Source organism: Thunnus thynnus, chromosome 15 (genome assembly GCF_963924715.1).
Source record: "Thunnus thynnus chromosome 15, fThuThy2.1, whole genome shotgun sequence".
NCBI classification, from domain to species: Eukaryota; Metazoa; Chordata; class Actinopteri; order Scombriformes; family Scombridae; genus Thunnus; species Thunnus thynnus.
In genome coordinates, this window is record NC_089531.1 from 15,369,018 (window position 1) to 15,441,106 (window position 72,089).

General features: G+C 38.9%; 4 protein-coding genes across 4 annotated transcripts in view; 2 read left to right on the forward strand and 2 right to left on the reverse strand.

Annotated features, from left to right (window-relative positions):
• LOC137198852 (G-protein coupled receptor 20) overlaps positions 1 to 2,223 on the reverse strand; it is a 7,758-nt gene extending 5,535 nt beyond the window's left edge. The window contains exon 1 of the mRNA XM_067612835.1: positions 2,022 to 2,223. The gene's annotated coding sequence lies outside the window, so the exon portion shown is untranslated. The remainder of the gene's footprint in view (positions 1 to 2,021) is intronic.
• A 4,463-nt stretch (positions 2,224 to 6,686) lies between these two features.
• cfap20 (cilia and flagella associated protein 20) lies at positions 6,687 to 9,638 on the forward strand. Its single transcript, XM_067612837.1, has 6 exons — positions 6,687 to 7,090; positions 8,462 to 8,541; positions 8,649 to 8,760; positions 8,861 to 9,049; positions 9,172 to 9,285; positions 9,460 to 9,638. Exons 1-6 carry the CDS (start codon positions 7,007 to 7,009, stop codon positions 9,463 to 9,465), a joined length of 585 nt encoding a protein of 194 aa, XP_067468938.1. The 5' UTR covers positions 6,687 to 7,006; the 3' UTR covers positions 9,466 to 9,638.
• Positions 9,639 to 10,364: 726 nt separating this feature from the next.
• dgat1a (diacylglycerol O-acyltransferase 1a) lies at positions 10,365 to 27,954 on the reverse strand. Its single transcript, XM_067612836.1, has 17 exons — positions 27,455 to 27,954; positions 24,860 to 24,947; positions 19,076 to 19,116; positions 18,463 to 18,548; positions 17,849 to 17,901; positions 17,170 to 17,275; positions 16,794 to 16,922; positions 16,297 to 16,371; positions 16,029 to 16,132; positions 15,844 to 15,882; positions 15,649 to 15,690; positions 15,439 to 15,483; positions 15,133 to 15,245; positions 14,655 to 14,720; positions 14,409 to 14,496; positions 14,066 to 14,128; positions 10,365 to 13,908 (listed from the first exon to the last, which is right to left on the reverse strand). The coding sequence occupies exons 1-17, from the start codon at positions 27,745 to 27,747 to the stop codon at positions 13,762 to 13,764; spliced, it is 1,578 nt and encodes a 525-aa protein (XP_067468937.1). The 5' UTR covers positions 27,748 to 27,954; the 3' UTR covers positions 10,365 to 13,761.
• Positions 27,955 to 29,932: 1,978 nt separating this feature from the next.
• Positions 29,933 to 44,540, forward strand: zgc:63863 (uncharacterized protein LOC393372 homolog). The gene is made up of 10 exons (XM_067612838.1): positions 29,933 to 30,189; positions 31,577 to 31,631; positions 32,519 to 32,649; positions 32,750 to 32,830; positions 33,487 to 33,673; positions 33,813 to 33,914; positions 35,978 to 36,119; positions 37,017 to 37,201; positions 37,816 to 37,925; positions 40,363 to 44,540. The coding sequence occupies exons 1-10, from the start codon at positions 30,120 to 30,122 to the stop codon at positions 40,542 to 40,544; spliced, it is 1,245 nt and encodes a 414-aa protein (XP_067468939.1). The 5' UTR covers positions 29,933 to 30,119; the 3' UTR covers positions 40,545 to 44,540.
• The last annotated feature ends 27,549 nt before the right edge of the window (positions 44,541 to 72,089 follow it).

Below are 72,089 nucleotides of genomic sequence, written 5' to 3' on the forward strand. Positions count from 1 at the left end.
ACAAATAAGAAAAAAGTCTGGACAGACATGTATGTAAACTGCAACTTGACTGGTTGCTGGAGGCATACGACTGCGAGGTGATATTTCTAGTTACCCTGGAGTCATCTTCAGATAAATAGACATAGACAGCTCAAGTCTAAAGTGATGGTGTGTGCTCCAACTAACTCCAACTAAAAGAAAGACTAATGACCTCTAGGGATGAAAAGTGGCCAACATCAGCAGGAGTTAATCCAGAGAAAGAGAGACTTTAGAAATCCTTGTTTTATAAACAACCTACTTGTACTGTAGAGCTGACCGAATCCATCTTCATACGCTCTCTAGAAGGATGTGACACTTTCAACAAAGTTAAGTACGTGACCTTGTGCGTTTGTTTAAACACGGTGTATTAATATGAACCATGTCACCGCGTGCTGCTGTTTAACACACCGTTGACACATGTTGTGTCGAACACGGGACATACAGTACCTTGAAGGAGTCACATAAATTTGATGAATGTGACACATCCTGTTTAAAGGAGGTGAGGCTTTAAAACCCTCAAGGTGCGGAGATGTTCTATTACAAGAGGTTTCAGGTAACTGAAACGGTAAAAATAGACCAAATTTTTTAAAAGGACACTGGTTTGCATTACATGTTGTGAGGAGAACTGTAACTTTCAAGATGTAATGTCCAAATAAGTTATACAACAGTTGGACAAAGCAATGCCAACTCAAGGGCCACTTACTAGCTTTTTCTGTAGAGCTTAGCCAAAACTTATCATGTTCATCAACAGATGGATTTTTCTCGGTTGCCATGGAGACGGACCGGTTCCTGTTATGATTTCACAGCACTTTTAGGACTTCTTGCCCCATATTGACTGAAAAGTTGCGCATGAAAGTTCATCTTTGGAACACAGAAATACTAGTTTGATTGTTCTGATTGTTCTCCAACTACTATTTTACAGGTCAGGTATGAACTTTGATGCTTTTCCAGTGCAATGGAGGGTGTGTCTTGTGTTAAGTGTGTGTAAGACAACAATGGAGAGGGTGAGGAAAGTCACCAAGTACATAAAGTACATAACACTTAAAATAAAAGTTTTATCGTTTCCTGAGTTAACCTTCATGTCAATGAAAATGTAAATGTTCTATTATGAAAAGAGAAATTTAAAGATCTTTCTCTTCATAATTAGATTACTATTTTTTATTTGTCACATTTAGGGTGTTAATGTAAAGCTATTTTGTAGAAATGATGACTTTTTCGAATTGTTTGAATTTGGAGGTTTTGAAATTTTATGAGACTGACAGCTGAGTGAAACCTTTTTTTCACTTCAAGCATAGCAGGACAAATTGTTTTCTTACCAAAAACTCAGGCAGAACACCAAATGGATTTCCTGCAGCTTATTGTTAAAAGTATTACTAGACAGAACCCCTCGTTTTGGCCAAAAAAATGTCTTCCTTTCCTTATAAATACCAGAGACGGATAAGCTCCAATCTGTTAACATGTCCTGCCGAGGAAGGTCTTTCCACTCTTCATCATCATACAGACAGTTGGATAAAACATAGCCAGGGGCCTGGCTTCACATCAGAGGGCCAGATTGGATCAAATCAAATAAAAAAAACCCCCTCTAGCTCCCTTTAACCTGCAGTGAACTTTAAATCAGAAAATATCAACAGCTGTAAACAGAATAGTGAGATACACTCCGTGTAATGAAAGCTCCTGTTTTCACATATTGTTCCCCAAATTAATGAGCTGCATGAAACTTACAGGTGAGAGCAGCTTGACTGTAATGAGAAAGGTGAAATAAATACTTTTTAATTTCCTTGCCTTCAAATATTATCTCAGAGGGACTCTTGGGTGCAACACATACAGTCTTGTGAACACTGCATGAACATCATATCAAATCAAATAAATAATACTATAATATATTTTAGAGCTTATTGTGGAAAGTGAACTAAAAGGCATCATTTTATGAACTGATCTGTCCTGAAAAAACTAAGATCAAACAATGATCACCAAAAAATTTACAGCACGTTCTTAAAACTTACCTGGTAAAGAGAGAGAAGGAGTGAAGAAGTCCTCGTACAGTAGATTCACACTCAACTTCTTGGAGGTATATAAAGTTATTTAAAGTTACAGAGTTGCTTTAAGTCTCCTTCTTTTATTTCTTCTTCTCTATGTTTCTGTAGTTGGTTAAAAGACAGAAGAAGAGGGTGAGGAGCGAGTTGGGATGTGAATCCATCTGGGCGGAACGAGCAGTCAGGCAGCTGGTCCACCTCCTCCTCATCTATTTCTCATGTCACCCACCCATAGGTGCAGTGTAGGAATAAACACAAATCAGGGTAAAATTGACTGAACACCTCTTCTTTTTTCTCTTCTATCCTCATCATCTTCCACCTCATTCTCTTCCTCTCTTATTTTTACCCCCTCTTCCTTCTCTCCCTCTTTATCTCTTTTGCTCATACTGAATATTTCAAATTGTGATTTGGAAAGGATGGGATTAAGGAAATGGACAGCAAGCAATGTATTGGCTCAGTGAAAGGTTTGGACCCCAAAGCATGACTCACTGACAAGACAGATAAATTAAAAGCAAAGTTTACTTGGTCGTTGAGGCGAGGCGAAGGTTGGCAACAGGCAAGCAAGTCCACAGGGAGATAAGATAAAGGATAAACATGATAAATAGACATCTGCACAATTTGCACAGACTCTCTTTAATGACAGTACGTGCACAAATTCATGCACCTTGATCTGTATCCATTTTAAAAACACTTTGAAACACTTCAGGCCTTACTACCTCAAATTGATATTTAAAGTTTTGTCTTTTTTCTTGTTTTTGTGCCCTTTTTTTCATTTCTGCTTTTATTATTTATTCATTTTGTGTCTGATCTAATTTTATTAATTCCATCGTTTTCATATTATTGTCTTACATAATGGACTGAGACACAACAGAAAGCATTTCACTGCTGTTTACAGAATGTTTGTGATGCGTATGTGACAAATAAAAACCTTGAACTTGAACTTGAATAAAGGGCTGACTGTCCAATAAGGCAGATAGGGGTAGAAAAAAATAGCAGGTATAGATACTAAGATCTGGGGATCAGAGTATCTGATACAAGTGACTTTTGTGGGACAAAAGGAATAAGAGAGCAGAACCGACAATTTAATTCAAGTGGGTTTCCAATAAAGTTTATTTAAAGCTTTCTCTGGGGTGGTCTTACACTGAAAGAGTTTGGGGTGGGGTGGGGGAAACGTATATTCTGTTCCACCTCTTGTTTGTCTCTGTGTAAATACCTGACTCAATTAGAGAAGAGGAGGAGAGAGAGGAAGGGAAGACAGAGCAGAAATAAAGCGAGAAACAGACAAAGAAATATAAACATTTTCTGTAGATGTTTTGACGAAGCTGCCAGCCTGTGAACATGTTACATGAAGATTTACACACACACTTCTAGGAAAAGAGAGAAAGAACTCGTAGAAATAGAGATGAAGAGGTGGAGTAGAGGAAAATTCCAAAGTCTTTTGCATGTATTTGAACACAGATATAGTATTTGGAGTGAAGCAGCAGCTCATAAATCACACTGACATAAATAACTGGAGAGTGTGTGTGTTTTATCATGTGTCCAGGTGCATGTGTGTGTGTGTATACTACATATCAACATGTCAAACAAACTGCTGTAGCATCCTGAATTATTTCAGTTAGGGGACATTAACTTTATGTTGCATTGCTGGTGATGTCACCGTGCAAAAACGTGCCTGGCTAATGTCTGATTGAATGCTTCTTGGCTTGTTCAAATATTTGAAATTATTGTCAGATACAGATGGGCGACAAACCTGAATAAATGAGTGGAGAAACATAACAAATGCAGATGCTTCTACACAGATGCACTGCATAGTACAATTAAGCAGTTAACATCCAATCATGCTCTGTGGCATGTATGAAAATGCTGAGCAGGCCCATTTTATTCTGATTATCAAGATGGCAAGAGGAAAAGTGACTTTGAAAGAGGGTTGATTGTTAGGGCACAGATGGCAAGAGCTTCAGTCACAAAGACTGCTCAGCCGAGTGTTTCAATAGGAACTGTGACTAAAGTTACATCTGCATTTAGATCTATGAGAAAGACATCAATACAGAGGGTCGGAAATTGTGGTTGACAGTGCACATTTGATGACTGTGATGCTCGTGCATTAGTGCGATATGCAAGGAAAAACAGAAGAACAACTATTCCTCGAGTGACTGAAAATGTCAATGCAGGACGTGATCAGACTGTCAGCAGGAACGGTCCATCGACAATTACATAGAGAGGAATATTATAGGCAAAGCAAGTTTATTTGTGTAGCACGTTTCAACAACAAGGCAATTCAAAGTAGGGCTGCAGTGCATAAACCCCTCATTACAAAGATGAATGCACATTTGAGAGTTCAGTGGTGCAAAAACCATAGACACTGGTCTACAGAGATGTGGAAAAAAAGTGATATGGTCAGATGAGTCATCCCTTACCAGTGCATGTGTAGCATACACCAAGAGAATGGTACAGGCCCGAATGCTTGACCCCTACAGTGAGCGGATCCAGTGGCTCTGTTATGCTGTGGCGCCTTTTTGCTTGCATGGTTTGGGTCCACTTGTTCCCTTAGAGGGAAGAGTCACTACAAATCAATACAAAGTTGTTCTTATCACCTTTCTCCTATGGTGAAACATTTCTATCCCGATGGGAGTGGTCTCTTCCAGGATGACAATGCCCCATCACTGAATAGTTTGATGATTATGAAAATTATGTGAATCATACGCTGTGGCCTTTGCAGTCACCAGATCTCAACCCAGTTCAACACCTATGGGAGATTTTGGACTGACGTGTTAGACAGCGCTCTCCACCATCAAAACACCAAATGAGGGAATATCTTTTGGAAGAATGGTGTTCATCCCTCCAGTAGAGTTCAGAGACTTGTAAAATCAATGCCGAGGCTCATTGAAGCTGTTACATGGTGGCCCAACACCTTACTAAGACACTTTATGTTGGTTTTCCCCTTGATTTGTCAACCCAGCTGTATATCCTGGCCTGATTTGTTTAAAGTGCTGGAGACAGAAAGGAAGGATGTGCCACTTGACACTTTGGTGAGATTTAGTAAGTGAAAGAAGTGCTGAATATTTACTATGAACTCTGAGTTATGTGTAAGAAATATATTTCTGGAAACTGTTAACTATTATTGTATGAGGATATTTAAATATGTTGAGGTTGTTTGAGGTGTTCTCATATACTCAAATGTATTTAAAGAGTCCTTTCCATTCTGGCTGTGACGTGATCCTCTCTGAACTTTAGTGTAAGAGTTGAGGGACAAAAGTTAAGCTTAAGCAAATATGAGGATTCAGCTGTCAGAGTTAGACATATCAAGTGGGTATCATCTTAAAAAGGTCTTAAAAGACCTCTGAAGCCTCATTATCTCTTGTCTGTTACACTGGAGTTGTATTAGAAAGAGATTTCTTCACAGTCAGTAAATAGAGGAGAAATGATTACAGCGACTCTTTCTGCATAGTTATGTGAGTATTTTAATAAGTTAGACTTGAAAAAATATGAACTTATCTTTTAATTTCCTATGTTGATGAGTTAATACTATCATTGTTTGATATGCCACACTAATATTTTTACTCTAACACATTTTATTTATCTATTAATTTATACTTTTTATTCACTTTAATTCCTTATCTTTAGTAGTTTTTCTTGTCTTTTGTTAACCTAATATGTTTATTGTTTATATTATACTTGTTCTTGTATCATGTTTACCTTATTGTTACTGTGTATAATTACTTTTGCCTGTAATTTGCACTGTCCTGAGCCTCATCTTAAGCATTTCATTGTACAGATGACATGCGTTATTCTGCACAAATGTCAAATAAATCTGAACTTGAAAAATATAACTGAAATGTAGCTTACATAAATTATAAGCAATTGAATCAATGCCAGTCTTCATTATTTTAGCACAGTCTACATTTAAAAATGTGGAAACAGGGGAGAAGGAATATATGAACTAAAATTAGTTTTTCAAGGTATTGTAGATGTCCATAGTCCTGATGGATTTCATATTTTTGTGTCAGATTTGAACAGGTATGTGATGAATTTTGTTTGCGACCATTTATATTCACGGATATACAATTTTGTAGATTTGAGAAGATTTAAAATAAAAAATGTCCTATGTCATTATCCTTTAATCTATTTTTCCGTAAAAGGAAATTAGTTTCGCACAGCATTTCAAATACATTTTTCAACATAAATGTCATTTCTACATTAAGACCCCTCCAGTTTTTTTGTTTTTTGTTTTTGTTTTTATTATTATAAGAGCTTTATTGAAACAAGTATAGGCTACAAGTAAATAGCACCTTGTGTACTTGTGTCTATAAACACGGAACTAAAGAAATAATTAAATAAATATCTTGTAAAACTTACAGGAGTTATAAGTTTTAACATTTTTTTTTGTTCGTACATTCAGATATGGAAGAAATGTATTGTTTGATATGGAAATTCAGCCCTTATAAGTTTTGCTTTTTGCTTAAGTACAGTATAAAATTTGGTCAAAATAATAAACAAATTAATTACATAAAACTAAGAGCAGTGAATCCAAACGATACATTTTGGATAGATATGAGCAGCAAGAAAAAGACCCCTCCAGCTTTTTGTTGCCATGGCGACCAAGTTACGTCAACATTTAAGAACCGGTGTGAACAACGCCAGCAGACTCAGTTCCCCGGCAACAGCAAAGTAATGAGGAGGTGACCACTGCTCTTCCTTCTTTTAACGCCTCCCTAGGAGAGACGTGTGGGGACATCACAACATACGACTAATCAAATTGATTCGAGCTGTGCGTTTGATTATTGATGTAACTGGGACGTTTTAATTTTCGGCGGCGGAACGGAGTTTTTTTTTAGTGTCACACGGAAGCGGTAGCGTTGGGAACGGAAACCAAATCTGTAAACAAACGTCGCAACAGGTTTATTAGCTGGATCCAAACACATGTGCTAAAAGACAGAGGACTAAACACAAAGAATATGTTTAAAAACACATTCCAAAGCGGATTCTTGTCTATCTTATATAGCATCGGCAGCAAGCCTCTTCAGATATGGGATAAAAAGGTAAGCAGCGATTCAGAATGAAAGCTATGAACCTAAGCTAACGTTAGCTTCCCTGGGCCGTCGTGCTAATTCTAACTAACTCTGCTAATGTTAACGTTTGGGAGTTTGTAGTATCTTTTGAATGCAGTGCTTAAACTAAGGTAGCTAAGGTTGTGTTACCTACTTATGACGCTTAAACAAATTTGTCATTTTGGTGAACGGCGCTGATGTGCATCAGCAAAGAGTTAAGTAAAGATACACTTCCTTGTTGGGTTCATTATGTTAATACGCAATATAGTCTTCATAACTTATTGCTGATATTTTTGAAACTGCACACAGTTCACAATTGAGTAAGGATTCATCCTAATGTAATGCTTTTATTTAATGTTCAAATAGTTAACACATGGATGGGCCTGAAGGCGCTGTTGCTAAGCAACACTTAGGAATAATAACAGTGGAGGATTTAATTTGGCCAGGACAGTTCAAAGCGGTTTTTAGCAATATTCACTGACATAATCATCCAGACTGACGGTTCCCACATCAGCACCTGGAATTTTGAGTCTGATGCTGATATGTGAGTGTTGAAAATCTGATATAAGTATATCAGCAGATAGTAAAAACACACATCATGAGCTAACATTTTTTGAGGATGATTTTTTTAAAAAGTTGTAACCAGGATATGTAACGTTACTGCATTATTTACTACATTTTACAGAAAAATAAATAAATTTGCTTGTACTCTGTTGTGGACAATGATGAGACTGCCTCTAAATGACCTTGAGCATATCTTTGGCATTTCTGCACTGCAATTTCCTGTTACTGACGTGTTCACCAATACTAATAAATCTGCAATTAGCTAAAATGGGCCGAAATATCAGCGCAGCCAATTTGTCAGTGTAGCTCTTTTCTGGATATCCTGACCTGCATAAATTGCCACAATTACAGAGAAGCGCCTGCAACATGAAATAGAGCTGCAACGATTAGTCGATCATCAGAGGATTCATTTTCAAATATCTTTGTAACCAATCAATATTTTAATTTTTTTTTAAGAGAAAAAGGAAATTTCTTGATTCCAGCTTGGGTTTCTTTTGTCATGTATTATAGTAAACTGAGTATTTTTGGGTTTTGAACTGTTTGGGATAAAAGAAGACATTCAAGGACATCACCGTGGGCTTTGGGAAACAGTGATCGACATTTTTTAAAACCATTTTCTGATGTTTTATGGACCAAACAATTAATGAATAAATGTGATAATGAGAAAATAATTAATCCATAATGAAAATAATAATTCGTTGCAGCCCTAACATGGATAGTGATGGAGCTGCTGTGAGAAACAGCTTGATTTTTCTTCCACAAAAATCTAAGAAAAATTATATTTTTGTGGGTTCACAGGTGAGAAATGGTCACATCAAGAGAGTAACAGACAATGACATACACTCGCTGGTGTTGGAGGTAGAGGGGTCAAACGTCAGGTGAGTTTGTGTCTGTTTGACTGATCCTTCAGCTCAGGTAAACACATTCAAGCATTAGTCACCCTCATCTTTCCCTCCTGTCACCTTCTGTCCTGTCGTCCCTACAGTACCACCTATATAACATGTCCTGCAGACCCTAAGAAGACACTGGGCATCAGGCTTCCTTTCCTGGTCATGATCATCAAGAACCTCAAGAAGTATTTCACCTTTGAAGTCCAGGTACAGATACAGACACCTTCCATGTCTTGGGGACATGAATGTTCGGAGTCATGATCACTCACGCTTTCTCTCCGTCTCCTCCCGTTTTCACAACTCTCAGGTGTTAGATGATAAGAACGTTCGCCGGCGGTTTCGGGCAAGCAACTATCAGAGCACGACGCGGGTGAAGCCGTTCATCTGCACCATGCCTATGAGGCTGGACGACGGCTGGAACCAGATTCAGTTCAACCTGTCAGACTTCACCAGGAGGGCCTATGGAACCAATTATATCGAGACACTGCGTGTACAGGTTAGCGCGCAGCGACAGCCGGGGAAACTACTGCCCCCAGATGCTACTTTCAATTTTTTTAATGTAGAATTTCAGTCTGTATTCTCTTCGTCTTTCTTATGTCTGATCTTTTTTCTTCTCAGATTCATGCGAACTGTCGTATAAGGAGGGTGTATTTCTCAGACAGACTGTATTCGGAGGATGAGCTCCCAGCAGAGTTTAAACTCTACCTGCCTGTCCAGAACCAGAAGGCGAAGGTGAGGCACACACCTCCACACACTTTACTTGGTCATACAGTATACATAACCTGACAATTATATTACAGTACTGTTAGATATTGGAGTATTTTATCATTGCAATGACATTTGAGTCAAATTAGTTGGACTTTTAGAAGTTTAACACTTGTCTGTATGTGTGTTTGTGTCTTGCAGCAGTAGAGCTTCCACCCCTGCACTGTTCCCCTAGACCATGATGTGACATTTAGCTGTAAGATTTTCTCTGTGTAGACATGATGAACTATAAAACTTTGTAATATTGTCATTTTGGAACTATGAGTTTTTGAGTGCCGTCTTGCGTTGCTCTCTGCACAATAAAGTTTTTTATGTACTGATCTTTTTGTACAGTTTTAGTATCACGCTTGTTAGTAGAAATTATTTCAGTCTAATCACAAAGGCTTCCAAGTTTTAATATTAAAACAAAAAAATGAAGAGATGCAATAAGATGATGGTCTTGTTGCTGTCCACATTGATGAAGACCTTTTACTTTTATAAACACTAAATTTATATATTGGCACATGTAAAAGTAAAGCAAAAAGGAACAATACTTTGTATAGACTGAAGTCTCACTGCTTGTTTTTAAAAATACAAAGAAAGACAGAGGAGTCAGTTTGTAGAATATAAACAATCTTTATCAAACAACACAAATAATTTCAAGTGAAAGGCTATGAAAATTATTTGCATTCCCAAAACATATAATCTTTGTTTAACTTCACAATTTCTTTATGCAATGTGAACAAATGAGTTATACATTCATTTTACATGTTGCATTATATAATCATTTAATCACAAAATGAACACTTAAAAGATGATTCAACTTAAAGCTTCAACTTCAACTCAAATTCACCGACAGATTCAACGCAGTAGTAAGATGGAGACAGGAAGTGTTGGGCTTCAGGTGAAGACGTGTCGACACTCAAGCATCACGGTCACTTCATAAAATCTCACCAAAACAAAACAAAACAAAAAAAAAACAAAACAAGGCTGTATTAAAAGTAAACACAACTAAATGAAATACTTTTTTTCATAGACAACTGCTAACCACATTGCTTTTCACACTGTTTGCTCTTGGGTTGTATTTACCCATGAACGTCACCTTGTTGAAGTTGGCTGATGTTCCAGTTTACACGAAACTCTCATGTACAAGCTGAATTACAAGTGATCAGTCATCAGCCAGCATTTCCCTGACCACTCACTCCAGTTCCTTAGTGTTTTAGTCTTTCCATCTATCTAAAAAATAATGTACTGAACCACAGCAGTTCCTGGTATTTACATACAAGAGTTGTCATTATAGTACTCAGGAAATCTTTGCTACATCTGCTACCTCAGAGTCATCTTCAAATGTTCACTCTGTGGTGCCTGTCACAGGGTTTAAACCAATAAAAATTAAAAAAAAAAAATTGAACAAACATCACGTACTCATTGCTGCTCGGAGTTGATAAAATACAGACTCTACATTGGCTCATATTTCTAGATAAAAGTGGATCAGACCGACTCAGATATTAAAGCTGTCAATAAAGCGATGAGACCCTGTGTATTCACGACTCTTAAATAAGGCTCAAAATAGCATCTTGTTTTGAAGAAAACCTTCTGTACACATCACTGTTTTAAAAATGAACATTTGAAAAAGGTTTCACACTTGCGGGTTAGACTGTATTTGGACATGGATTTGAACTCAGGACAGTGGGTCTTGCTGTATATTTTCAAATATCTCATAACCATGTTCATGCTGAGTTCTTTGGCTACAAAGAATAAGGTTAAGGTATTTCCTGTTCGAAGTATTTGGCCTCTTTTTTTTTAAACATTTAGAATTTAAGCTTTTTTTTTTTTTTAACAGCAGGCACTTGTTATCTTTCTCACAACTGGTGTTATACTTTAAACAACAGTTTTCCCTGAAATTTGATCAATGAGGAAGAAGAAAAAAAACATGAAAAGGCTCCAATTTAACATGTTCACTTAGCTATCAATACCTATTTTGAAAAACAAAAAGGTAAAACAACAAAACATCTTCCTATAGCAAGTATTTTATGGCAATAATCATATTGACAACAGTGTGGGGTTCAAATAACTTTCAGACCAACCCAGAAATACTCTTTAGGATTTGAATACTGAGACTCCTGTCGCAGGAAAAGGCTGTTTGAGACTCTTATTTTTTTTACTATTGCAGCTGCTGTTTTACTTTTAAACAAACTGAAATTGAGCCGAACGCATACGATAACATAATGTAAACAAGCAAATTACAGAACATACAAACTATTTCAATAGAACACATTTTCCTATCACAACTGATAGAGCTTAAAGAATACATTCATAGAAATCTATTGCTTCAGTCGACAGCATGCATCTCTTTAAAGTGCAAAAGGATTGCATTGGTTCAAATCAGTAAATCAACTACTGCATTAAATCATTGATTTTAGCATAAAATACAACTTAAATATTAATTTCATGATGGCACAACATAACTACAGAACGTCATACGGACAAATAAAAGTATACAAAGTATAAAATAAATCATCTGATAGCTTAAATGCAACACAAAAAACACATTAAAGCCAAGGCAAATAACACACCCGTAGCATGTATGGTTACACTAATCGCTTGCATTGATGTTTGTAGTAGAAACAGGAGAGGACAGGCTGCCTGTAGATCCCATGTCTGTACAAATGCAGTCCCAAAACCCTTCATCCTTTACTGTTTCGATTTCTCCCACCTTCATTCCCTCAGTTTCCTGCCTTTTTTTACAAATTACTTTAATATAAATCTCTGTAATACTTGACAAATGACATGTAAAAATGTGTCACAATAGTCAATTTGAATACTTGCAGACATCTGAAATTAGCAACTGGAATTTTTAAGCCAAACTGTTTATCTGGCTTTGAAATTTCTAAATTGCCTCAATACAAGAAAAGAGTGACTTCTGGTATAGAAACATTATTTTGACATTGTCTGTGGAGGCACGGTCCTGTTCTGGCTTGTGCTCACTCGGCAGTGTTTCACATTTTTGTTGCACATGATGGTGTGTCCCTTTTCAAATATCCACAACTCAGGAGGAGTGCTTTGTTTCAAGCTGTGTTGTCACTTTCAAATGCATTCAAGTGCATGTAAATTCAAAACAAGCTCAGTGTAAGATGAAGTCATACTTCTAACAAATCTAACAGCGAGACATCAATAATTATAACAGATCCAAGTAGTATTTCACTTAGAGTCCAGGATCACATGTTTAAAGTTGAAATGTCCCATGCTGGATATTGAGAGCTACAGTAGTGGTGACTGTAGCTAATATTGCTTGAGAGTTAGACTCAGTAGAATACAACTTTAAAACAAGCACTTCTCCTGTTGTTCACATATGCAAGATCATTTCCTGACATATTCAGTTCTCTTAAAGGGTGGTCCAGTTCTCTTTAAGGGAAACTTTGGTATTTTTCCCAACCTGGACCCTATTTTCCCATCTTTTTGTGTCTATGTGACTAATGGAAATAACAATTCCTGAGAGTGGTCCAGTGTTGATCGAGAGAACGGCCATGAAAACAGGCTGCAATGTAATCCAATGAGGCAAAATCGCCCCGTCAATGTATGTCTACTAAAAGTGCTTGTTTTTGCCACTGACAGACTAAGATTGTTATTATAAGTGTCTGACAACATTATGGAAAGGACTCTAAATGTGTTTATCTTCACCTTTCACTTGATCTGGTCTGTTTGTTATTGTGTTTAATCAAGTCTCGTTCAAGAAGTAAGTTGTTGTCGAAATCGGCTACATATTCAGCCATGACAGGGTTGGAGAGAGGAGTGCCGTGAGGAGTTTGTTGTATTGGAGGACAGAAAACGTATCTTAGTTTTATCTAAAAGATTTTCAAAGTCATGGCTAAATATTTAGCTGATTTCAACAACTCAAATTTTGTGAGATTTCAGAATAAGACTTCTCCTTGAGCGAGACTGGGTTAGACAGAATAACAAACAGACTGGATCAACTGAAAGGTAAAGAAAAATGTTTTATTTCTCTGTATGGTCCTTTCCATAACGTTGTCAGACACTTATCATAACAATCTGAGCCTGTCAGTGGCAAAAAACAAGCACTTTCAGTGGACGTACATTGACAGGGCGTAATTGCCCCATTGGATGACATTACAGCCCGCGGCTTCTGGCTGAAGCCCTCTCACTCAATACTGGACCAACTTCAAAACTTGTTGTCACCATTAGCCACTGAGACACAAAACGAAGGAAAAATAGGGTCCAGGTTGAAAAATACCGAAGTTTCCCTTTAAGTGCAAAAATCGAGAAGTCGCAAACAATTTTCCCGCTGTTGCTGCGGTTTACTGACAGGTTTATACTAGCAGCACTTTCCATCACTGTCACCTTAACCTGCTCTCCATTCACTCATTGAGTTGTCCTGCAGGCTGGTGTGTGTACAACATGACATGGGCATGTTTATGTGTGGTGTGTGTGTGTGTTTGTCCAGCACTATGTGGTGCCTCCGTAATGAATGACATAGTAGTCATGGACATACATCAACACAGCGACAGGCTGGCCAATGATGAGTGACATCCACACGGCGGCGTTGCCGTAGTTTCCAGTCAGATAGCGACCCACAAACCAAGCCAGAGGGACCTGGAGAGATTCAAGTTCAGAGGTCAAAGTGTGTTTTTCTACAGGTTTGTGTGGTGTTGAGAGAGAGAGAGACAGAGAGAGAGAGAGATGGTGACCAACAAGCAGTGGAGCAACAGAGGAGAAAAAGAGTGAAAGATGAAGGTTTTATTTGTCTCACCTGAGCCATCATACCCATAAAAGCCCAGAGTCTGAACATCTTCAGGGGAACACTCACCAAGTACTGAGAAAGAGAGACATTAATGAAATCAAATACCAAAGTCAACATTTTAAAACATTTTGACTTATCTGCAAGCCAGCACCTCACAACAATAGGTATGTGTTTTCCTTCTGTTCTCATAATTTTTCAAATAATTCACTATTTTTTGTTTCTTAATTTGCATTGATTTTAAATTATCTACATAATTGTCTGCTTTATTGCAGTCATGAGTAAATAAACAGGCCATTTGATGTACAGACATGATGTCAAACACACAGAGGAAGACTGAATGTTGTTGGTTTACCTCATGGAAGAAGGCAGACACCAGGAAGACAGCAGTTTGAGCCAAAAACTTATTGACCCCCTTCCTCAACATAGGCTTATAGAAGTGTCTGTAACATACACAGATGCATGATACACACAATCAAATTACACACTTAACTTAATCTGGTTCACAATATAATCAATGGCAGTCCACAACTTGAAGTGTAGTTTCTATTTTATTTCACACGTTTGACAATATTTCATTACAGTAAGTGTTTGTTCTCACCTGAGACACCACTTGTGAACTGGGATGTTCCAGTTGGCCCAAAAATATGTGACACTCTCAGAGTTCCTGAAATGAAACCATTTGGGTTTCTTGATAATAGTGACATGTTTTAATGAATAAGATTGGATGCATATGGAAAGTTCCAACAGGCTTTAAAGAATAAATAGCCCATTCAGGAATTCAGGTTACTTAAACTTTTTGGAAACATACTTTCTTTGGAGAATTTGTTAGACAATACCTCTTTTGAATTATCGGTATTATTGAACAAAAGTGGATCACAGCTGAAAATATGTGGACTTAGCCCACTTGCCTCAAATCTGCAAGACAGCAGTCTGCCAATAAACCATCTTAGCAAGATGGAAAATGTACCAAATTACAATGCAGATTAACTGGGCCACACTGTGTGTGTACATAGACCTATGTACATGTGTTTTCATTTGTTTTGTGTATTTGTGGGTAAATGTTTCTCTCTACTCACCACCAGTCTTTGTAGAACTCTCTGTCTCCGAACTGCAGAAGCTCTGCCATAAAGTTCATAGAAGAGTGAAAAAACCAATAGAAGAATATTAACCATATCAGATGGTTGGGGACCTGGGAGAGGAGGAGAGGAGAGGAGAGAGGAGAGGAAAGGAGAGGAGAGGAGTCTGGGTTGGTAAGCTAATACACAATGTTCTAATTAAAAGTCCAAAGTTATCACAACTGGAGACGACCTCTGCAGTGGCATAAGGCGATGAAACTTTAAAATGTTTTCTCATTATAAGGTTATGGCAGTTATGATACTTACAGCTAGCTTCAGCAGGCGCTCCATCATCCTAGAAAAGTCCATTTCCTGTGAACACAAAGTTGACACAAAGAATTAAATGTTAATTTTTTCATGATCAATCTTTTATCCACAAAACAACAGATATTACAGTCTACGCTCTTGTGCATGTAGCTCTCCTGAGTACCATTAACGTTAATTTACAGTAAACATTGCGTATAAATATGTACAAACCTGAAATGGTTTCATTGAGTTCTGTATAGTGGGAACCATCCACTGGAAGACACAAATAAGAATTCAGTTTGTTTGTGTTGTGAAAAAGACATTTATTTAATTAGAACAAATCTAATTAATTTCTTTCAAACTGTGTGTCTCATGGTGTTTTGTACAGTGTGTGTATGCTTGTCTGTGTGTAAATGTTCAACATACCTGCTGTATTAATCCCACCAACAGCTGCATGAAGAAAACCTGCAAGAAAAATCAAGTTAGAATCATGACAATAATGCATACATCTCTTTCTGTGTGTGTTTGTGGCTCAATTTGTGGCCCACTATCTCAGTTACATTGTAAAATACAGTATGTGTGTGTATCCATGTGTGAGTGTTTGCTCTCACCATTTCAAAAAGTCTTCTTATCAGGAAGGTTTTGCGTATTCGAGGCGACCGTGGGAAGTTGAGCTGGTAGCAGAGAGTTGGGGCGTAGACAAAGTAATACATGTCTAAAGACAAACAGAGAAATAAATGTCAATAGTTTATTAGAGTTTATAATACTAAGACTTTATACGGAGCAATAATTTTGTCCCAATAAATACAGTCCATCTACATTGCTTCAAAATAAAAATAAAAGCTGTGCTGTTTGTCTCCATGCAGGCATCATTTTTACCTCTGTGGGTGAGGTTGCCTGGGTAGGAGACATGAGCATGAACAGCTGAACCATTGGACTGCGCCACAGACGGACCTGAAAAACACACAAACACATGCAGACATAGAGACATTCAACATCTTGAATTTCAAGCATTATTCAGTGAGTTGCTTGCTTAACAGCTGTGTAAAGATCTCAGGCTTCAAATGGGCTCCAAACCACACACAATGATAGATGCACAACTCATGTCTATGTGTTAGCCAAAAGCTTCAGTTTGCCTTGCCACCACTAGATGGTAGTAGCATCATAGTGACAGATAGAAAAAAAAACCCAAACATAATCCGGTTTTAGTGTCCACAGGATAGATTTAATGGGCAGGATTGCACTTTTCCAGAAACAGCTGCTTCACACTCACACAGTTAGAAACATTCACACCTCAAAGCTGCTGTGTACAGTCTTAAATACTCCAAACTCGATGACATTTATTCAACAGTTAGCATGTGTGTTGATATACTTACATGAGTATGATCGTGTTAATTTCTTGGCTTTGGCATGTCTGATTTCTCTACACCACCTGTTGGTGTCTTGGTAGGAGTACAGCTTGAGAAACAGCACTGTGTAGATTCCTAAGGAGAGGACACCACCCACTGCCACGCACACACACACACACACACACACACACAGCCATTGACTCAGGGCCATAAATCACAGATGAAAGGAGCAGTGCAGGGAGTATGTGTGTAATAGAAACTAAATCCATTAAAACCAAACAGTTTATTGGTTTAATAGTTTTCGTATTATAATTCTTGACATCAATGGTCATTTTAATGTCATTTCTGATGTAGCATGCTCTTTTTAAAATCACATGAATATACCATATAAATATTTAACTACCTGGGGTAATGGAGGTCACAGTGAGTATTGTGGCAGAAGGAAAAATCAACAAGGCTGTCAGGTTAAAAAAGTGAAGAATCAGTCCTGTAATTTCTGAGATGGTACCCTAGAAAGAATGAAAAAAAAAAAGGAAAAAATGTTTCTTGTCATTATACAGAAACAGAATCATTCATATTTTCAGTAGAAATCAATGAAACCACGTGTCTTTCACATTTAAAACTTTGCATTTATCATGAGTGTTGGGATTATATATAATCTAATCATGATCAGAAGCAGTGTTCTTATCAGTATTAACAGCAGGTATAAACAGGGGTGGTGCTGTGACACTGAAACTATTGTATAGACTCCAGGAAGCAAATATCCTTGACTGGAGATCCCTGAGTGATACATTAAAAACAAATTTACTCTTTCTTTATAGCTCATCGAACATTTTAGTGGGATTTCTGACAAAATCCTTGTAAAAATGTAGATCTTTGGGATTCAAACAAAGAATTAAAATAAGATATGGTCAAGGGTATTGATAATTTATCTGCACATTTGCAATGTCAGAAAACTGTATTACAAAGTCAAAAACTAAGTGAATTGAAGAATTTGGTAGAATTTGTCCACAATAGTTTAATTTTGGGTAACAATATGTATATAAAATTTTGTATATATGCAAATCATTGTAAGGACTCACTACAGCCAGACGTCTCTCTGTGTATAAGGCTGCTAAGATGAACACGTTAGACACTGAAAAAAGCAGAAAAGACAAAAAACAGATTCATCAACCACAGCAGAACATCATAGACATGAAACTTGGCAGGCTTACTTTAGTTATTAGCTTGTGAAACCCCATTTTGACAGTGTCAGAATCTCTGCTCTTTCACCTAATGACTTCTTTTATGCACATATCAAAATGTGACTGCATGGATGTCTGGAGTCGAAACCTTCTTTGGGTAAATAAACGGTGAATACTCAGTAACAGCTGTGTTAAAGTATTGTACACAGATAATGACACTAACTATGTTTCTATGAAATATGTTTGAGCATCTGGCCCATTAAGTGTAAATCCAGCTGTATGAAGTCAGTCATCTGGGACAGGAGTAGGCCGTAAAACATGTTTTCTTACTGTCAACAATAACACTTGTGACAGAAACTAATGTCGCCCGATTCAAGCACTGAAAGTACAACACTTGTTTGCTCAGTTCAACTCAAACATCAAACCTAAAGTCAAAGAAGGACAAATGACATTCAACATCTGTTCAGAAGACAGAGGTAGAGGAAGAGGAGGTAAGATAAAAAGCTTCATACCGATGATGAGGCATGCAGCTGGCCAGCTATAGGGGTCCTTCAAGAAGAGAGACACTACTTGGATGGGGTCTACCAAGATGCCATACCTTCAGAAGAGAGAAGATAAGTCATTGATCTCACTGGGCATGACTTTAAAAAAGGTTTTTTAGTTTAGAGGTTGAAATGGTGTTATGTTTAGGTAAAGGTTAGAGGTCAGAGAGATCAGGTAAAGGTTTGGTTTGGTTAAGGTTATTGTTATTGGTAAGGATGTTGGCAGGACTTCACACGCTCATAACTACAGTATGATCCATAAAAATGGGATAATTTTCAAAAGGTGGACTGCAGATCTCCAGGATTGTCAGCTCACATTGAAATTGTGTGCATACTGTTTAATATCTAATCTAATATCAGTTTCAAAAAAAGAACCTTTCATCAAATTTCTTTAAAAAAAATAAGCAAACATCAAGAACTAGCTGTTGTTCCTATTGAGTTTGAATGCATTTATAATAATTTGCTTTGTAGAATAGTGTGCCAAATGAATGTAATGTTATATAAATAAGTGTGAATTGTAACAGCACTGGTTGTGTACATACATTACATAAGTATAACTTTGTGTGTGTAGGTGCATACTCACTTTATAATGTTCTCCAAGAAGAGGCGTGCATTACTCAGCACCTGAAACAGAGGACAAAAACAGCCCACAGGAGACAGTGAGCATGGTTCACAGTATCACCAAGAATCATACAAAAGAAATATTTGATAGCTCTTTAGATTTGGCCTTTCTTTACCATTTAAACATATTTGTTACCCCTAATGCAGGGCTTCATTTTTATTTCTGCACAAACTCAGCTATAAATGTGGTTTATCCCTTTCATTGCCCACAGCTCTGCTCATGTCAAGTGGCAGATTTAAATGTATTTTGTTTGTCATATTGAGTGAGTTATTATTCAAAACCTTTCAATGATTTGCTCTCAATAACTGTGACTTTAGTGGGTTAAAATGTCACTGCCCACAACACACACACACACACACACACACACACACACACACACACACACACACAGGTATACACACCTGTCCTGAAAAGCTGTTTTTATCCTGAGCAACTTGTAGAGAGACCAATATGAGCTAAGTAAAAAGTCACATATAGGCGAGTCATATCTGTTGCAACGATCAGATCAGTTTCATACCTAAATGTGGCAATCTCTTCCTGCTCACATCACACCTATCACACATCCTGATGCCCTACTCACCCAGTTAAGAAGTGTTAAGTAAAATAAGTTTATTATTATATTATGTATTAAAGTTCAAGGTCTGAGTCCAGCTTTATGGCTGTCCTCAGTTATCTGAGTTTCTCTAAGATACCACCACCCACTTAATGGAAAGGGGACAGAGTGTATGTATAGTATGTAAACATTTTTTTTCATTCATTTTTATGGCAGTCATTTTCAGTCCATGAGTTAAGAAAATGAGGGCAGTGAGGGTATGACACATGATAAGGTCATGCTGCTGTGTTTATGTGGCATGTTGCACCTCAGCACGCTGGCCTGCCAAGAACCTGCAGCAATCTGGTTTTGATTCAACTATGTCTTTTGTCCAAACCAGTAACCTTTGCTTTAGTAACCTTCAGCATGGACAGCAGAGGACCATCACGTATGACACAATAAATGAGGCAGTTTTCTCATGCTTTTGAGCAAGATTCAGTGTCTTGTGCAAAAGCACAAACAAAAACAAAAGAAAAGGAAAGAAAAATAAAATTTGTTTTGAGAGCACAGGTTTTTCTTTTGTTGAGCCACATGTCCTTGCACTCATTCATTGGTATATTTATACTTTTATTTTCTTATCTAGCTATATTAAGAATAATTATCATTTACATTTTTGTCAGTAATTAAACAAGAGTGAGGATAAGTTCAAACAACCGATTAATTCATTCCAGTGTTCCAGTAATAACATCAAAGTCTACAAGCACCTTCTGTCTGGTTCAAGTTTTGATAAAGTTTAATTAATTAAGATGTTTAATTGAATTGTAACCTTTTGCCCTTAGCTGTGGACAGGAAAGATGGCTCAGATTTGATAAATGGTGGGGTTATAAAAATAGAACAAGCTTCTAGGGTTGGCTGACTCTCAGGATCCTGACCTGCCAAGCCAAGCCAACTTCATAGAGCCAGTGCCAACGAGGACTGAAAGATCATTTCACTCTGTTCAAAGTTACACTGTAATACAAAGAAGGCAACATGTATATAGGTTCTGCATCTGTGTAAGAGGAAATATAGTATTTGTGAGGACAGACAGACAAAATAATCTTGCATATCACTTTCACTGTTAAAACACTGTCTCTTATATCATTGTTTGAACAGCCTCATAAACAAACTGACAGTCTGTTTGATAAATTGCAACTGGCACTGAACAGTTTTGCTTTGCTTTGCACTGGTCTTGTTGGCCTGTGTGGCCCTTCAAGCCGTTCATGTAGTCTGCTTGGCTGCACATCAGAGGGATCTTGAACTAGTGCTGAACAATTAATTGAAATCTCATTGAAATCACAATATGGCCTCCTGCAATTTGAAAATTGCAGGAGGTGCACTATTTGTTAAAGGAGAAATGTGTGTCAAAATACCATTTTGAATTATATATTGTTGTACTGCAGAGATGTCCAGGCCTACACATCATATTCTACAGACTACCAAACAAACATTTTGTTTGGTACAGATCCCTGCAAAAATCCTACCATAATCATTTTAATATGTATTTCAATGAAAATGAGAATAATGATGTAAAAATTATCATTCCTTCTAATAGTGCAAATCATATCACAATTGCAATATCAGTCAAAATAATCGCAAATGAACCGGCTGTTTAAACCACATCCTATGATGATTTTTGCTCCTTGGGGTTTAACACTGTGTTGTATGTCACTATCTTCAGTGTCTGCTTATTATATCCTATCATCAAGGCCCACAGACTAAGGTGTCTGGAAGCACTGGAAATAATTAGGAGCACCAGTCTAAGTCTGCTCAACATCACCTTACATTGTCTTGTTAGTTTAAGCTTTACAGCACATGCTCGTAAGCAAAGCACAACATGAACCACAGTGTCTAATGCCAGCTGGTTGCCAAGCTGATGGATCTGGACTCATCTCTTGAGAGTCATTATGTAGGATGAGAATTACTCATGTAGCAACCAGAAAATTTCAGGCCAGAGCTTCAAGAGTGTTTTCATTAACAACAGGATTAAGTCAAGCACCGTCCATGGATGCAGTCAAAGGATGGAACCGTCAATGAAGCTTTGTGAGCAGATGTCAATTTTAGAGCTACAACAATTAATTGATCATCAATGAGTCAAATGATAGAAAATTTATGGGCAACTATTTTGATAATTGTTAATTCTTAAGGTTATTTTTTAAGCAAAAATATGAAACACTGGATGGTTCTAGGTACTCAAAATTTGAGATTAGCCTCTTTTCCTTGTCTTATATTATAGTAAATGTAATATTTCTGGGTACTGGACTGTTGGTCGGACAAAACAAGACATATGATGTTATCTTTGGGCTCTAAGAAGTTGTGTGTTTTATAGTCAAAATGATTCATTGATTAAATTAAGAAAATAATGGGAAGATTAATCAATAAAGAAAATAATAGTTTGTTTCAGCGAGACTCAAATTTCTTCATCCTCCGAACAACCAGAGACTGTTTCCTTCAACAACAACAGTTCAGTATCACTCACACACAATTCAGAACCTCTAATAGGGAATTAGTGGATTTTCTCCTATTTTGTCCACCATCTAACCTGACTGTAAACAGTAATAATGTCTGTAAACACTTGGCTTTAACATTCAGAAGGTAAAGATGAAGGAAGTACAAAAACACATCTAATCTCTGATCTATAGAAACATGCGCTCCAGCCGCTGACATTTTAGGAATTTTAACAGACACTCCTGGTTATCGAGGACGAATTACACAACTAAGCTTCTAAACGTACACACACACACACACACACACACACACACGCACAGACACAGACACACAAGTCTCCGTGGTTCCACTTCACACTCTTACAGCCTAATCCCAAAGGCTTCCTCAAAACGGTCTGAACTGAGCAGTGTCGGCTGTCCCTGGTGACCACAAAGTGGAGGACATGGTCGTCATGGCAATATAAACTTTCAGGGATGTGATTAATCCTGTTACAGAACTGCAAAATGAGGCTTGATTTGGAAACACACACACAAAAAAAGCACTGGCATTCCCATTTTGCACACATATGCAGAGACAAGTGCGTAATCCTTCGTGCATGCAACTATGCAAGTATAAAACCATCCATGAGTGCAAAGTGTGTATGTGTTCGCAAATCCAGACATAAATACTTGCACATATAGTGTCCTATTTATAGACTGGGTCCATTTCAATTTTATTAGGATTATGGCTAACTGGATATTTGTATCCTCCATGCCTGCCATAATACTAACAGTGTGATTGGATGTTCTGGGGCACAGCACGGTGCCTTTTGGAGACAACACACACACACACACACACACACACACACACACACACACACACACACACACACACACACACACACACAGCCACTGGAACAGGGCAGAAAATTCATTTTTCTGGAGGAGGTCCTCTTGTCCTCAAGTGACCTCAGCCCAGGGGGATATTTAGCTGTGACACATCTGTGTTAAGCATCTTTAAGAGAGCCTGTAAGATTCTGCCCACATCAAACATACAACACATCATTTACTTATTTAATATTTACTGTAAGAAAAGGTTGTCAGGCAGGTTATGGAGGGCAATATGATCAAGATCTTGTTTTAACTAATATTTTCAAATTTTATGATGTCCAAAAAAGTATTCCAGCACACACCAGGATACAAGGATTAAGGGATTACATTAACAAACAAAAGGAGTGAACTAGACCTTTTGCTCCTTTTGTTTTTTAATGTAATCTCTTAATAAATAGTGTCTATCCTAGTATCCTGGTGTGCACTGGAATACTTTTTTGACTTTCTGTAATTTGCCCTGCATAAGCTGACACCCAGGAGAGAGTCACTGCTGTGCATAGGGTATCTTCATCTTTTTTATGATGTTTATGTTAGTATCTGGCTAAGTTGCAAGAGCCACAGCTACGGCCAAAAGAGCATCTGACATGAATGCCACATAACTCATTCATATGGCAACCACACTACATCCAGAAACTAGCATATTTTCCACTGCATTTAGCATACAGCCCATTACAGCACCTACGACTGTACACTATGTGCATACACTGTATCATTGCCCTTCAGCTAGTTTTACAGGAGCTTCCTGCTAGTTTATTTTCCTGTCATAAGATAAAAATGTTTTGGCAAACTGCTTCCGATGCTGCTCTCCTACTTGCTAGGTTGGAAACTGTGAGCATGAAGTGTTGAGCATTCAGCAGCTTTATTTCAGAGCTACTGCTAAATTTGTACTTGCCAGATGACGTGTCTTTTTGTGTTATTTTCTATTTTTAGAATCAGAGTAAACTTTATTGATCAAGCATGTTGACGCCACTTTGATTAAAAGATAAGAAAACATGCATCAGGCATGCCAGTGTGTTTTAAAAAATAACATAATACTAGCTGTTTTATCTATGCATGTGTTCACTGACGCTTCATGCTCTGCACTCTATAACCAAGGCCTTGCAACTTATGGATAATAGAAAATTGCTCCCCTGAAGTCATATTTTTTTCCTTGGTGCATGTTCAACATATGATTGTCGTTCGTCACTTCTAAATTACACTCCTGTGGGTATTCTCTGCAGGTATAACAGAATCACCTCCATACTAGTACAGCTGACAAGAAGTCCACTTATGATGACAGTCATAAGCTCAACTAAAGCAAACTTGCCGAGATTCGATTGTAACAAATCAACCCCTATCAACTCAATCAAATATCTAGAAATCAGAAAATACAGGAAATGGCAAACTGAGCCAAAGAAAGACCAACTGTTGCACAAGTAACTCTGCCTGCATATGTGGTTCATACCAGTGTAAAGAGAGATAACATAAAAAGCAACTTATCAGACCACTCACAGGCACACACACACACAACAAATTTAATGTGTCACAGAAAGTCACTGTTTACAGGTCCCTTAACTCAGGAGGATGTTGTGGGCCTGCACTTCTGCTTTTGCTATTTAAGCAACTGCCAAACACAGTTAAAATTGCAATATTAGTTAGTGTGTGTGTGTATTTTTGTGTGTGTAAGAGTAACAGTGTGAAACCCTGGATTCCCAGGAAGTACAAAAAGGCCACAGACAATAAAACTCACACAAACATTCAAATGTCATGAGGAGTAATAATTAGCTTTGTCACAGCCTACAATGCTAATTGAATACAACACTGTTGGATGTAAAAGTCCAGTAGATATTCTGTACTCAGTGCACATGTAGCTTTACTCACCAGCATGACAACACACCAGTTGAGGATTCCTCTGTAGTTACTGTAGCCGCTGGCCGAGCTCAGAAGAGACTCTTGGAGGATGTGACAGCTACAAGAAAATACACAGTCAATAATTACAGTATTTTGACAGTAATTGGGCTAGTTGAAGCTCTTGACCATCCTTCCTGCATTTTGTATAATCATGCTCGCAGGAATTAAAATTACTAGGTCTCTCCTAACCACATTCAAACCCCAAGAGAGGAAACACTGAACTGTGTCTTTCAACTGACAAGAGGAAATCTCATTAAGAAGAGACCAAAATTACTGATTTTGCATTTTGATAATGGTAAGCATGTTTTTGAAGACTGCTGTATGACTCAAAACTTACAGAGCATTTATAAGTCAGTGCGTCATCTCATGGTTAGCCCATAAATGACCACAAAAAGGACACATTTTACACAGCATAAAGTTTTGAAGACTCACTGTACTGCAAAGGTTTATGCTTTTTGTGAAATATTGTTGCTTTTCTTTCAGTCTTTGTTCTGACAGTAAAGAAAATCTGAATCCCAAGTTGGGATAGATTTTTTTTCCACTTTTAAAAGAATATTTGGCTTTTAAAGAAATGAATCATATCCTGCAGTACTATGTTTTTCCTACAGTTGCCCAAACTGAGGAAAGTGTTGGGAAAATTTAGGTTAAAGGGAATGACCTGAATGTCCAATAAGTATTGCGAAAACTGAGTTCATTCATCAGGCAGGAATTTTTACACAATCAGACAAATCAGAGAGGAGATGAGAGAGAGGGCAGAGGAAAGGAGCAGCAAAGAGAGAAAAGAAGAAAATGAAAAGGAGGAAAGAACCAAATAGAAGACGGAATAGTAGAAAGTGATGGAAAATTGATGGAAGAGGAGAAGATAGGGGGTAAAGAAACGGTTGTAAAGAGAGAAAAGGGGATGAGGAGGACGGGTTATGTAAAGTGAGGTGAAAAGTCAAGTAAGGAGGAGAAGAATTGGTTAATTCAAGTAGAGGAAAGAGTAAAGGGGTTCCTCATGAGGACAAATGAGTCCAGCAAGACCAAACCAGGACAGAGACACACAGGCACAGAGGTAGACAACAACCCAAGTATTGCAAAAGTTGATGCCACATCTGTTTCACAATCACTGTAATATACAGGAAAGTCTTACACGCACACACTCATCTACTTGGCAAGTCTCCAATAAGAAATATTACAATGACTACATTCAGTGTCGTTTAGTTTAAGTCCAAAAGACTTGAAAACTCAGCCAGACATTTTAGGGTTCAGGGCATGTTTTCTAAGATGTAGACATATTTGGAGTAGTGGGCATGTTACCATACCATTAATAGTTATGTTTACCCACTCTCATAATGTCTATTCTCACTCTTGCATTAACTTTTCTCTTGAAATGCCCAGTGTCAAGTTACACTTCCTTCACAAAGTAGTGAGTTAAAAGTAGTTAGAAAGGCTGCAACTTCCCTTAAAAAAACACTACTCAAACAATTGATTTAATTATCTAGATTAGGTAGGGCTGCAACTTTCATTACTGATAAACCTGGTGATTATTTTCTCAATAATCGATTTATTGTTTGTACTCTAAAATGTCAGAAAATAGTGGAAAATGGCAATCAAACTCCTAAAGCTCAAGGTGATGTCTTCAAATTGCTTGTTTTGTTCAAGCAATGGTCCAAATCACAAACAATTAACAATGATATAAAAACAAAGAAAAGCAAATCCTCACATAGGAGAATTAGAGCTGCAAGATTAGTCCATTCATCAATCAGTGGATCGTCAGACAATTAATCTTCAACTATTTTGATAATCTAGTAATTACTTTAGTCATTTTTAAAGCAAAGATGCAAAAAAATAAAAATAAAATAAAATAAATGCTGGATTTAGCTTCTCAAACGTGAGGATTTAATACTTTTCTTTTGTCAAACAGTAAACTGTATACTATTGGGTTTTGGACTGTTGGTCGGATGTGACCTTTGAGTCTGGGAAATTATATTGCAGCCCTAAAGATCCAAATCAAAAATAGAGATGAATTTACCGATCAATAAACGCTTCAAATCCAAATCAAGCATAGACATTTATTTAACAACATCACACTGGTTTTTACCATAACAGTGACAGTTCTGGCAGGTTTTTCGTTTAACTTGAGCCAAACAAACATGCCAGATTGACCAGACATCCTCTCAAAAGTTATATGCCACTCAATCATTTCCAATCTTTAAGACGAAAATATATACCAGTAAAGTATGCAACCACTGATGCCCAATATCTTGGTTTTAAACCTGTAGAGTTGCTACAGGACAGATGTGTAGGCTACCTTTTTGGGCCTCATTTGATCCACGTTAAAGACAGTTTTGACAAGTTTTCACTGGCTAACTCTTGATGAAAGGGGCAAGGAAATGAAGATTTTATTGAAAAGGTAATCTTGTAATAAATTATACATGGTAAAGTTCAATTAGAAGATGAAAAACATCGGACGACCTAGGATAGTGTTAGCTAGTTAACGCTAGTTAGAGACATTTCAGTTGCCGTTAGTTTACGCACGTAGCTACCGTTGGAGTATTTGACGTCTTTCTAATCAACGGTTACCTGAGTCTCTCGTTAATATCTTCCACTGCACTCCGCTGTTTCTTTGGGCTGTTTGGGAGCTGCTGCTGCTGCCCTGACATCCCCATCTCTCTGTCCACCTTCCCGTTGTTGTTTGCATGTCTGGACACCTCGTCTGTTTTCGCTTTACCAGGACACTGTGGAGGTTTCTCCCCAGCGTCGTGCAACTTGCTCCCGTTGGCTTGCTTCACGCCGCCGCCGCCGCCACCGCCGCCGGAGATGGTCGTCCTCCTCTTGCGGCTTGTGGGCCCTCTCATCTCGGCTCTGTCGCTCATTTCGGCGGGGTTCAGTCACGCAGCTCTTATCTGCCTGACATTGCTGGTCAGACTGCTGTCACCGGTTTCTTTCTCTCTCACTCGCTTTAAAGACAAGGGCTCAGTGAATAGTGGCGCGCCGTGTCAGAGCTGATAGTGTAGAAGCCGTTTCATCACCACTCCAGCTCAAGGTGCAATTGTCAGTGAGGTTGCCAGGTCTGCTTTTTTCAGCTGACATCCCCCTATCGAGCCGGAGTCCCAACCCACATCCTGTTTGGTATCTGTTCCACTTATGGACTGTACTATACTATATTCAGTTTACGATCTAGAGGACTAAAGAAACCAGAAAATATTCACATTTAGGAAGCCGGAAGCAGAGAATTCAGACTTTTTTAAAAATACAAAATGAATAATCGATTATCAAAATACTTACTGATTAATTTAATATTTGGCAACTAATCGACTGATCGTTGCAGCTCAACCTTTCACAAAAGCTGATTTCATATGATACTAGTTTCTCCTGACCAATTTTAAGATAAATTGGCATATATCACAGTAAAATCTGAATACATCATCATAACAATTGATACACAAGATAAAAGGCAAATTATTTCAACTATAGCTCCTATGCAAGGTGATTACCAACTTGGCAAACTGGGCAACTGTCCAGACCCTCAGGAGCCCCAAAGGGCCCATGTTCAACGTGTGTCCATTTGATTAATTGGTTAATATAAACTGAAATGGAAAAGGATGTACGACAATTAATTTGTATCTAATGTTGAGGTCCTTTGTCAAAATCTTGTTTTAGTACCTTCAATATTCCTGTTTATATCATGTTTACATGGAGAATATTCTTAAATAAAATTGTTTTAATCAACTTATAACCATACTAAGTTGGGGACAGTGGAGGGTTCAATAGGGGCCCACGGCTCATTCCTTTGCCCTTCGGCCCACTGACAGATTAATCAAGCCCTGGTCCCATGAGACTTCATTGACAGTGCCTTTGTGACTATTGGCCAAAGAGAGCAAATTATAATTCCTTGGCAATTTTATGTGTGTATTTCTATGTGTATTTTATTTATTTATCTATTTAACACTAAACACTTCTTACTATTAAATATGTACTGTATACTGTGAGGTTTTTTTAAGCAGCAGATTTAAAGTCAAAACCTTTTTTTTGGTAAATTGCCCTTAGGAAAGCAAATTTTTGCCAAGCTGTTTCACCCCCAACAAGCTCCAAAAATCAATGAATAAACATCTGATTATGTTGCTAATAGTACACGGATAGACAGTGGAGGGCACAATGTGAAGAGGGAGACAACTGTGGGTCTTATGTCAAACAAGGAAAATCCTGCCAAACCGCAAATCATGTCAAAAGCAATACTCATGCAATGTCTCCTCTGGGATCCCACCATATCTAGGCTTGGTCCTTTAGCTGTCTAGAGAACATATGCTTGGATAAAAAATGTGAGATTTGTTACTGTCAGGTATAGCCAATGCCAGGCATTACCACTATAAGCAACAGAGCTGGGATTTTTTTGTATGCAGTTGCCTGAAAGACAAAACTCTGGGCATCAAACCGACTCGCCCACGTGTGTCCTAACATGAACCTGAACCCGACAGTCAGGAAACCAGTTTGCAGAAGCATATCATGGCATTTAAAACATGGAGGTACATTCATACAGACATACAGTCATGCATTAAAAATATATACAGAAAATAAAGCAACTTATTAAAGAACGTTAAGTTAATGTTCTTAATAAATAACCAACAGTAATCTACATATTGATATTTGTTGTCGTGGTTTTGTTTTGTTTTGTTTCACATCTATTCTGCCTGCGTTCTCACTGTTGTGACTTTACATTTTAGTGGTTTTTTAACACTCAACACTTAACAAGAAAAATAAAAAATAAAATGGTCACAAACATATTGTCCATTTACCCAAACACTATGCTAATTTCTGTTACAGTTGTTATATAGCAGTTTTCTGTCACCCAGTGGAAAAGGTAGATGTGTTACCTCATATATTGCAAAAGAGTGAATCCCTTTTAACACTAAAACTAAAATAAAACAAACATTGCCCACTATCGCTCAAAAATCAGAACTACAAAACTACAGTCAGGTCAGATTGCGGCGTGAGTCGGTGGGAAAGCCAATCGTGTTCGAGCATTGGGTCACGTTCCATTTTGTAACCAATTGCAGCCTAGCAGGGTGATGTCATGTTAGGTTGATTCTTTTAGATAGACACCCAGCTGTTGAGAGAGACGTCGTGGTAGCAGATAAAATCAATGTTTTTTTTTTTTTTTACCTGTTTAGGGTCACATTTTCCATTTGTCCGTTTGCCTATGGCACAACAGAAACTTCGTCTTCTGGTAGTCAGTTTTTAAAGGGGGATGAAAAGGCTCAAGAGGAAGAAACATAACGTAGGAGTAGTGGTGAATGGGAATCGATCTGTCACAAGAGGTGAGTCAAGCAGCTAGCTAGGTAACAGTTAATGTTTAAGGTGTTGACCACAGAATAATCGCAAAAAGCTATCTCTTCAGTCACAGCACACCTGTATATGATCGTAGACAGATTAACAGTACGTGTAGCCTACAGACAGAAAGCTCGCCAATCCAGCTTGCTTGGTTTAACGTCATTGAACGTAATACTATTACAGAAGCCACCTGACTTAAGATACAAGACACTGATCACAAGTTGTTTTCATGACCTGCATCTTTTAGCCACCCAGTCTTCTTCTTCTTCTTCTTTTTTTGTACACCGCCTTTAGTCAAAGTAAACTTTAGCTTTATAGCTACAAGTGCTGCTTGCGTGGCAGCCTGTCAGCCAACTTGGATAGTTAGGAAACTTGCCGCCAGGCAGAGGACAGATGGAAATAAAACTTCTACCTGTCCTCTGTCTACTAACTGTGCCACTCATTTCATCATTCAACACTAGATTTTTGTTTAACCTAGTGTTTGAGACTCATTATAACCAGTAATGTGAATATATTGTAGACACAAAATGAGTTAAGACATTACTAGAAGTAAAGTAGAGCTGCAGTTATCAATCAATTTAATCACAGATTAATCTACTGTTGACTCAATTAATAGAAGAATTGTTTAAAAAGTCAGACAACAGTGAAAGTTCAAAGATTTCACAGAGTCAGTTCAAGTCGACAACTAAGAAAACCAGAAATATTCACATGTGAGAAGCTAGAGTCAGAGGATTGTGTAAAAATATCTTGAATGACTGTTCACTTATCAGAGTTGTTGCTGATTCATTTTCTGTCGATCAGCTAATAGATAAACTGAGTTGCGTCACTTCTAGAGTTAAAAAAAACACCTTAAAACATCTTTTCATCATGTCGTGCTGAAAATTTGAAGTTACTACAAAAAAATCAAAGTACCATGGAAAAGTCATACTTATAATGATTAATATAAGCTGTAAAGCTTGTGTCAGTTGATGTATTACAAAAGAGTATATCATGATATGGTGATTATTTATCCCAGGATGTTATATTTTTGGTCGTGTTTGTCCGTGTATGTTTCATGCAGATGATTGCTAGCCTCTATTTATAACCTCAACGTCATCACATTCCTTCCTTGATTCCTTTATCTTTCATCTCCCCACATCTTTCTGTCCCTCTCCCCCACCCTTACGCTTTGCACTTTTTCTTTCTTTCTTTTCCCTCTGTGTCTTTCTCCCAATGTCTCCTGTTACGTTATCTTTTTCACTGTTTACCCTCTGCTCTCTTATGTCTTTCTTTCATTCCTCAAACATTTATTTTCCCTTCCTCTTCTCCGTTTATCCTCCTTCTCTCACTCTGTATTACTTTTCTCTCATCCTCACATCTCTTTGTCCTTTACAGAACCAGATTGTGGGAGGAAACAGAAGTTGGCTGAGATCCATCAGGCTTTGAACAGGTTAATATTGTCAATCAATTAAAGTTTGCCTGTTAAGTTGGTTTTTTTCTTCTATGCTGAACAGTATTCACAGTATAAGTGGAGCTGCTTAAATGCAGATATCATTTTCTTTCCCCAGAGTTTGTAACATTTAGTCAAAACAACATCTGGATTTGTGAAACATTTGTTTGAATTATTTGAATTGGCTAAAAATGAGCAAACATGCTGCTAATGGGGTCCTCTTTTCCCAAAAAAATGCACCTTAAAATGCCCATATTTGTAGAATCCCTCAAAGTTTTGACAGTTTCCATTATACAACATGCCTCCATTAGCACCAGAGCAATAGGCCTCAGATCGTGTTTTCCCAAGTGAGAATGCGTCTCCCTCTGCTCTTCCAACACACTGTTCCACAATTAGAAGGAATGCATTTATCCACAGACAGTGACCTTCATCACTCCCTACTTAGCTAATTTCACACATGAAGATTACTCACATTTTCACAGAGGAAAAGTGTGACGAGGATCATGAAGACTCTAGTGTCAGGAGGCCTGTGGGACTAGATGGTAAATGGCGCAGGAAAGCTTATGCTGAATTGGAACAGGAATGACTTTATGTGTCCAAATAATACACTGAAAAGCAGCCAGACTAATTGCACAAAACAAAACAACGGTTTCCTTTGTCCATTCAACCTAGACATGTGGATACACATCCTATTGTCAACAGCACAGGGCAGATACCAGGGTGTTAGTCATGGAATTTGACTGTCTTGAATGTAAGATTATTCATAAAACCCTGTAAAAAAATAAAAGCGTGTATAAAATACATTCAAAGAATAGTCACAATGGGAGTTTTTGCTGTATAGGCAAATCACACTGAATAATGCTTAATTCTGACTTTTGAATGGACAGTGATCCAGTGGACATTGAGACCCTGAGGAAGGCAGCAGCCAGTAAGGGAGGACTGCTCACTGATGAACTGAGGAGGAAAGTCTGGCCCAAACTGCTGAACATCAATGTGTATGATCTACCACATAAACCTGGTTAGTGGTTGACTACTAATAATATTGACTGGTTTGATGAATACTACATATTACTAATAACACTAACTAATTGTAATAATACATTTTATTTCTGTTGCAGGTCGAGATGTGAGGGAAAACCACAAGGACTACAACCAGGTAGTCCTGGATGTCAGGAGGTCTATGAAGCGGTTTCCTAAAGGTCTGTGTGTTACTGTCTGTGTGAATGCTATCTCTAAAGATAGCAGCATAGCTCAGGCTGCCATTTATCAAACTGTACCCCCCGTACTTACAGCAACATGCAGATATCTGGCCAGGATTAATAATTAATGAGTTGAGTAAAAGCTGCACCAGAACATTTTTTTGTCACTAGATGCCTGTTTTGGCAGCCGAACTCATGAGGTTGTGATGGAACAGATAAAAAGTGTCCTATCTTTTCTATCTGAGAGGTCATTCGAGATTCAGTCCCAATTAATCATGGTATTGGCTATGTAAATGTTTGAAACAGTGGTGAACGAGTGAAAGCTGGACTCACAACATTAGCTCCTCAGTTTCATTGATATCTGTCTGTATACTAAGCTACTTTATAAATGTAAAGTTGTAGAATTTGACAGGTCTCCTTCCTACTGAAAAGTGCAAGAAAAGTTAGAATGATGACTATCAATGTTAATGTCTTTTTAGGTTGCACTTCCTAGAAGTTTATGCATATGTTGTTGAAAGCAGCTCATGTTTACCCTTTCATACCACAACAGAGCAGTGTTGGGCCTGTATATCAATCTTCATATCAATGGCAAACACAGGCATGTCCCAGGTTGCTTCTTTGATGTGATAACCACTCTGTTCCTCTGCTTCTCTCAGGTATGCCAGCCACAGAGAGAGCCATACTTCAGGAGCAGCTCATTGACATCATCCTGGTGGTTTTGAAATGTAACCCTCAGCTCCACTACTACCAGGGCTATCACGATGTGGCCGTCACTCTGCTGCTGGTAGTCGGGGAGCGGATGGCCATTGCCATGCTGCACACACTGTCCAAATATCACCTCAGGTAGTATATTTTTCCCTGTTGAACCAAATAATTTTATGTTAAGACATTAATCATAATCAGCTTAAACTCGGATCCCATTAACCAGCCAAGTTCCAAGTAGTCTTTCACTCATACCTCTATATTTTGTGTCTCTCTCTAGGGATTTCATGGATCCTACAATGGACAGCACTAAACACATTTTAAACTACCTGATGCCGATATTGGAGCAGGTAGATACAGAACTACACGACTTCATGATCAGGTACATACACACAAACGCACCGTTTATGTCTCATTTCTTTAAACAAACAAAAAAAACCCTAAGCACTTGTAATGTTTTGTCACAGAAAGTGTTTACAGTTGTTTTTTTTTTTGAAAGGGATGCAGCTCCAGTTTTTGGTGGCATGTAGCTCTTGTTTGTATTCAGTTTGAATTCACTTACTGTAAATTCCTTTGGACAAAACCATCTGTCAAATAAAGGTAATGTAGTGTAAGCAAAAACCACTAGAGGGCATTAAAGTGTTGACTTTCACCTGTGAGCGTCACAGTGAAACAAAGGGGAGAGTGTTTTGTTGAATTGGACCTGAATTCAAAATTCAGCCTCAGTGGAGAATTCTATCGTCAGATGGTCCAACAGCTGCTTCAGAGGCTTTTCTCCCCCACCAACGTTCGCACAGTGTTAACCTTTTGTGAGTAATCCTATAGTGTAATTAATCAAACAATGATATATTATTTGATTTTCAGTTAATTGAAACAGCAGCAACGAAAAATGCATTTTAAGATTGCAACCAGCTTAGTTAATGTTGGTGTGTGTGGTGAAGATTGGGATTTAAAATGTTTGCCAGTTAATGATTTGTCCTCTAAGGTATTTTGATATGCGTGTGTGTGTATGTGTGTATGTGTGTGTGTGTGCGTCTGCGTCTCCAGTACCTCTGCTGTCTCGTTGCCTGTTCATAATTGATGCTGTGCTGGCAACCTCCAGATTTGCAGACTACTGTCAACTCACATACGCGCTCACACAATAACAAAAAGCATGGCACTCGGAGAAAAACGGCAGGATAAACAACACCCCACTTCAAAGTTTGGAAAGCTCTTTTTAGTGTGCACTTCCTCTCCCCCTCTCCCGCCTTCTTATCTCTGCCCTATCTCATGCTCTCACTTCTTTTTCATTCCTTTATTTTCTCTCTTTCACTTCATTCTATTTCTCCGTCTCTCCCATTACACATGCTTCCTGCCCTTTGCTCCTTCTTTCTCCCCCTCCCCCTCTCCATCACCACCGCCAGCTTCTTTTCACTTGTCACTCCCTTCTCCTTGTACTCATCCTTCTTCCTCCCCAAATGTTCCTATCCAATATTTATCAACAACCTCTCAGAGTTTCCAATTTACTTGAGACTCTGTCAAAAATAACTACAACGGACAAAGATATTAAGGGAGAGCGTGGGAGGGTTATAAACAGTTTGTGGAGGTAAAGAGAATGTAGTATGCTTTGATGTCTGTGGGGCTCTTTCTTTAGAAATTGGTGTTTAATGACCCTGTTTACGGGGATGAGCGGAGGAGTTCATTCTGGATCCTGGATAGAGTATGTGTGACAAAGCAACCTCACCTTTGAGGTCCACTCACTATCTTTTCCTGAGCTTTGTCGTGACCTATGTGTGGCACTTTGGTCAAAAATACATGTGAATCTTTTGGTATTTGGCTAAGGTTTGATGGATCATAGCTGTAGTTTTTCACATTTCATTCAACCTACTATAAACTGTGTGTATTTATATCCAAAGTGTACCATTTAGCTTTCAAAATGATTTCCTACCGTCCAAGCAGCCATTAGTTTTCATACAATATGAAAATCAAGTCTTTGTCAAACAGGTTTTAAGTATTTGCAAGATATTTTTTTATACCTAATAAACTGAAATTTAGGAAATCAGTATTGTGTATTTTTTTATATGGTTCTTATTGGCAAGTTTATTTTTTAGGATTATTTTAGTTAACTCTGATCTTGTGAGTTATTTTCTGTTTTATGTTGTTAGACTTAAAAAAGGGACTTTTTAATCTCAGTGAGGCTTTTCAGGTTAAATAAAGGTTACATTAAAAAACAAAGGCAAGGTTATTTGTATAGCACTTTTCAACAACAAGGCAATTCAGAGTGCTTTACATAAGACATAAAAAAAGGCACTAAGACAAGACATAACACAAACACAAGGCAATATTTTAAAAAATACATATGAATAGGTTTTAAAAAATACAATAGAATATAGAAAAAATGGAAAAATAAAGTATGTCAGACTTTCTTTTAACATTAGTGGCTCCTTCCTTTGCGTTTTCTCTTAGAGCGGAGGTGGGAACCATCTTTGCACTGTCCTGGCTCATCACGTGGTACGGCCACGTCCTGCCAGAGTTCAAACACACCCTGAGACTCTATGACTTCTTCCTGGCCTCCCATCCACTGATGCCCATCTACCTCGCTGCTACGGTAAGAGGGCTTGAACGCCAGGGGAAAATGAGTGAAAGCCAGTGAGATTGTCTTTGTCAGTAATCCAGGACGCTCACACGCACACACACACACAGTAAGGCCGAGCACTGTGAAGTCACTGGACTAGTTAATTAGATACCTGTACCTCCTAATGAACAGATGAGAGAGAGAGAGTGAAAGAAGGGTACACAGGAAAGGAGGGACAGGAAGAGATAAAAGGAGAAAAAGAGGGAAAAGGATGACAAGGAGTACCTGACTGATGTTTTAGGGAAAAGGAAAGAGAGATTACAAAGGAAAAACATTCTTATATTTCAGATTTTTTTTTCACTTGCTTCACTCTGGAACAGCGTCTTGGATGCTTTTACCTGACTGTCTTGGCATGTATGTTTACTGCTGGAACATATATGTGTGTGTGTTTGTAGAATTTAATCTGTATGTGTATCCTTTTGTTTTCTAAGGTGTTTACTTGTGTGTGTGTGTGTGTGTGTGTGTATGTAAGGAAGCTTTTTTTTAACTGAAGGGTTTTGTGCACGTTGATTAATGTGTGCAATTGTGCACATTTTTTCTTGTTTTCTTGTTTGCAGTATGAGTTTTTGTGTGTGTGTGTGTGTGTATATATGTGTGTGTGTGTGTAGGGGCTGGGCAGAGGGAGACTTCTGTTTGAAGTGTGTGTGAAACAACAAAGCAGAATGTAGTTCATGTTTCCTCCAAGGCTGCGTTCAGCTCACAGCATGGGGGGGTTAACTCTTCATCTGCCTATTTCACCGCTCAGCACTCATTCTGCCTCACTAGCAGCGATGAAACCAGCCAAACACACAACATGTAGAATCGGATTCATGTTAAACCACAGCGAACAGCTTCAGGGTTAACAGTTTTAACTCCTCCTCTCCCCGTCAGATTGTGCTGCACAGAGAGAAGGAGGTGAAGCAGACAGAATGTGACATGGCCATGGTCCACCACCTCCTCTCCCGCATCCCCCCGGACCTCCCATACGAACTTCTTATTGGCCAGGCTCAGGAGCTGTTCGACCAGTATCCTCCTTCTTTACTGGCCAAACGGGCAGCGCTGCAGTCTCGCAAGAGGTGAGGCAGTTGCAACTGAAAATAGTTAATGATGTTAAAAACATTTGGAGATGGTGTGTATTGACTGCGGATAGCGTGATGTAATTTCCTCAGAATCCAAGAGGGGATGCTGTAAAACACATCTAGAATGAGTGATGCTGCTGACACACACGTTTAGTGTGTGTGTGTGTGTGTGTGTGTGTGTGTGTGTGTGTGTGAGACCGTTTTCCCACTTTTTTTATGGAGGAGAGACATTAGAGACTCAACTATTCTCTCGCTGTGTGTATCCATCTCTTTCTCTCCCCGCAAGCGTCCTTCAGTGTTACAGTCATTGTTCAGGAGAGGAAGTGACATCACTGACACAAGGCCTTGACTGACTGATACTGAAAGATACTGATATCCAATAATGCATTACACCCTTGGCTTCCTAGACACAAGAGCAACTGAGTTAGCAGTTTTTTTCCAAATTGTCTCTCACACATTTTCCCTCACCTGCCTTCATCTATCAGTTTATCGTTCAGTCCATCTCTTCATGTCATTCCATCTGTCCATGTTTCACCTGAGACCTGACTCTGTTCTCCATCACTGACTTACTCTTCCACTCCATCCTCTTCCTCTGTTTTTTTTCTCTCCAGTCTGTCCATAAGCACCTTTAAGGCATTTCAGCTCTCCACCCTCCACCAGAGACCAGACTCGGTGCTCCAACGCCTCACCAAGGCCCAGGACTCCACCACCTCCAGATACGGTAGAAATAATAACTGTAATCTAATCAAAATGTGAATTCTTGTTAGAAACCCTTTGAAGTGGGGGGAAAAATTAATATTGACTGTGAGATTGTAAGAACAGCCATTTCTACCCAACCAAAATTGTGATGGAACCACAGTTCCTTGCATGTTTTTTGATGCTTTACATGAGAACACTGTTGTTCAAAACAAGGCAACAATAAATATGTCATCCCCCCCACTAACGCGGCCCCCCTTTGGGCCAATCAATAACAAGTAAACAAATGTTGTAGCACCCCCGTCAGACCAATCAAGTGCACATTTAAATATGCCAGAACAAAACAAAGAGATGCATTATTCCCGTAGGTTTTGTTGGAATCTGATCAGCCGTGTCTGACATTGTTTGTGATGTACAGTGAATCAAAAATATGTTGCAGCGTTCCCCTCAGGCCAAACAGTGTAATATTAAAAATGATGCACGCTATTCCCTGCAGTTTCATCAAAATTCAATTAACAGCATCCGAGCTGAAGAACATAACGGACAGACAAAGAGCTGATCCGTAGCAACTCCTGACTTCACTTTGGCAGACAATGAATGCGAGTCAGTAAGCCTGACAGACAAACTGGCATCCAAATGCTAAACCAGTGATGTATATTGGCTGACTAGAGGACTTTAAAGTTACAGTATTTGAGCATTTTATTTTATTAATTGTCTGATACTATTTATGGATGGCATTTTTTTAAGCAATAGCCATTCAGTCTATTAGCGTTCTCCATTTGCTGATCAAGGCTGTGAGATACAGTTGAAAGGGGGAAAAGTAGATCATGAGTTAAGACAGTTTAAAAAAAAAAAGTAATTTACTAAACAAGAACAACAACAAAAAAATGAACGTGATGCAGAATTTACCAGCTGAAAATCTCGTTTTTGCTTAACGTCTTACCTTGCTGCAGTGATGTAGAAGTGTACTCAGTACACTGTGACATCACACACTCTCCCCAGGACAGTCTTCTGACCACACCCAAACCGCATCAGTCAATAACACTGGATGTAGTCAGAGGTGCAACAGACTTAAAACTTTCAACTAGGGATGGCAGTGTAACAACATGACCCAATGAATCCTCTCAGCCTACAGTTTGTTTGTTGTGCCATAAACAGATGCACAGTTGCTGCCCTCCTGTTCCCTCTCTAACAGAGTAGCCACTCAAGTCATGTTTGCTTTTCCTGGTGGTCAACAAATGTGTAATTTCAACTGGAACTTTGAGTCCTGTATTATTAAAGTGCATTTGCCACTCACAGTTTATTTATTTATACTTACAGGTAGCTAAAACTAATGCAATCTAATATCACAGCCCTGCAAGAAATTCAGCCTTCATGAAGGTCATAATAATGTTTTTGTTGAGAGGTGTTGATCCAGCTTTAGGGTGGAGTTGTGTCTAATATTTAGTCTATCCTCATTGATATAAATGGGGTGAACTAAATATTTAAAATATCTCTCAGTGTAATACAGCAAAGATCAACAGCAACACAAAAAGTTGAACACCTCCCTAAAGCTGATTCAATAAAAAAGTGAACAATAAAACCTTCATGAAGGTAGAATTTATTGCAGGGCCTGAATTAGACTGCATAGGTTTTACTTAAGCCTAGTTTGCCCTCTTGTTAAAGCTGGAGTGTGGGACTTTTGTCCTTGTGTCGCCCCTAGTGAGAGTAAAGGGGGCGCTCGGCTGTGTTTGCCTGACACAGGCATGCAGCACGCTCTCATGGCACCCCGAATGACAGGCATACAGAGAGGGCCAGTAAAAATGGATATGTTCTGACGGTCCACTGGCCCACCGGGATTTGTCGCAGTATGCCCGATGGCCAATACACCACCGGCCGTAACCTGCTGTTGCTGCTGTAAAATGGTGGATAAATTATTTTGAGCGTCACACAACCCCAACGAAATGACTCATTTCATTATCAGAATTTGATCCATTCGGTCCGATAACATTTGGAAGTCTAGAAGAGCCGCACGATTAATGGCCAAATGGCCAGTGCGGGAATGTCGCGCCCGACTTGAGATTTAAAAACTCCATATACTGTGAAATACAGAGAGATTTATCTGGCGGTGATAAGCTTAATCAGCATTGTGTGAACTCGTTTGGCAAGAGCTTGAAAGTAATGGACATTCATTTATATCTAAAAGTTCCGCACTGCAGGTTTAATTAAAGTGAGAGTATTGCTGTTAGTGGAGCAGGATAATACTTAATGTATTGTGATGCTTCTGCCTCCTCCATGTCTCTGCTCCTAGTGTTTTGACATTCCTTGACCTCCTTTTTGGTTTTTTCATCCCAGTAACAAAATGCAACTTGATCCTCCTTTGGTTCAGCTTGGAGCTCTGTGGAGCCTCTTGACCCCTTCATGTCTCTGCCCCTCAAAGTCTGACCCCCCTCCTCCTCCTCCTCCTTGTTCTATGCTCGCAGCCTCTCGACACTCTGGCCTGGAAGCAGCTTTGCCCCGGGACGGAGGCCAGCTGTGGGGGAAGGGGAACAGGATGGTGAAGATGGCAGTGTGGGGGCTGTCCGCCACGCTCGGGGCGGCCGTGTTCGCCGTGGCCCAGACGGCCATGGACTGGGGACCCGAGGTGTTACTACAACTGTTCTGATGTGGCGGTGGGGATTTAGACTGTTAGACACGCACATTGACACATGGTGACAGCAGACACTGTCTGCTCTCCACATGGATAAACAATATATATAAAACACACATACACAAACACAGACTTTGAAGACTTGAAGCTCGTTTCTCCTGTTGAGAGGGGGCAACGGAGAAAAGCAGGAGGTCAGTTATCTTGGTGCCAAACAGGTTGTTGCTACTCAACCACGATGAACATATGTTGACTAGTAGAGCCTCAGGATGTGTGTGCATGTGTGTTGTATGTTTCTGAGCGTGCATGCCAGACCTCCTACCACATGTAAGACACTAACACATCTTGCTTTTTCAGGCTGTTGGTAACACATTACCACCGTTTTTACCATTTTTCATGCGTGTCTCAGTATGTTTCCTGTTTGCTGATAATTTTTCTGATTACTTGTTTTTAGGCTGTCATGCTTGTTACGCTGCAATTCTGTCGATAGTGTTTTTAGTGCGCCTGTTGGATCAGCAGCCATATCTAAGAGCCAAAAGTGCCCCTAGCCAGCACGATGACACATGAATACAAATTATTAAAGAGCGGTGTTTTCTGCTGAAAGCTTCCAGTTACGAGCGAAGACGGAGAGCAGGAGAGTAAATGTGAGAAAGAGGGGAGGATGGAAGGAGAGATTTTGCCTGTGAGCCACTGATATTAATTGTTTTACTCCAGGTGTCAGCGAGTTACATTTACAGTAGAGGAGCTGTTGCTGCCCCAAAAGTGAACGTTACACACACAGTTAGCATGCAGAAAAGCAGCACTCATGCAAGCAACGAGCCTGTTGCAGATGCATTTTGCAAGAGGTATTGAAACACATCTTTTTTTAATACGTTATTTTTATATTTTCTGTAGCAGTTTTCTGGCTGTTGTGGCCCACCAGTGCTGAATAAGTATGGGGAAGACACCAGTACTTTTACATTCTTAAAATATTTACCAGGTTTGCGCCAACATCCACCCTGAACAGCCGTCAACAGAGCTACAGTGCATGTACTCTGTTCTCCTCAACATCATATTCCTCTTCAGCATTTACAGCTGTGCTTAAAAATAATTCTACTGCTACATTTAGGGGGGCAATCGGAGATTTTTAACATATTTCATAGAGGAAATTGTGATTTTATTTTTTTTTATAATTGGAAGAAGAAAACTACATGCATCTCCTCTGACAGCACCTGACATAGATATTGTTTGGATATTTGTTTGACCAGAAACATAATCACAGAGTTTCGTAGGCTGAATGGTATATTAATAATACAGGCTGTTACCAACTGAGGTACATACATATGTAAAGAATGTAGGGGTTTCTCCAGACAGCAATGGTATGCTCTGTGTGTCGACTTATATTCTGAAATATTTATCACCTTTTACTAGCATGTAGCCCAGCTGCATCTGTTAACACAACATCACTGTAGTCACAACACTCTCCTCCCTGCGCTTCCTCTATCATCAGATTTATGGAGAACATCTTCACACAGCTGCATGTACAGTCTGCACTGTTGAGTTTAGTTGCTTTGGAGCGTATGAATTCAACTGGTACATAGTCTGTTGTGTGCAAAATTACAGTTCACAAGAGTACGGTTCATCAACAGTAAGCACCAGAAGAAATTGATTGGTACATATAGGACAAACAAGGGTAGTTTGGCTGTAAATTTGTTGTACAAACACAGAGAGCTCCAGAAAGTCACATTTCTAGCTTTCAGGGCGATCTTGGCCTATTAGGACGAGGATTGTGGAATAGTTAACAAACCAGTCAATTAATCTGTCACTTGATTAGTTAGATTCAGACATTCCTCAGAAAATGTGATAATCAGTCAGTTAATTTATTAGGCCATCAGTAAATCAATCAGTGGCCTGTAACTCAGGTAGTCGACTGATCTGCAGACCAGTTAGCAGCTCGATACATGAGCGATTCAGACATCCAGTCAGTTAGTAACCTGTGCTGATTGCTTGAATCACCTCTCAGATTTCAGTTTTACAAGTAGTACATCGCATGAAACAATACATGTGTCTGTCTTTGTTTTTAAAATGCATTAATTGTGTGTGTTTGTGTGAATGTGGGTATGTGTGTGTGAGAGATGGAAAATATTAGCTTTAAGTCAGTTTCTTTTTTTCTTTCTTTTTAACTTTCTGGGCATCTTTTTTATTTATTATTTTTTGTTTTGGCACTCTCAGTGCCTAGTTATTAAATGTCAACAGTCTGATAATTTATTTTAAGAGCAACAATCTGATTGGCTATTTATTTAACGGGTAAACATTTAATTGACTTCATCATAATGAATATTATCACCAATCTGAGTGTTCATATTGTTTAAGGTAATCTAATTATCTGTCAGTTGAAATACTGTATGTGGTCAGTTTTTATGCATCAGGTCAGAAGTTAAAGGTTTGGCTCGTGCTGACTCACTGCTTTCAAAATTAAAATAATAAATCAAGAAAAAGGGAACATTTTCTGTTATGATCTGCATGGTTGCTCTAACCACACAAACAGTTTATGCTGCAGTGAAGTTAATTTTGTAACCACTGGGTGTACTTTTAAATTGACTGTATGTACTGTAACTGTGCATCTATGATGCTTGGATACGGCTGATTGATATAAAACAATTTTATCAACGAAAAAAACATATGTAATCTTCTTTGCTTGCGATCAGTCGGCTGCTTAAGACATTAATATGCAGGGAGAAACTCCTGACCTGATCTTCAAACATTAGCCAAGATGCTGAGTAGTGTGTTTGTGCCATACACACACACACACACACACCACACACACCACATAGACGTATACAGGGAGAGAGTGGTAGTGGTGCCAGATCCTAATGAGGATTTAATTCTTGCCCCTGGCTCTTGGCATGCTTAAGACACCATTTCCTATCTTTTTTTATATCCTCACATTCACAGTGAAACACCTACATCGACACCTGCACTGGTTTCAGTTTGGCAGATGCCTCAGCTGAAAAATGATAGAAGCCTAATAAATACTTGGTATGAATGAAAGCAAAATAAATAATGTATAAGAAGGAAGAGCGATGCTGGAGATGTTGATCCCATATCTAAATATGACTCACAGTTTTCAGGGCCATGAAATTCATGAAAATCACCATGTAAACTTGTTGTTATAGAAGAAATAGAAGATACATAATATCATTTGACTGCAGTGCAATTATTTACTTTTATCGATTAGCTCTGTTGAAAGTACCTTAACTATTTCACAGTTGAATCATTTGTTATCACTGCTTTTAATGCTTTTTAGTTTCATGTTATTAGCCTTTTTCATCTCACTTGATATCAGCTCACATCTGCAAGGATTTTGGGGCTATTTTGCACTCCACCCACTAATCATTCTATTAAATGTATTTGCCAAAGACACAAACAAAGTCCCATAGATGATTCTTTGTAAAAAAGTTGTATCAATTTGACTATTATGATCGGTATTTATGATGATTATGAAATAAGTGATGCATCTTTTGAAACACAGAAATTTGCAAACCAAATCATTTTGCTGCTGTTGACTGATAAGTGACAAGAGTAAAACTGGCTAACGTGACAGCTGTTCACTGAGTCTAATTCAAAGAAATCAACGCTCTCTGTAAACCAAAATATCTTGTTTTCATGCCAAATTATGAATTCTCTGTAGGGTGATGAAGAGCCGGAAGTTGAACTCCCAGTGAGGTTGCGTTGAGCCTCTCTTGACATCTCTGTCATCCCCTCAGGTCCAAAATTTTCCCAAAAGACTTAATCACACCAAATGCTTTTTACAAATGTAAGCCGTTATTTGTGTGTGTGTATACAATACATGAGTTATGTGGGCATTTTAATGCATGGTTCTCATGGTGGTTCTTAAACCCTTGGTACAAACTGTATCCTTGAACATATCAGGTTATTTGCACCTTGCACTTGTAGTACTATGATGTGTTTCACATACAGATGAAGCGGTTTTTGTGTATGAAGTAGAGCGGTGAATAAATGATGAAGAAAACACTTCTTGTCACCTGTTTTTTTTGTGGCAATTTTGAACATAAGTACTTAGAAAACAGCTGCTTGGACTGACCTGATGTTTTCACTGCAGACTATACTTTTGAGGACAGCAATTTGAAGAATCCAGCTGCTGTGTTTACATCTGTGCAGTTCTAAAGAAAACAGAAAGGAGCGCCCTCTTCCTTTGTGTGTGTGTGTTTTTGTTTGTACTGTACAGCTGTTGTCTTTTCATAGGCTCTGTTAAACTGGCGTCCTTGGAGAAATTAGGTCAGAAATGTGTTTTTTCTTTGTGTGTGTGGAGAGGACAAGGCTGCGCATCTGTCCGTCTGACCCCCAGGGAGATGAGACGTTAGAGAGCACAGGGGCAAATCAGACACATGAGGTGAGGCAGAAAAGGCGAGGGTTAAAGAGGAATGAGGGATGAGATGAGTGATAAGCAAAAGGAAAGATGTAGCAAAAAGACATCTGTTGGATGTGTTCGTGGCGGTGGAGAGGTAGCCGAGGTCTGCAAGAACATGGAGTCACTTGAGGATTTTAAATTAGCTGTAGTGGAGGTGAGAGCGGGTCTGATCAGGAGTTGAGAGCAGATGTGGTTTGAATTTATGCACAGAGATGGCTAGATGTGTTATGGCCCTAATTTCAATACTAACCAATGACCTCAACCACACGCAAACACACACACACACACACTTTTCTGCTTGTAGGCGCTCACCCTAAACAGCACTGAAGATTGTTCATATCTGATCCTCTGTTGGTAAATAAAACCTTTGATTCTGGCTTTCTGTGAGGTTGCATAAGCCCCAAAAACAACGTGTGTGTGTGTTTCTATTCATGAACCGTGTGTGTACTTTAACTTAGAGCACGCAATTGAAGCACACAAAGGAGCAGAGTGGAGGTTGGTGAACAAAATAGGTACTATTATGTATGTGTGAGTGTGTGCAAGCAGAATAAAATACTGCATTCCTACGTGTGTGTGTGTGCGTGTGTGTGAAACATTGGGCAGGCTGGGGACAACAGCTGCTCCAGGGGTCTGTCTGATGTTTTCTTTTTTCCCTTGTGACACACACACAAACTCACGCAGCCTCGTTGCTACCAATAACAGGAGCAGCAGCACCTCGACTTTCACTGCTGAGCTGCAACAAAATGACTTTACTTTAATTCATTCAGGGGATTTACTTATACAAATAAAATAAGCTCTTCATGAGGCCTGTTTTGTTTATTTTTTATGAATTGATCGAGTTGATCTTGTCCCCCTGCGGTAACCCTGGAACTGTGCCAAACCTTTAATTAATAGGCTACATGGTAATGTTTCAAAAATGCATTAAAATCAATGGTAATTATCTCGAGAAAAGTGACATTCGGGGCAATGACAGTATTCGCTAAGCTAGACCCTGATTAACTGAAATGTATCACATTAATATCCCTTGTGCTTCACTGAGAACAGACAAGAAAGGAAGCTTGAGTGTGGAGATCCCTTCTTGAGAATATACTTACCTCAAAGTTCACTTACTAGTTTTTTCTGGAGCTGAAAACCAGTCCCCCGCTGAAAAACCATCTCCGGATGGTTCCGTGATCAGTCTTTGAAGAAGACTCTGATATACAGTCGGAAGCTCAGTAAAAAGCTATTTAAGTGAGCCTTGGGTTTTATTACAGATAAAAATGGGAGGATTTTATGCAACAGATGTCCCCATCTGAACTTGAATCTGGGCTGTTGTGAGCATGTGTAGTCAAAAATATCCTAATCATCTTTGTGTTTGACTATTCTCATTTTCACCAAGCATTCTGTATTTACAACAAATTGTTGTACATATCTGTTTTACAGAGTAATAATGTAATTTTCAATGAGTTGTTAAACACGCATTCATTGATATTTTTTTTTGGCCATTTGGGGGCAACAGAAACAATCTGTAAACACAACCTTGACACATAATCACCTTATAAGGTGGGTGTGGTGAGCTTATTCGCAAACAGTTACCTATTTACACATACACCAGACATGGAGCAACATTCATCTTGAGACATGTTTGTGTCCACTGAATGAATGTCCAATATTCACTCTTTTTTATCTCTGTTTTGGTACCCACCAACTCCTGAATGACATATCTGGCTCCATGGCCACTAATGTTGTATGTTCACCAGCTAGCTGTTAACTGTGTATTTTTGGCGCTAAGCAGGTAGCATAGCGTCAGTTTTTAGAGATGCCTCCTGTGGCTGAAAACAACACTGATGAGAGTCAGTGAGAGTGAACCAAAACAGTAAAGTTGTAGACCGCAAAACCAAAACAATGAGCTGAAAGATGCTAAAATGCTCTGTAGAGCTGAGGGGATACTGTATTTTTCTGTGGGTTCTTTACTGCAAGCGACCACATTCATATACAATTAGCGATCCATTGTTAATGAAACATATAGCCGCTTCAAGTATTTTAACAAATCAAAGATCTTATAAAAATTGTTTTTTATCTTCAATAAATGTTCCTATTCTGCCTTGAGAGAGTGTTGCACTTCTTTTTATCAGATCAACAAATCAAAGACTGGCAGAACACTGATACACTTGAACATTTCGGCCACATCACATGTAATTTAAAGTGAAGCTGCATCGATCACAAAGGTTTATGAAGCTGGATTTGTGCCGAGCCACAGTCAGACACACATGCATACTACGCGCACAAACTCTCTTTGTCTGCAGCCCTTTTTCCTACTCTATCCTCCCCTCCCTCCCACTCAGCCCTTCACTCTGTCATGGATCAGAGAACATGTCCCAAAGTGCTTTACAGGCAACACACGTGCAGCATGTCCCTGCATGCTGATGTGGCTTTACAGCTTCAACCTTGTGCACTATACAGAATGTGTGTGTGAACATCCAGCAGTGACTGTGTGAAGGTAGATGTGTGGCCCTACATGCTCTGACAGTGTGCGTGACTGTTTCATATGGAGCAACTGCTCATGTTACCTTGAACAACCATGAGAATAAGATGTGTGTCAACATGCTTTTAGATTTAGATACTCGATGATGGGTAAAAAAAAAAAAAAAAAAAAGAGGTTGAGAGAGTGAAGTGAAACATAAATCATTTTACATAATATACAAATATAATACAAATATAAGTAATTTCTCAGCAGTCGAAGATGAAGGTAATGAAAATGTTGTGATGTCATTCTGTAAAATTAATTGTCCTCTAAGCTTAAATCATAATTCATGTTTATTACAACTTTGGTCTTATTTTTTGTAGTTTTGGCAATCATTTCTATTCGTTATGATTTACTAACCAAAGTTTATGCTGGGAATATGACATCACCACAATCAAGACCAACGGGGAAAGAAATGAGAAGACAGACAATCGAACAGGTTGTAAACAAATTAACAGTTAAGCTAAACCACTTTATTTGGAGGTAAAACTGAATATAAGCACACTTGACAAACATAATCCCTCATTGTACACATCGTAACTTTTACTCATAGGAATGAGAGCCAAGAGATTAAAGAAAGCTTTACTGTTATTGCAGTTTCAGCTACAAACAGGTGGATTGTTGTCAAGGGATACAGCTATACCAGCACAGCAGTGCTTTGAGCTAAACGCTAACGTCAGTATGCTAACAAACTCACAATGACAATGCTAACATGCTGATGTCAAGCAGGTGTAATGTGTAGCATGTTCACCTCCTCACTTTAGTATTTTTAACATGCTAACATTTGCTAATTATTACAAAAACACAAAATACAGCTGGCTGATGGGAATGGTATTAGTTCTTTAGGTACTTGGTCATAAACCAAAGTCAGAGGATTACCAAATTACAATCGAAATTCATCCTGAAGGGACACTGAATGTCTATAAAAAAATTTCATGGTAATCCATCCAATAGTCATCGAGACATTTTACTCAAAACCACAAATATCAACCTCATAGCTGCGTTAAGAGGAAAACTAATTTTGTACTAATCCATCTGGTAAATGTGGAGGTATTTCACTAGATGAAGGAAAATTTTGGCCCATAATGAAGGGGCTGGAGGAAAAGTCAAGGGATCACCAAAGTTGTTAGGATTCATCCTCTTAGTACCAGTCTATACCAAATTCCATGGTGGTTCATCCAATATTTGTTGCAACATTTAAAAGCCAAAAACATCAATCTCATGGTGGCACTAGATCAAAAGTCAGTCAATCACCAAACTCAGTAGGATTCATCCTCAGGGGATCATGAATGTCTGTGCATAAATTCATGGCAATCCGTCCAGTAGTTGAGATATTTCAGTCTGGATCAAAGCGGTGGACAGACGCACCAGCATTGGCATCCATAGAGCCATGTGAGCTAAAAATTGTTAAAAATGATGGCCAAAAGTACAAAAGTATGACCAAAGTTGTAATAAACCAAAGTTAAAGGTATTAGAAGCATCCAGAGTGACTTTACAACAGGTGTGAACCTTTTAAACTTGTACGCTTCGTATTGCTTTCACCCTCTAACACAGCAAAGATAGTGTCATATAACTGTGAATCTCTGATAACCCTGGGGCCTCATTAACCTAAAGCAAGCCTGGTCCATACAGCTCTATTAATACCCGTCTGTATGTGCCTGTCTGTTCATTTGTATAGACACTTGGGATTGACCTCTGTGCCTTTCACACATGACCTCTCGTCTTCTCGGTCTCTCACTCCCATTGGTCCCAACCTGTCCTGACCTCACCTCTGTTTCCATGGACACCAGAGGAATTAGGAAGTGCCCCAGTGTGTCACATCTCTCTGAAGAGGTTGAGATAGTTTGGCTCTCTGGGTTTATACAGGCTGTTCGAACAGTCTCGAGGCAGTGAAAAGATCTTTTCAGAAACTCTGATAATGGGGCTCTGTGTCACCAAATATTTATAACTTTCTAAAACTGACAATCTGACAGTCGTGCCCACTTTTCACAGTGATTAGCTGGGAGCACAAATGCGAAAGTATCCAGAGCTCCAAGCACTCTGCAAATTTTTGTATTCCCATCATTCTAATTTTTGGTGGCCTATTTAATGATCCTTTGCGCCAACAAATACTCCATTTAGAGTTCATTAAGTGACAGATTTGATGATATGTGAACCTCGAGTTGGAACACAGAGGAAGAGCAGGAAAGATTAAAAGGCAATTTAATTTCGCCTTGATTAAAAAACAGTGTTTGCAACAGGTGAGCAGTCTGCAAACAAGTCCAAAACAGGAGCATGCAGGGAAAAAAACCCCAAAACAATACACAACAAAGTGGTGAACGTGAAAATGTGGTAGACCGGTAAATATACTGGGTGCTTGATTAGGGGAACGAGGGTCAGATGTGCAGGCAGGTGATGATCATGTGACTGGGGAATGGCAGAACAGACTTTACATACACATTTCGACATATCACGGTGTAGTCACACCAAAATTTGTTTTCCATTCACGTCTCTGTGGAACGGGGCAAGACATATTTGCTCCTGGTTGCGTATAGACCTGCCCCCTTTGCTTTCTGTCTGATTGAACTTTGACTCATGAAAATTGTGAGGCTCTCCATCGTCCAGCTGGTTCGAGAGAGGGAAAGGGCAATAACACAACCAGCAGAGAGAAGGAGATGGTGCTTGACTTGTTTGAATGCAAGAAAAGTGACAGAGGTTAACGGCAGTGAAATGTTTTGATAAAACACTGTATAATCATTTTGTGGAAAGTTGCTGACAGCACGCTAGCCAGGCAAGCTTCCACAATATATGTTTACACCCTTACCTACACTATTTCCTGTCATCCTGCTCTTGGCCACAACTAATGATGGTTGAATTCCAATTAGCTGCTTCAGTTTCAGGTTCTGGTATTGTGCATGCAGGCTCACTGTCATACTGTCACGGCTTAATGGGACACTGTAAGATAACGGAGCCATTGTTATTGTTATTAGTAACATCTGTGATTTTCCCACAATGACAAGTCAAAATGTCGGCTGTAAAAAACTCCTACTGCTGGATGATCAGGGAATGCTAGAGCGAAAGATATAGTAAATGGGAGAAAGAAGATGAAAAAGATGGTGATGTTGTCATGACACACAATGAAGAACAGCTTCTCGACCACCTTCAAAGTCAGCTTTGTCAGCATGGCAAACAGTAAATTGTCCAACCTTGTTGTAAGAGAATAAATCTTCACATTTGGACCGAAAAGGATAAAATCAAATAAGTTAAGATATAATATACTTTACTGTAGCATTTCAGTTGGTCAAGCAAACATAGATAGAAAGATATATAGATCAACAGAGGTAGATAACAAATAAAATAATAAATAATCTAGCAAGAAACTGACCTACACTAAAAACAAGAGCTGTACTCTAGATATATACAACAGTACTGCCTGGTAATATGCTACTGAATACATGTTTAGTGCAAGAACTACAAGAAACTGTACATTTTCTGGTATTGACAACAAGTTGCTTCATTGGAATTGAAAAGATTCCAATGAAGACATTTATTATAATCATTTTACAACACAAGGTTGTATAACGAAATGCAACGAAATGTAGTCCCTTTATGCTACTCACAAAAACAGAAATTATGTAAATGGATTAATAAATAATAAGTCATAAAAATAAAACTATTTTTATATTGGAGTGCGGAGGATGAATTGAGGAGTCTCACAGCCTGAGGAAAGAAGCTGCTCTGTAGTCTGTTGGTACGACAGCGGATACTTCTGTATCTCTTGCCAGACAGCAGCAGGGTGAACAGGCTGTGGTTACCGATATCACTGATGCTCGGTAGATGGGTACCGATGATGTTCTGGGTGGTTTTAATCACTTGCTGCAGAGCCTTCCTGTCTTGGGCTGTTCACATCTCATGCCAATTTGGGATGTTTCCAGTTAATATACGGTGAATCTATATGTATACACAAATATATCATATACATACACACATATTCTATGACTTTACAAAGGCTTATAACAGATTCTCCAGTGCAATATACACCTGAGACTCATTAATGTGTGGAAGAAACTCTTCAGAGTATTTTCCAACTTGTGGGTTTGTTGTGTGAAAAAGTTATTTTCCGACTAGTTTCACAGTGTTTCATGGCAGCTGATGCTTGCTGACTGATTTCACAGTTTGACAATTGGGTCAAAGTTTCTTCCCTTTTCACCACTGACTAATTTAAGATGCGTCATAACTAAATCGTGATGTCTTGTTAATCTTTCAAACTGTCAGTAGTTCCGGTCTGTTCAGCTTCCATCCATTATATCAGTCTCACATAATCTAATTTACACACACACACACACACTGTAGAGAGGAGGCTAACAAGGGACGGCGAGTAAATTTTACGCTTGAATTGGATCTGTCGGTGTCAAGTGCGCGCACGCTGCTGGAGAAGCACATCTTTGGAGGCTGTGAAACAAGTTTTATGGCGGGAACGGATCAATCTGTCTTAAGTCACAGGGATCTATCTCATGTCCTTCGTTTGAAAATGCCCAGCAGAAAAATGCGTAGAGCTGGCAAATGTCAACAAGCGTTCCATGTGTGTCTGTGTGGGTGTTTGTGGATGTACTTCTACCACAGTGAGGACCAACAGGGTGACTGAGTGTGTGTCTTTTCCTGTGTGTGTGTGTGTGTGTGTACAAGTGTGGGTGTGTGTGAGAAATATGAATTTGTTGGTAAATGTCAAGAAGTTGGCAGTGTAATGGCTGGGCTGACAGATGATCCATAAAGCTATAAAGTGATTGGTTGGGGGATTCTCATTCATTCTAATGCAACTGTCATAGTGACAGAGCGTGTGTGTGTGTGTGTGTGTGTGTGTGTGTGTGTGTGAGTAGCTTGTGTGAGATAGGGGGAAGCAGTTGCATGTGTAGTTGCAGTTTAATTGTCACTTTCTTCTTTCAGCTCTTCACTGTAACTTCTGCTCAGCCTGAGGATCGCTGAGAAGCTTTTAGAGTATGTCCCTTCAAATAAAACCTTTATACTTCTTCCTATAGTCCGCCTTGTTTCCAAAAAGGCATACATGAACTCATTTCTGGTGGAAAAACTTTGCTTTAATAACATACTATATGAATTTAGAATGTATGTTTGGCATCTAGGCTCTGTGCTTGTCACTTCCCACAAAGGAACACCAGGCTCGGTACAGCAGGGAGTGGGGAGTGATGAAATGAAGTAGGGTAACGTAGAAATACCATATAAACAGCAGCAGTGGTGGCAGAAGTAGCAGCAAGTGTCAGCAAAGCTTTCAGGTGTCTGAATGGTGTGTCTGTCTTAACTAATTAAGTTTTTGGTAAGTGTTGTGATAGTTTTGGTATTTATTCGCGGATATTACGTCAGTATTGAGTGTGCATTTGTTTTTGTCATTTTGACTATACTTCAACAAATAAAAATAATATTCAATAAAACCCTCCTTCCTACAGCCTAACATATTGATACAGAGGGATTTTTTGGCTGTTTTTGATTTTGGCTCATTGTTCACAGATATCACAAATATCGAGTTTGTTATGCATGTGAAATGCCTGATGAAGGTCGCTTGAATGAAAAGTAGCTATTCAATACATTTACCATAAGTGCTGAGCGGGTGCAGGAGTCTTTTTTTGTTTGAACTATTCATTTATCTCCTACACACCTGTCTGGTTAGACTACAGGTGTGCAAAGAGTGTGCAAGTGTGTTATGTTATAACACTTTATCTTTCAAGATAAAAAAAAACAAACTTAGGTACAGTATAAACAAGTATCATCCTAAAAGTGAGAAAATATATATGTTGGCACAACTTTGCAGGTAAGATTGGCTGATTAGTAAAAGATATTCCTGGCTTGTTTATATAATAGGTACAATAATTAACAAATTTATTGATCAAATCAAGGAGATATTAATGCAGCGTTAGTGCTCCTCCCTTAAGATTTCTTGATAATAGCTGAGCTATTATCAAGAAGTTGATTTGCATGTGTTTTATTTTTGTTCCTTGTATGATGCAGAATCAATCAGAATCAACCAATTACTTTGGTTCCAAATCTGATGTCATATTTTAAAGGGTTTATTTTCTCACTCACCTCCTGTCTAATCATGCTGAATATTTAGCTTTTATTTGTTCAGGTTTTGAGAAAACATTACTTTGTCCTTAAACTTAAGCTGTAACTGGTTAATGCAGAGAAAGTATTTGGATCAATCTAATTCATAATTACATTTCTGGAGATAAAGCCATGAAGGAAATACAAAGCAGCACATGCAGAATAACACTGGAACCTACAGCTTCAACTGTCCATGTCAGTGGCTCTGCTTTGGTTTACTGAAGCATCCTCGACTTTCAGCAACTCTCTGAGTGATTGAGCTTCATTTTAAGGATTACCCTGCTTAGCCGGCATGGAAATATCCCCAGAAAAGGTAAGCAAATTGCACCTTTACCGCTACCATAAAGATGAGAGATGTGATCTACCTGCTAAAACTTTAAAATGAGGTCCACACTCCATTAGACATTAAATGGCTGACCACAGTGGAGCACTTTGAGACATGGGAGCCATAATCGCTAAAAATTCATCTATCAAATGAAACATAAACAGGAGACAAGTCAAGGCTAAGACCTGAAAGTTATTCATAGCTCCCATATTGACCAAGCAAAGGGTTGTAGTCCTTTATACATGGTACAGAAAAGGGTTCTTCAGTGCTTCCAGTTTCAATACTTTCACTCCTTTATAAACCACATTCAGTTAGACAGCAAAACAATGTGTGTTTTGTGAAAGAGTAAAGATTTCTGGCTCCAAATCTAATCTCCTGGTTCAGTAGTTATGCTACGCTGGCCATGTAGCTGGATGACACCAGGACGCTTCGAGCTTTGTCCTTTTTTCTTGTCTGCACCATGCAGGGCAGGGAGAACAGAAACACTGCTGCAAGGACCGATTTAAAGCACTTTTTGGTGTCAGTTCTGTCAACAAAACAGACAAGAGATGGTGGAGGATAAAAGGATGTTAAACCACCTCAGGACAGGAACAAGTTGGGATAAGATCTATCAAAGATTGGTCTTTTTACTGCAGCAGTCTGGTCACCAACAGGAAAAATGCAAATTACTCCTTCCTCCCATGCAAGGAAGTCACTGTTATCATTGTACTAACAGGATTGTATGTCTGTGTGTGTGTGTGTGTGTGTGTGTGTGTGTGTGTGTGTGATCCAAAGCATAAACCCATATCCATGACCACGGATTATGTTATAAATAAGTGTGTCTGAGCATGTGCCTGTCGATGTTTGATTATGCTGTCACAACTTTGGACATGACATTACTTGAAATCCCATTTCAATCTCATTCTGTAACGCAGATCCACTCGGAGTTGGAATTGACTATCAGCTTAAGTTGCCTTTCCACCATATATTTAAATGTTTCTGTTTACAGCGGTTTCAAAATGAAAACTGACAAACTATCCTTGTGTTGGAGGACAGAAAACACACACACACGCACACACACGCACGCACAGTTAATTCCCAATCTCCTTCTTCCACCTATAGATACTGATGGATCTACTGCATCTGACTATTAATATAGATTTCTCTTCTTCTCCTACATGTTGTTGCTCTGATCTGTACACTGTCAAAACAGGCAGATACACAAGATCTATAGCTAAATCTATATATCTAATACACAAAATCTACCATTAATTACCATAAAAATGTATTAAAATAATAGTTTAACACTGGGAAACATACTTATTCACTTTACTTCTGTGAGACGTGAAAAAAACAATATCAGTCTGATGTTTGTCTGTTAGCAGGTGGACGCAGACTGAAAGCCGCCCTTCATTTAAACAGTGCAAAGGACTGCATTGGTGGGAATGTGTTGTTTCAGGTCCAGAAAGGCCAGTTTGAGTAATAGATCCATGAGTTTGAAGGCTTATCAGCTGCCAAACTGCACAGCCGTTTATAATACTATGAGAAACAATTTCATCATGACAGCAATTATTTAATCTTTTGTTGCAATGATCATGTGATAAACAGCAGAAATACTGAGTTTGTGTAATCCGAAGTAATCAACCAGGAGTATGCGCTTGCATGTATTTGATGACAATAGACTGCATTGCAGCAAAAGTTGAGCCAGGTTCAGCTTTTGTCAGAGCCCTCTGTGATGGCATCTCTGCTGCCAACGCAGCGATCCCATTCAAATGAATGAGGAGGTTGCGATTTTTCACACATTATGTCGTCTGTGAAGATGTATCTGCTAGTGATGGTGGTTTTGCAGCCATTTGGCCAACAGTTTGTCGACTCCTCTGTTGTTCTTTTCAGCAAGTTCACAAAAATTCACAATATCTTGGACTCACATTAACAACTCAGAGGCTGCTGTGAACAGTTTTTTAACTTGGTTGCTCAAAATGATGGTCTAAATGACATATGTTATATGAAGGACATAGGAAGTATGGAGCTGGGAGGTGATTAGCCAAGCTTAAAGGACCAGTGTGTAAGATTTAGGAGGATCTATTGGCAGAAATGGAATATAATATTCCTAAGTATGTTTTCATCAGTGTATAATCACTTGAAACTAAGAATTGTTTTTTTTGTTACATTAGAAGAGCCCCTTATATCTACATAGGGAGCAGGTCCTCTTCCATGGAACCCACCATGTTGCACCGCCATGTTTCTACAGTAGCCCAGAACGGACAAACCTAACATTGGCACTAGATAGGGCCTTTCGCATTTTTAGCAAGTTTCGTGGCTACCATAGGTCCTTCTATGTGCTTGAACGGGAGGGGTGAGGGCAAGGACGTGGGGTTATTAGTTGGTTGCAGTCTGCTACCTCACCACTAGATGCCACTAAATCCTACACACTGGTCCTTAAAAAAGCTAGAATAGCTAGAGTAGCTATAGGCTAGCAACAACAGTAGGTAACTGCTAGCTTGCTCTCTCCAAAGTGAAAAACTTCAACTCCCATCTCTTCAGAGCAGGAGGGAACAGGCAGCCATTCAGCCGATCAAAGAGATGACACATGCGCAATATTCACTCCATGACTTGTTCCCACAGACAAGAGCAGACAATACAAACAGACTTCTACAGAACAGCAACAATTTTACACACGTCCGGTGCAGAACAAACAGGCTGAAAGCGACCCTGCCTACAGCAGTCCGAGTACAATATGGAGCTGACTGGAACAAATGATGGATAGCTGAAGTCTTTGGGGTCTGTTTTATGTTTTGTTTGTTTGTTTGTGTTTGTGTTGTATATGGTTGTTTTTATCGCATTTTAAAAGGTATGCATGTTTGTATGAAAGTATATGGTTGTATTTGTAAATGTATATATATGAGTATGAATGTATGGGTGCATGTGTCTATATAGATATGCAGTATGTATAGTTTTACATTTTTATGATGTGCAATCATGTATAGATATATTTCTATTTTTATTCATGTAAATTCTGCTTCTATTCAGTTAACTGTGAGCATAAATATTAATAAACTGAAACAGATTCAGATTCAATCAGAACCCTTTTAAAGCTCACTGATTAACATGTTGTATCTTGATCTGTAAAAAAACAATAATATAACAGAAATACAACAATGACAATTTCTGGTTTTAAGACGACTTTCTTGCTGTAACTATTTCTTGTCAAACAACAACAGGGTGCAGTTGATGTGAGCAACTTCCTGGAGTCTACTCATCATGGTACCATATCATGTTTGTACAGAAACCAAAACCTGTACTACTCATTGAACATATCTGGCAAGCTGCGCTACAGATGTGGCCAGAAATACATTGAAGATAGATAAACTGTTGTCTGAAAAAATAGTTCCTGCATGTAGGTTTCCGTTTGTGTGTGGATTAAACAAATTACATACATCATGTAAATTAGAGAGCTTTAGAGGTGCGGGTGGGTGTATTTATTCACTTAGGAGAAAACCAGGCTGCTGTATCCCCTTGCCTCCAGTTTTTATGCTAAGCTAGGCTAACAGTGTCCTCACTCCAGCCACGTACGTAACACACAGACATGAGATTGATATCAATCTCATCTTGCCTCAGAAAGAGAGCAAAGAAGAAAGTGTATTTCCCAAAATGTTGAACTATTCCTTTAATTTCTAAATGCATGCAGAAGTAGCAGTATAACTTGTTTTATTTGAATCTACAAATGTGAGACAGAGAGGGTGTCAACTGTTATTTTACTACCAAAAGTGACTATAAAAAAAAGAGACATTTGCTCTAAAAGTGGATTTTTTTTTTATGTGAGACTTTACAGGTTCATTAATTCAGAATAAACAAAGTGAACACAGAGAGAGACACAGACAGTAATAACACATTAAAGACATTAAAGCAAAGTCTCTGTGCATTACCAAGAATCTTTTTACTTTTTGAAAATATTATGATCATTTTCAAATGCCATGGTAGGATTTCTTTTGATGTCTTTTCTCAATTATACATATTCACTCTCCCACTCACTCACACCTCCTCTCCGTCTCATTCCCTTTCATCTGTATCTCAGCTCTTCCTCTCTGACCCACTACTCATCTCTCCATCACCACCACGTAACACAGTGAGTAAATCAGTACTCAGTTAGTCCTGCCAGTTAGTTGAATCCAACATGCTGGTTTACCAGGTGAACACATAAAGATCTAAGTAAAGTGAGGCGGTGTCCTGAAGGGAAGCGGATCCTATTACATGTGACCTCCGCTCCTCCCTGACTTCCCCTGCCGACCACCTCACATTTGACATTCAGTCACCTGATACTATCCGCCTGTACAAGGGGGCCCCGGGATTCATTTGGTGTTAGTTTAGTCAGAGGAATCAGCAAACAGCACTGAGAGATCAATTCACTCTGAGTGTAATGACTATTGATTCTGTAGGAGCAGAGAGACAGAGAGGGAGTTGAATGTATTTAGATAGAATAATGCTTTGCTCTTTCACGCTACGCTGAGCTTCTCTGCCGCTGTCGGTTGAACCAGGAGAAGGCTGGATGTGCATCCCAAATAGACACACACACACACGCACACACACAGAGGTGCACATACGAGTTACATGTACATGGAAACCAGGGACACACAACCCCCCTTTTGAACTGAGAAGCTCACACACCACATGCAAAATGCAACTGGTGTGCTGTTATGTGTCGTAACAGTTATCTAAAAACTTAAAAACCTTTTACAACCTTGGCCAAGCAAGAAAAGTGTGCATATCAAAACAATACAAAACAAAAGAAAAAGGATGAAATAAAATCTGATGGAAACAGGTTTTTCAAATACACCTGGATGATTTGGTACCTGCTTCTGCTTCTTCTACTGTAGACAGAGTAATCATGTCGTGCAGCCACTCACAGTTATGTGCCTTCACTCAAGCAGTAAGCCCAAAAAAGTGAAGAGTAAAAAGTGCAGGGCTGCTGGGCATGTATGTAACAACATCCTCAGTTTGAGTCCAGATGGGAGCCCCCATGCATGTCATTCCCCAAGCTATTGCAAAAGCGGCTGATTAAAACATTACGGAGTAGATGTGATTTAGAAGAAATAAATGTTCTGGTTACGTAAAAAAACAAATAAACAAAAAAACCCACACACAAACACACACCACAATAAACTGATTTCCCTTTTATTCCCCTGAATTTTGTGCTCTGCCTACTGTATATTGGCTGCAAGCAACCACAGCAACAACACTGATGCTTTATGCTTCGTTAATGGTTAAACTCACTAAAGCCATATTTCAGTCTGAACATGAACTGAATTTTCACTTTGCTTTTTTAAAATTTGACCAACGGCAACTTTTTTTTTTTATCTTATGACCCATAAACAGCCAATGGATGAGACACAGTTGTTTACTGCGGCAGTGAGCACCGACATTGTGTGTGTCAGCTCAGACTGATTAAAAAACTTACCATGAACCCCAGTTTGATGTATAGTTTGTGCACCGGTAAAGAAGTCCCTAAATGTGATGTCGCTTCTTGCTGTTAGACTTTTGAATGTCCTTTGGATCCCATTTGATACTGTTGATTGTATGTATTAGTCTACCAGGAATTGCTGGGAAACTAACCTGGGATTTCCCAACTTTGACCAGTTGAAAGCAAACCACAGAGTCGTGATTTGCGAGGTGAGTCATTCTTTTTCTGCTGCTGTGCTTCCTCTGTGCCTCTTCTTCTTCTGTTTATTTCTTCTGATGTGTCATCACAGCCAAGAAATCCCTCATGTATTAAACGGTTGAAAGACCTTTCTGCTCCACGAGCTGCCTCTGTTTCCTTTGTGTCTTTCTCTCTTTACCTTTCTCTTTACTCAAGTCTCTCTCTTTCTTCCTCCTACATTTTCTTCCTCTTACATTTTCTTTAAACCTCTCTCTCCATTTGTCTCTCCTCAAGAACAAAATCTGCAGACTCACCTGGTCTTAAAATTGAGTGCGTGTAAGTGTGTGTGTTTGTGTATGTGTGTGGCCCTGACAAGCTTTGTTGGGTCATGAATCTTTTACCCTTAACAGTCAGCACAAATCCCCCCTCTGACAGACACACACACACACACACACACACACACACACACACACACACACACACACACACACACACACATGCATGCACACGAACCTGGCAAGACAAACAGCTCCTGGCGGTGTATTTCGCTTTGGTGATCCACTATATGTTAACTTTGTTAGAGAGGCTCGTAAAAAGACAAATAGGGAATGAGGGAGTGAGAGGAGAGAAGGAAGACAGAAAGAGTGAAAAATTAAACGCAAAATGCTGGAGAGAGAGAGAGAGAGAAAGAGAGAAAGAGCAAGAAATCTTGTAGGCTGAAGGAAAGAGGAGGAGGGATGGAAAAGGAGAGCAGGAGAGCTGGACAGGAGAGAAAGGTATGAGCTTATCTCACTGGCCAGACTTTAGCGAGGTCACTCTGCAGACTGACTGAGGATAGAGGATGTAAAGAAGAAGGAGGTATAGTCACTTCACAGAGGACACAGCAAGCAGTAGAGTTGAAAAAAAAATACCCAAAATTTAAATACTCGTATCTATGGAGGATAGAGAAAAATTAGGTAAACGTTCCATGAAAAAGGACAGAACTACAAACTGATATAAAGGTTAGACTTGTAGGTTGAATGCTAATTTGCAGCCTTTAAAGCTTTAGTTTAGTTTTCAGATCAACATGAGGTAACAAACTTCTCTCAAGTTGCCCGAGTTCCCTGATGCAGAACTGTCTAAACAATCTGCAACCCTGTCTTTTGAAAAATACAGCAAATACGTAATACCACTTCAATCATGTTTTTGATTAACATAATGAGGAAACGTTTTTAATGAACATATCTGCTAAGTCACAAACTGTTGATATTGAACTTAACTGATAAATGTTTACTGACAACTTATTTGGTTTGTTTTTCTACAATACTTTCTCCACTTATAATAACTAAAGCATAATTAATATGGTAATGTTTAGGTACTTACAACACTTGATTATGGTTAGAGGAAAGTCATGTCTTGGTATAATATTGAGTCAAAAGTGACTTGAAGCATGAGACACAATGTTTTTCTTTAATTAGATTTGACCAAAACCACAATCTTTCCTTAACCATAATTAAAGGCGTTTTTTTTTGCCTAAACCTAACCACACGTCTTGCACCTTTTTTTTTATTCCAACTATCTCCAGCTTCCATGTGGTACAAGAATGCAGCACTTCGTTCACTGGAAAAAACATCCACACAGCAATTATACATTCTAAACAAGGTTGCAACCCAACAATCATGAAGACAAACTGTATGCCAAACTGAAAATGTGCATCAACAAAATGGAAGAGTTTGCACACAATGTACATATACAGATTAGCCTTTAGGCTGTTGATAAATGCTGGCGTTCAGCCTACAGTAAAATGATTGACTTTTGTAGAAGTGTTGATGATGATGATGCTGATGTTTACATTATTCTGTGTACCCCCTGAACGCTGCTTCACCCAAACGTTCAGATATCTTAACCACTCTGAATTTTACTGATGGAGATTTTCATGAAAACCCATAAAAACCCTACTGAAAACAATTTTTTTTTCAAAAAGTATACATTTGAAATAAAGGCAGAATTCACCCTTAAGTTATTTAGTAATGTCCTGCTTTGTCCACTTCTACTTGAGCCAGTGATTTCATATTTCCATTCAGTCTTTAAACAACAGCCACAGTTATGTGTGAATGTGTCAGTGGAGAGAGTAATTAATGACTGAAGGCTTTTAGCTAAGAAAAGTGAGAGTGAAAGAAATTTCTGTACAAAAATGCCATCACAGAGTGTTGTTTTTCACATGTTACAGAGACGACAGGTCCACAAAGATACAAGCTGTTGCAGCATTACATTCTTGTCGATTTAGGCAAAACACTGGTTGTCAAAGAGGTATTTCTGCTGGCTCTGCAACAGATTTCTCCCTGTAACTGGTGAATGCTGGTAAAAACATCTTTGTTCTTTGATTTTGACTGACACGCCTTATCTTTGCCGTTGATGAATAAGAAAAAAAAGGTTTCAACCATTTAAAATTATTGTAGCTGCACTAGAAATATCACTTCTAGGCTGCTGTCCACAGGAATTGGAAAGGTATCCCTCAAGCAAACAAAATGGACCAAAAAATGTTTTAGTTCACTAGTAGCAGTTTTTTTTAAAATCATTGTTCAAGTGTCAGTGAAAATGAAATTGCCTCTGAGCCAGTAGTGCCTAATCTTGTGCCATTTAAGCGTCTTTTGTTTGCCAAATTCTTGAATAACGTCTTGTGTCAAAGACGTTTATGGTTCATATATTTTCTTAGAAGTCAAAGCTTAATTTACATTTTCCCTCCAAGACAGTCAGTTGTGTTGCCTGCCAATTCTTAACCAAGCAACCACAATATGAATTTCTTATAAGTACTTAAAGGTCATTAAACATACATAGCACACTGGGAGCCAGAATCAAATCTAATCAAATCTAGGTCACCACAAAAAAGAAAACTTGCGATAAAGGGCTCTACTGATTGGTCATAAAGCCCCCACTCCTTGAAGAGCACCAGGGTACAGCGGGCTTTGATCTGAATGCTCACTAACATTCTGATGTTAAGCAGATATCATGTTTACTACGTTCACCATCTTAGTTCAGTGTGTTAGTATGCCAACATTTTGCCAATTAGCACTAAAGGCATGTGGACATGAAACATAGTATATGATGAATTGGAAAGTTTGACCTGATGATGGTGCTAGAGAAAAAGTTAAAGGATAAGACAAGGCAAGGCAATTTTCTATATATTTCTTATTGCCAACAAATCTCATGTGCAGAGCCAAACCAACAATAAACTGATACTACTCACAAGTATTGTGTGTGTATCCAAAGACTGATATATCTTATTCCTCTGTGCTGTAGACCGTCGTTGTTGTCCAAAAACATGTCAATGAGCCACACGGGCTCCAAAGACTAATAACAGCGATCACATTTTCAGTCTCTAGAGAGTAGCTCTTGCCTCAGAACCAAGTGTGCATGTGCAAGAATGCTTCACCAGCTTGTTATGCGACATATCACAACCTCTTGACTTTATAATTAAGTTATTTACAATGTACAGTGTAGTACAAAGCCAAGAGGTTGTGATATGTAGCACAACAAGCTAGTGAAGCTCTAAACAGATCTGTGTTCCTGCTCACGCTCAGTGGTGTCTGCTGTACAAGGAATTACTCTCAAGAGTCTGAAAACGTGATCGCTGTTGGACTCCTTGGAGCCGTTTCTTAACAAACTACTGTGACCAAACTCTTTGTAATGAAGGAACATGTCATCCAGAGCAACAGAGTGACTCATTGACGTGTCTTTACTTTTTGGACAACAATGGAGGTCTGCAGCACAGAGGAATACGACTCTATCAGGCTTTTGATACACATAATACTTGTAATAGTAGGATGAGTTCATTGTTTGTTTGGCTCTGCACATGAGATTTGTTGGCAGTAAGAAAAATAATTAGAAAAACGCCTGCTTTATCACCAAACTGATTATAATTTATCCTGAGGTGAAATATGAATGTCTATATCAAATTTCATGGCAATCCACAGTTGTGTAGACATTTAACACAAAACCACAAATATTAACCTCAAGGTGGCGCTAGAGGAAAAGTCAGGACATCACCAGAGTCAGCAGGATTCACCCTCTGAAAACCATGAATGTCTGTACAAAATTTTGTATCAATCCATCTTGTAGATGTTAAGACAGTCTGAGTCCATTGACACTCAGGTGTTTTGCTGCAGTAATATGTTTTATATTCACAGAAGATGTCTTGGTGGCACGTGAGGCTGGTTTTAATTTAATTTACTGTACTTTGTATATTTTGTGATTCAAGTCTGTCTGGAGATTTTTGCCGTGTCTTATCTCCACCATGCCTTCTCTCATCTCTCCTGTCACTGTACACTATCAAACACTGAGGAATTACCATAAACAATAATGACTCGCCTCCCTCTCTTCCTCTTAAATAAAACAGAGAAAGATTAAAAGACATCCAAATGATTCTAAAGCTTAACAGTTTTGCCTCAGAAGAAAAGAAAATAGTAAGTAAACACTCTGACAGTTTCACATGTGGAGTCCTGAGTAAACAAACACTGATCCAGAAAGCGCTGATCCAGCCCTTCCTGTGCTCCCTCGATGCAATCGTTCCCCTCCTCTCTTCATCTGTTCATTAAGGTCAACCTGATTTTTTGGCAAGAGTGGGGAGAGACGGTGAGGTAGAGGAGGAGGAGGAGGAAAGAGGAAGAAGATGAACAGAGCGAGGGATGTAAGAGGATTTGAAGCTAATTAGGGGAGTAGGAGGCGAGAGAGGAAACAGATGAGAGAGGGAGACAGAAAGAAGGGCAGATGAGAGGGGTGAAATGGGGGGAAGAGAGCGAGAGATAGACACAGAAAAAGAAAGAGTGGGCAGGTGAATTTGCTCAGTTAGCTCCCTGGTGTTTAATATCATTTTCCCACTCTTTCACTCCCTGCCTTTCTCACCCTCGCTTCTTCCCCCCTCGTCCATTTATCCTCCTCTCCATCTCTCTGTTGTATCCCTTCTTTCTTCCCACTTCCTTCTGTTTTTCTTTCTCCCCTCCCCTCCCCTCCCTCCTTCTCTCTCTCTTTCCCTCTCTGTTTCCCTCAGTCGACTGATTTTCTCTGTTTCACACCTCTGCTATCAGAGGGGACCGGCCAGATGGATGCAGGTGTGTGTGTGTGTGTGTGTGTGTGTGTGTGTGTGTGTGTGAGGCAGGAAGTAGGCAGTGCTGCAGAGGCAGAAGAGCATGACTAATCCTCAGGACACACACGCACAGATTAACACACACAAACACACACACACACCGAAGTTGGCACTCACATAAACACAATTTTCCCGGCGTTATGTGCTGACCTGCCAGCGTACTTAGCTCCTGCCCAGGTAATTTTTCATTCAAATTGACCAGGTGCAAAAAGATGGCAGCCTCTTGAAAAGGCAGTTTTAGTCCTCCCTGCCCATCTCACGATGCAATTCTGTCCAAATGTGCAAAGCAGACATGATCGCTGGCACTTTGCAATATTCTGGTTCAGTTTTTCTGAAATCCTAAAAACCAGTTCACTTAGCAATTTCAAGAAAACTGATTTGTCTTTTTTTTTTTGCATTTTGCTGACTCATTCTATCTTTCCCAGTAGATTGGTGTAGCCCTATCTGTAATATATATACTATAATATATATTGTATCAGGAATAATCTTATGGCTGCAGTAGAAAATAATAGGGTTGATAAAAAAAACTTTGTGGGTGCAGTCAGTAAAAGCCTGTGAGATAGATCCAATCTACCAACCTAGATACATACAAGATTTCAGACTCTCTAACTCTCACCCCAACATCTTCATACAAGGCTGCAAACTGTGCCAGTATATGCTGTTCTACTAAAGGTCTACTAAAGTTAACAGAACTACATCATAATCATTACACTGCAGAGGTACGATCCTGAGGTGTCCAAACTGGTCGCTGTACTCCTCAGCTGCACCTAAAGGTTCGGTCCATGTAAATCACAGGATGAATATTTGATTTGATGCAGCACACTTCAAATACTGTCTGATTTCGATTAGAGTGGAATAGTTAGTGTGGGTAGCATACTAACATCACTGTAAGATCTGTATAAACACCATGGGGGATATGTGTGAGTGGCATTTCAGATTTTGAGAGGTGGGTTTGTGCACTTAAACTACCCTACACCCCTAAATAATCCCCAATCAATAGTTATATAATAATTATGCATGATGTTGTAAGGGATAATACCGGACGAGTTGTACTTTTCACGATTGCAAGGGATGATGGAGGCAAAAAAGTTGAGTGGTTCTTTGCTTCTGCATCAACCAGTGTTGGGTGATGCTTGCCCTTAGGCTTGTCAGGCTATACTCTGGGCCCAGGTGTTAAAGGTTGGACGGAGGCATAAAATTACATCCATGCTACAGGACTGCTGCAGGTCTGTGTTTTTCCCTTTTGTACCAGAAAATCCACACCCACTCTGTTACTTCCTCCTTGAGGTTTTCTTCTTCTGTTTCATGCTCATGAGCAGCGTCTCATCCCTCAAAACTTGCATGTTCACCATTCATGTCGAAAGAGTTTTTAAATTTCTCCATTCTGTTGTTTCTTTGTCTATTCAAAAGTTGTTTTGTGTTAAATAGCCAGCTAGAAAAAAACTTCTTTTTGCTCAACTGTTACCATGGTTACAGTACCTACAGTTTAATACTGGTTGTAATAAGTGTGTGTTTACTAGAAATTAATCCATACTTGCCAGCCATTCATAATGGAGAATGTTCAGCGACCATGGTATAATTCTCAATAACTGCAGGTGTTGGATTGTTCTGCTTACAGGTGGCCTGCAAACAACATTATTGCCTTTTTTATTGCCTGCTCTTTTCTTTTTTCATTTGTCAAGCACTTTTAAACCTGAATTTTGTGTATAAAAGGTCCTAATGACAGTTTATTATTATTATTACTATTATGATTATCTTATATTTTAGGGACAATATTGTCTTTAAATGCAAACTTCATTGTTAGCACTATCTCTGTCAACCTATAGACTAACTAGACTTTACTCCCACCGCAGGTTGGAGAAACAGTTACCTGTTAATAGCTGCAACAAGAAGCCTTCCAGCTTTGTGTATTAACATGGAACAGTGATAAAAACACAATGTTAGAGCTGTGCAGTTATCTAACAATAATGCACATCCTCTTTACAGTCAGACTCTTCATGCATGTTGGATTTATGGACACACGTGCGGTGATGGTAGTAGAGTAAGACAGAAATGTACAAAATGAAGTCAGGGACAGAAACTTCTGACTGTGATATCTGGACATGTGGGCTGCTAATATACCAGCGTCACCCACTTATGTAACATTACATGTGTCAGTCTGTGCACGTTTTATTCTATTTTTATCTTTAACTATCGTAATCAATGCATTTTCACTAGTATGGGATGGTTGCAGAGAAAAACAAACATCACAAACCATAATCAGCGTGTTTACATTGGTTTAGTTTATCTCAGCCACTCCGTTTAGCTCGGTTCAGTTTGACTCGGTTCAGTTTGGTACAGTGTAGTTCTGTTCATCAGTGTGAATCAGTGTTGTTAATGTTGCTAAACTCATATAGTTGTGAAGTGTAGCAGAATCAATTACACGGCTAGATGCTCCCAATTAGACTAGGCTGATCAATGTCAGCCAAGATCACAGCATAATCTCTCTCACTCCATACATGCATACACTCACTGACTCACACACACACACACACACGTGCGCACAAACGCACACAGACTGCATAGATGATTTGATAATTAAATCAATCTGAACAACTAGAGCTTCACTAATGAAGCAATGATCTCAGATGAAATTCATCTGAGATCATTGAGGAAAAGAAAGTGTGTGTGTGTGTTTGTGTATGTGTGTGTGCGCGCGCCCCTGTGTGTTTGTCATAAATGCGTGCATGTGTCTTTGTGTGAGACAGATTGTTGTTTTGATTTTAATCAGCATTTAGACGTGATAGCACTTTCCCCCCATCCTTTCCCATCCTTAGAGGAGAGCTGTGGGAGGCAGATGGGTTTGGAGAAAGTGAGACACATGAAGCAGAGAACGACGAGCAAGACGAGGATGAGAGAGACAGAAAAGAAATACAAATAAAAGGTTGAACAGACAGTCTACTGGCAGGTATGATCAGACTTCATATCTTTATTGTGTTTAAAATGTTGACTCTGAGAAGAAACACTCATCTCCTGGAACGTGTGCAGAATTCACTGGTCAGTCGTCTTTTTTCTGAGTTCCTCATAGCTGAGAAAACTAAAAGTCCAAGTACCCAAGAGACGTCATTTCCTCTCAAATCGTCCAGCCTAATTTACCCGCTGAAGTCGATCAGAGTGACAATTCAGCGTGTTAGCCTGCTCGCGCTGGAAGGCCTCTGGTGGAAAAATGTCTTATAACGATTGGGACATCCCAGATGAGGTCAGGGGCAATTAAAGGCAGATGTGTCGACCTCCTCACAACAGGGAGCCAATGATGCTCCATAATGATTCTGCTGACATGTGAATTTATAAAACTGGCCTAGGTTGATCAAATAAGCCATCCCATTGTCTAGTGGGCACTTGTCTGAGTCTTGTGGGATATACCTTTGTAGTCTCATGAAGATGTAGAAACATTTTTTTTTCTGATAATTAAAATCCTTTGAAAAATCCTTTTCAAATTTGATCTAACATACTAGTAGCTACTGTGATTGTGCAAGCAGTTTTCTTACACTGTGGATGATTATGCTGGAAAATCTGGGGTGTGTTCATTCGCTATCACTTCCATATCGTATAAGCAATTAGATAAAAGACTTCAATACTGAATTTCTTTAAAACATCTCTGGCAACTCTTGTTGTACTAATGCACCTTTTTTGCTTGTGATCCCCCAACAAAGGCCCGTTTATACTGTGTGATTTTGGGCTGTCTGAGACGAGGTCCTAGATTACACTGTGACACACGTCCACCGATGACATCCTGAGGCAAAATTCTGACAGTGTCAGAAATTTAAGACTCACAATGTGACTGCTGCTATGACCCACATCTACAAACAGACCAATCAGAATACGACGTGAAATGATGTAGAACACACTGGCTGTCGTGACATTTTGTGAGTGCAGTTTTTGAATAAAGTTTAGAGAGAAAACACACTTGTTCTCCTTAATATGTCTTTGCACACAAAAACCAAACTGACAGAGGTGAAACGAAAAAGAAGTTTTTGTGACTTTGCTGCATTTTCAAAACATCAGAGCAGCGCAGATGGATGACGCGAGCTGATGATGTGCCTCTGATTTCATAAACTTTTTTTCTATAATCTATTTACATGGTAGCGCTACGATTCACCATGCATTCAGCGCACAATCTGACATGCCTCAAATTGATATCGTGCAGTCTGACACAGATTGTGATCAAGATTTTATCATAGGCATCTCGCACAATGTGACATCCAATAAGTTTACACGATTGTTGTTGTTCCTGCACAGTCTAAAGGTGCCTTAAGAAGCACTTGTGATGTGCATGTGTGATTTTTTCTTCTTAGATGGTTTCATTTGATTCATTTTTTTAGAGACCTAGAGAGATAAAACTATTTCAAATGAACATACAAACAAAATATTTCTGGGGAAGGATATTATATGTCATATTTCCTTCCCCAGAAATCATCTTGTGGGTCCTTAGATTCATCTTGCAGCCCTTTCTTGGGGTGCCAACCTGCCCATTGCTGTAATGAACTCTGTTGATGTGTTGAGCAGTGTCGCTGCATCCTCAGATCTCAGTAATGGAAATTATGAAGTAAAATGTTGTCATAGCCTGCAAGAATAATGTCCAAAATGTACGTTTTTGGTCACACTTTCAGTCTCTGTCTCTGGTGTGTGTGTGGGTGTGTGTGTGGTATGGACTTCTGTGTATGTGTGTATGATCTTACCAGTGACAGTTTGATTAAGCCAACAGTGATGAAGTCACTCTGCTGCCTGGCTATGCTCCAACTCTCCAGGGTGCCTCTGTGAGTGTGTGTGTGTGTGTGTGAGAGAGAGGTTGTGTTAATTGCTAATCACCAACATGTGGGTTTGCTTTCTTTAACATGCTACTTTAGCCCAGAAAAAAAAATCCTGATTAATGACATGATCCATCACCCTGGCAATATGATGATTAACGACATGATTCATCACCATGGCGATACGATGGAAATAAAGCCATTAATTCTACTGATCAGATGACAGAGGGGTGATGATGGGGGTGAAAGCAGACAGGCAGTGTAACAGGGAAATGTAAAGAGAGAGTAGGATGGACAGATAGAGAAAGTGTTTGATGAAGGAAGTAGACACTAAAATGAAAAGAAAAATATGTAAAGGAGTTATAGAACCAAGAAAGAGATAAAGCAATTGAGATTTAGGAAGCCATGAAATGAAAGGAAGACAAAGAGATGAAGGACTGTAGGTTTCTAATTGGGAAGTCAGTCTACTCAGACTCAGGGCATGACATCACCAACTCCATCTTTTCTGCAGACATGAAGTAAAAGAGAAAGAAGGAAAGAACCCAGATTGGTGGAAATGTCATTTTTTAACGGCAGACTGATTAAGTCAGCCTCCACTCTTAGACAAGAGATCCTTGCAGACTCACCCGAGCTGCTCGTTTGACTGTAATGTGCCTTTTTAAACTCCGACTGGACAACAATTTTTTGAAAGAAAGAGTAAAAACACAAGAAATTGTCATCAGGTTTGGTAAAACGTTTGGACCACACTGGGAGATATTTGACCGCTGACACTTCGTACCACCACATAATAAATCTGACAACCACATAACAAGGAAAAAAAAAACTGTTAGAAACATCAACACAACACTGACAGTAAAAACACGCTCTGGATAGATGAAGTATTGCATTTTCAGTAACTACAGTAACTTAGACTTCTTCAGCACAGCAGCAGAATAAACTTTTGTGCAGAGCAAAAAGAGTTGATATGAGTTGATTTTAAAGGATAATTCTGGTGGGCATTCCTAGTAAAAAGATTGTACTCGCCAAGCTAGGTTATTGCTGTGATCTGGGAACACTAAGAAGAAGTCTAACGGGGAAAGAAACACGAGCGGTCAGACCTTCATACATATATTAAACAAACCCCAGGTTAGCCAAACTACAGGGAATTTTGACTTGAAAATGAAGGAAAATGGTAAAATTATTACCCAAACTGTTTGTCCATCCATCACAGTTTACTGAGTGACTTCTTGGCTCATCTTTGACTTAATGTAGTTATGTAGTTTTCCTGTGTAAAGAGAAATTGTAACTGACATTTCAGGTGCACTCAATCTTGGTTTAATCTAATCTAATCAAATAAAGTGGTGTGATTACTTTGGTTTGTACAAAGTCACAATAATTAACAGAAATAATGACCAAACCTGCGAAAATCAGTCCAAATTGTAATAAACTGAAATGATCCTTTAAGTCAGCAACTGTGGATTCTTGTATATCCACTCATAGAGGTGATACTGTATGACTTTAGGACAAGAATTTAAAATCAAGAGTTTCCTCTCAAGCTAAGAAACACATATTTTAGTAAGTTATACCCAGTTTCACATGCTTTATTGATTACTGGATTTAAACGAAAGTAAATTATGGATTGGAGGACATTTAGAGATAAAATTCAGCATGAAAGTTCATTCTTGACCTTGGAAAACGTAGTTTGACAAAAGATATTTACCACAGGACCACTTATTGGTTGTTTTTGGAGCTTTCAGCCGCATCTTATGGTCTTTGTGCCCTTTGTCGTGGAGAATATATTGTGTTTCCATGACAAATGAGTACATCCATCAACTCCACTGAAAAAGACCATGAGATGCATTTGAAAGCTCTTGAAACAACTAGTAAATTGACCTTGAATTGATTTTTTTTTGTCAAACTGTTCAGGAAATGTTAATATGATGAATTTATTCAGGTTAATAATTAAAACAATTTAAGTCACATGGAAGTATTGTAACTTGAGCTCCTTGGATTGGATGTAACTTTGGAAGCTTCTTGATTTGACATCTGAACATTTTTTTGGTATTTTTTTCTCATGGAAGGGGTTGGCTGCGTTGCTGCAAAATCAAAGATCACATTTTACCAGAAAGATCTTATTCATCACCCCACCGCAGGCCAAAGCTAAAAAATTTAAAATGTTTTTTTACAGGTAGTCAAAAAGGTGACATTTTGACGAAAAACATGATTTTTTTTTACACCTTAGGACACAAAGTAACAACATGAAAAACAACATTTTTGTATCTCATGGAGCCTTACTGCATGACCAAAAAGCCGTCACTCTGTTATTTAGATGGGACATATCATGCTTTTTGTGGTTTTCTGTTATTTATACAGTTATGATGTTGGATATCTATGCTAGACAAGCCAACAAGCTGTGCACACCCATAAACTGCTGTCTGTCATGTAGCCTTTGTTGCTAAGGTTTTGTGTTGTTTGTGTTGTCCACTCGCATATTTTGGATGAGATTCAGGCTCAAACATGCACAAATGTATGTGAGATGTTTCCATTTCGAATGAAGGATGAGAAAAAGAAGTGAAATCCTATAGTTTGTTTACCTAGCCGCCGGAAGTCGGCCGAGACGCAGCTTCCGGAGGCTATCCAATCAGAATAGAGTGGGCTCATCAGAAGGGGGGTCTTAAAGAGACAGGAGCTGAAGCAGCCTGTTTAAGACAGAGGCTGAACAGAGGGGCTGT

Bases quoted from the DNA above. Each gene is read 5' to 3' on its own strand.
- zgc:63863 (XM_067612838.1), top strand. From the start codon at position 30,120: ATGAAAAGGCTCAAGAGGAAGAAACATAACGTAGGAGTAGTGGTGAAT. The intron at 32,831-33,486 runs GTCTGTGTGTTA...TGCTTCTCTCAG, and splicing joins TATGAAGCGGTTTCCTAAAG to GTATGCCAGCCACAGAGAGA. The intron at 37,202-37,815 runs GTGAGGCAGTTG...TTTTCTCTCCAG, and splicing joins GCGCTGCAGTCTCGCAAGAG to TCTGTCCATAAGCACCTTTA.
- dgat1a (XM_067612836.1), bottom strand. From the start codon at position 27,747: ATGAGCGACAGAGCCGAGATGAGAGGGCCCACAAGCCGCAAGAGGAGG. The intron at 15,883-16,028 runs GTGAGAGCAAAC...TTTTTCTTGCAG, and splicing joins TAAGAAGACTTTTTGAAATG to GTTTTCTTCATGCAGCTGTT. The intron at 13,909-14,065 runs GTGAGACAAATA...GAATCTCTCCAG, and splicing joins TTATGGGTATGATGGCTCAG to GTCCCTCTGGCTTGGTTTGT.
- cfap20 (XM_067612837.1), top strand. From the start codon at position 7,007: ATGTTTAAAAACACATTCCAAAGCGGATTCTTGTCTATCTTATATAGC. The intron at 7,091-8,461 runs GTAAGCAGCGAT...GTGGGTTCACAG, and splicing joins TTCAGATATGGGATAAAAAG to GTGAGAAATGGTCACATCAA. The intron at 9,050-9,171 runs GTTAGCGCGCAG...TTTTCTTCTCAG, and splicing joins TCGAGACACTGCGTGTACAG to ATTCATGCGAACTGTCGTAT.